Source organism: Lactuca sativa, chromosome 5 (assembly GCF_002870075.4).
Source record: "Lactuca sativa cultivar Salinas chromosome 5, Lsat_Salinas_v11, whole genome shotgun sequence".
Lineage (NCBI taxonomy): Eukaryota > Viridiplantae > Streptophyta > Magnoliopsida > Asterales > Asteraceae > Lactuca > Lactuca sativa.
The window spans coordinates 300,343,423-300,404,786 of record NC_056627.2 but is presented as its reverse complement, the minus strand read 5'-3'; the positions used below and the strand labels follow the sequence as shown (position 1 = coordinate 300,404,786).

At 34.1% G+C, this 61,364-nt stretch overlaps 5 protein-coding genes across 7 annotated transcripts; 3 read left to right on the top strand and 2 right to left on the bottom strand.

Annotated features, from left to right (window-relative positions):
• Positions 1–3,428: 3,428 nt before the first annotated feature.
• LOC111892602 (telomere repeat-binding factor 4) lies at positions 3,429–5,892 on the bottom strand. Of its 2 annotated transcripts, XM_023888656.2 has the most exons (6): positions 5,631–5,892; positions 4,957–5,180; positions 4,728–4,812; positions 4,531–4,614; positions 3,927–4,200; positions 3,429–3,635 (listed from the first exon to the last, which is right to left on the bottom strand). In XM_023888656.2, exons 1-6 carry the CDS (start codon positions 5,778–5,780, stop codon positions 3,604–3,606), a joined length of 849 nt encoding a protein of 282 aa, XP_023744424.1. In that variant the 5' UTR covers positions 5,781–5,892; the 3' UTR covers positions 3,429–3,603. The 2 variants fall into 2 exon arrangements, with proteins under 2 accessions (XP_023744424.1, XP_052627758.1); XM_052771798.1 differs by lacking the exon at positions 3,429–3,635 and having other exon boundaries at positions 3,942–4,217.
• Positions 5,893–26,397: 20,505 nt separating this feature from the next.
• On the top strand, positions 26,398–30,937 carry LOC111892599 (U-box domain-containing protein 34). Its single transcript, XM_023888653.3, has 9 exons — positions 26,398–26,719; positions 27,206–27,327; positions 27,419–27,534; positions 27,742–27,842; positions 27,911–28,146; positions 28,250–28,351; positions 28,425–28,856; positions 28,951–29,700; positions 30,556–30,937. Exons 1-9 carry the CDS (start codon positions 26,512–26,514, stop codon positions 30,760–30,762), a joined length of 2,274 nt encoding a protein of 757 aa, XP_023744421.1. The 5' UTR covers positions 26,398–26,511; the 3' UTR covers positions 30,763–30,937.
• LOC111892600 (glyoxylase I 4) lies at positions 30,879–32,717 on the bottom strand. Its single transcript, XM_023888654.3, has 5 exons — positions 32,563–32,717; positions 31,904–32,066; positions 31,668–31,751; positions 31,355–31,558; positions 30,879–31,124 (listed from the first exon to the last, which is right to left on the bottom strand). Exons 1-5 carry the CDS (start codon positions 32,623–32,625, stop codon positions 31,027–31,029), a joined length of 612 nt encoding a protein of 203 aa, XP_023744422.1. The 5' UTR covers positions 32,626–32,717; the 3' UTR covers positions 30,879–31,026.
• A 14,852-nt stretch (positions 32,718–47,569) lies between these two features.
• Positions 47,570–49,256, top strand: LOC111892618 (protein ANTAGONIST OF LIKE HETEROCHROMATIN PROTEIN 1). The gene has a single exon (XM_023888671.3). The coding sequence runs from the start codon at positions 47,710–47,712 to the stop codon at positions 49,147–49,149; it is 1,440 nt and encodes a 479-aa protein (XP_023744439.1). The 5' UTR covers positions 47,570–47,709; the 3' UTR covers positions 49,150–49,256.
• A 1,566-nt stretch (positions 49,257–50,822) lies between these two features.
• Positions 50,823–54,425, top strand: LOC128134263 (uncharacterized). Of its 2 annotated transcripts, XR_008232589.1 has the most exons (3): positions 50,823–51,692; positions 53,222–54,132; positions 54,225–54,425. XR_008232589.1 is itself a non-coding variant. In XM_052771797.1 (2 exons), the coding sequence occupies exon 2, from the start codon at positions 53,222–53,224 to the stop codon at positions 54,047–54,049; it is 828 nt and encodes a 275-aa protein (XP_052627757.1). In that variant the 5' UTR covers positions 50,823–51,692; the 3' UTR covers positions 54,050–54,216. The 2 variants fall into 2 exon arrangements, 1 of the variants encoding a protein (XP_052627757.1); XM_052771797.1 differs by lacking the exon at positions 54,225–54,425 and having other exon boundaries at positions 53,222–54,216.
• The last annotated feature ends 6,939 nt before the right edge of the window (positions 54,426–61,364 follow it).

The window sequence follows — 61,364 nt, the reverse complement described above, 5'->3', positions numbered from 1 at the left end:
AGTCATAAGTTTGGCTGTGTTGCTAGGTCTTTAAAGCACATACAGTCTAGTCTGTTAAGCGTATACAACCTAACATCTAAGTCTCTAACTAAGTGGGCCTAAATTGGGTTGGCCAAAGACTTGACCATCTTCACATACACAAAGACCGGACAATGCAATTTCATGTCACATCAATGGATCTTATGACTACTTGCACTTAACATAAAGAACTCAATATTACCAAAATGGGTAATGAACTTTGGTTTTTGTCCATATTTAGGTAATCATGTTTTTTTCGTACACATTTGACCAATAAACTTGTTTTACCTATTCATAATAGGGTAAAGTTACTGTTAATTACCAGTCATATTACTTTATTCTGAACAGGTCAAACAAGTTCAATGGTCAAATGTGTACGAAAAAACATTATTACCTTAATGTGAACAAAGACTAAAGTTTGTTACCTTTCTAGTTCATTAACCCATTACAAAACTGTCCGTTTGGTTTGGTTAGAATGGAATATTTGATCAACCTTTTGAAATATCGATAGCTCATATTTATGTGGACAGTTAAATCTAACAGCTTAGCTATTAGTTTTTAAAAATAAACATTTTGTCCTTGGTATAAAATAAATAAAATGCTAAATTATATGGACCAACTTAGTAACCCTAACTAGACGGACCAAATCAGTAAAGATCTGACCTAATATATCATGCTCTCATATCACCGGCTACATATAGGACATACTCTTGTCTTCATTCCTGCAACTTCTTTCTTCTCACCTCTATCACCATTGTCGACCCCCTCCACCACCCACAACCACTTCTCGTCTCTTCCACTCCGGTCATGGTCATCATCTAATCAACGTTGCCACCTGCTCATGCGCCACCAAACATGGTGGATTTGGTAATCATGAAGACCAACCACGTCAATTTTTAAATACTAGGACCTAAACTGTAGATTGGTGTCAACCACAAGGATCAAAACTGTAATTTATTTTTTGTTATCGATGTTTAACAATTATCAACATGTTACTTGAAATAAAAGCTAACATCCACCTTCCATAAGCAAATTATCTCATAAGATTTTGTTAATAACTCATATTTCGTAAGGTAATTTGATATAAAAAGAAGTATTTTATATGTAACAATCGTAAAAAGTTATTTATATGTATGTTTATGTAAATGTGACACTTTTATTTATATATATATATATATATATATATATATATATATATATATATATATATATATATATATATATATAATTCGAATAAAAGAATGTTCCAAATTTGTGTGCAAGTCAAGAAATTATGTGTTATAAAATATAAATTAAGGTAAGGCTAAATTTTTAGATTTTGTTATTTTTTTTACACATGTGATTATCTTATAATGGAAGCCAATACAAAATAAGAGTCTAGATCATTTGGGTGATAAACTCTTAAACAACACCAACAATAACAACGGACCACAGACCACGGGAATCCCATTGAAATGGGGTAAGAAAGGTAGATGCCGTTGTGGTCTCCCATTGAAATGGGGTAAGAAATGTAGATGTCGACAGTCTTGCCTCCAAAAAGGATGGAACGATTGTGTCACTTGGATGACCCACGTCATATGCCACATGTACTTGTAACAAAGGTACACGGAGAAAGTAAATCACAGTTAGCAACAAGACATAAACTTGAGAATGTCAAATATAGATCCTAAGGATTCAAGAACCTACAAAAAGAGGCAAACAAAAGGAGTAAGTCGATGTGAACAATGAAAACCATAAAGTAGGATACAAGTATATGTTCAAGAAATATGTGTTAACAATACTAAACAACAAAGAAAACAATACTAGGGGGAAAGTTACTTAGAAGTGTTGTCTCCATACTCTCTTATTTAAGGTCATGTCCTCAGAAAGACCAATCTCCTCCATGTCTAGCCTCACACTATCCTTCCATTTTCTTTTAGGTCGTCCTTTTCTCCTTTTACCCTCAATCTGTATAGAGTCTACCATGCTCATCGTTGTTGATAGAAGCCTCCTTAGAACATATACATACCACCATAAGCGTCATTCCTTTAATTTGTCGATGATTTGCGCCACTCCTAACAAATTTTTTATCCAACAAAGTTATGCCACAAGTCCACCTTAAACATCCTCATTTTTGCAACTTTCATTTTTCTCTCATTGCCTTTCTCGGTTGGCCAACATTCAAATCCATATAACATGACAATTTATTGAACATGTCTCAAAAATGTTAAATATGGAAAGACACAATGTCATAAACTATGATTTAATCTTAAGTGTGTCCCATTTAATTATGGTGACAAAAATAAACGGGTTGAAAACAGTCTATAAATGTACTATTGCTAATAGTATTTAACACATATTTCTCAATATATGACACCATACAATCCTTCATAAATTGATCACTTATTCTAATTCATAAATTGTTCTTTATCAACTTTGTTGTTGAAAATGCATGCACCATAATGGAAGTTGCAACAGGCAAAATCACTTCTAGTTTCAATAGAAGATATATCAATGGATATACTGTATGTAATTATGTATGTATGTTTGTTTGTTTTGACCATCATATTTGTTGATATGAGAGTGAGATCCTTCATACTTGTGGTTTTTGCATGCATGTGTATTTATAGTTGTTTCGTATCTAGATGTCATAATGGTGTGATAGATCTGCAATATATTGTATTTTGTTACGTTAGGGTTCATGTTTTGTTTATGAATATATTATGTACGTTTTGTTTTTATCTTCAAACTCAATTCCAAGGTAGCATTTTGATAAGTATTATCTGATAATGGATCAATGATGCCTCTTTTGTAAGAAGATTTGAAGAAATGGATGGTTTTTATGTAGGCGGTGACTTATATGGGATGATATATAGGTAATATTCGAAGAAATGATTGTAAGAAGCATGTTAATAACGGATGATACCACTAACTTTGGTGCTATATTCTAACAATGGTATTTGACATTAATTCTTTTATTTTGAACTTTTATGACATTGGATATTGCTTATACCAAAAAGATTCACGATGTACTTTTGTTATGCAATAACATTACAAATTTCCAAACAACCCTCTAGTAAATTGCTACCAGTTGATATAGCATCAACCATAACCAACTAGTTATACACTTAAAACATAAAGCTTTAAACTTAACATTGATTCAAATAGGACATTTGCAATAAACAAATCTTTATGTTTCATTGTATACTCATTTTAATTACTCATAAAACTTTCATTATTGATACAATCTTATTATAACTTGTTACATTAAAAGAAAGCATATGCAATGAATTCTATCTTTTCTAGGAGTAATAAGACACATAATTCAAGACCTGTATCAGAGTTCTTTAACAAATTTTTAATTTTTACCTTTCTTTCAAAACATGTTCCGCAAAAAGAAAAAAAAAAAAAAAAAAAAAAAAGATGAATAATTACTTAAGACATTCACAATTTATACGAAACGGTGTGTTAAAGTTTAAACCACTTCCCCAACACCACTAGACATTATAATAAACGAAATTGAATTTTATATAAAACTACTACCACCTTCATGACACATAATAAACTAACTAACAATAACCACCTCCACCAAAGATTACAATAGCACTACGCCACCATCACCACTTCGCCACGCGAACCTGTCAAACAAAGTCAAAAAACAAGTCACTAATACGGACAATCGGATGATTATAGCATAAAATGATAACTCGAGCTATCATTTGATATAAGATAAGTAACAATTATCTAATATCGGATGACTAACTCTAGTCATCCGATATTGGATGACTGGAGCATAACATATGCTCCAGTCATCCTATATCTAATATCGGATGACCAACTATAGTCATCCGATATTAGATGACCGGAGCATAACATATGCTCCGGTTACCTAAGACCAGACGATGAGAATGTCGAGCGTTGAATATTACATCTCTCGTAAATCTCTTTGGCGAGCTGTAAAAATGCTTCTGCTTCTTCGGCCATTTTGGAGACTCTTTCTGCCTCTTTAACAGCTTCTGCTGCTACAAACGATTTGTTTTCCGCTTCTGCAACTTGATACGCAGCAGCAACCGCTGCTTCTTCTAATGTCCCACCAAGATAACTGTTGACTTGAGATATTCTCGGTCGAATCTCTTTCGGTTTTGAAATCGGGCCCTTTGTTCCATTCGCTGACTCCCTTCGAAGTCGATAGCAGTTCTGGACCTAATCACTCGCATAAACTGTTCCTTGTCAACAACCAAAATAGCAATGTACTTTCATTCATCAACTCTTCATTATATTATTATAGCATCCTACTTTCAATCTTTCCCATAGTATTTCTAAAAACCAATGTTGATTTTTTCAAAGTATCATGTATAAAGCCATATTTGTTCTGGAAGTTTGTATAAAAGTTAGAAAACTTATTTCTTTTTATAAAAAAGGATTACAATTCGTATGAATACAATTACTAAATCTTATTGGTGCAATAAATTGTGAGCATATAATCACATGTTTTGCTAGTAAAAGTTTTACACAAATATAAAGCAAATTCACCTTTTCAAGTTTTTCTTGCGCAACAAGCCTTCTTAGCCTTGAACTTAATAACCTCCTAAAATTTTGTGGCACCTCATGCCTTTTCTGCATATCAAAGAGAATATGATACAATCAGTTACAAATATTGTAAATAGTAAAAGATATGAGCTATGATTAGAAGCAGTAAAATATATATGCTTTATACAGCCGAAAATTACCTCAATGAAACTGACAATTGCACTGGTGTCTGACCCATTTGGATCTTTTAGGGTTGACAGTGCTTCATAGATCATTGTATTGTACCTTAATAATGAAGCAACAATGTCAATTAGCATTCAAAGATTTGAAAGACACGTTACATTTTGATATCATCATAATAAAGAGAAGAAATTAAATTAATAAATGTATGTGTATACTGTAGACACTAGCATAAAGAATGCTGCATACTTTGAAGCTGTCTTTCCATCTAACAGACATTTTGAAGAATCATCCATTTGCACATCTGTAGATGCTGGATCAACTACAGCTGCAGCTGAAGAACCAGGAGTCCATGTAATGGCTAAGGGAATAGCAGTAGCAGGTGAATCTGTGGTAGCTTTTGGTTTTGGTGTTCTTGATTTTTCCCTTGGACCTTGCCCATTTGCACTGACACTCATATTCCGCCATTTATCCTGAAAGGAGAAAAATGTCATGTAAATGACCACTTCAAATATTTATAAAAGATTTCCTCACAATTTCAAGAATGCATGTCATGTTTGATACCAGAATCCACATGCATCACGTCTAAAATCAAATACCAAAGGAGGGATTTCAATTGTGGAGATGAAACAGCGGAAGTCCCAAGTTCAAATCGAATTTGTTGCAAGTTTAACATAATGTTTATGCCTATTACATATAGCTATGTAAATTGTATCAGAACTTCAAGAACGGATGTCAATTTTGAATCCGAAACTTAGCACGTTTAACACGATGTCCAAAATCGACTGTCGAAAGGGGGGAATTCGTACACAGTCACAACACGACACAAAAGCAAACCAATTGCTACAAGATATTGCCATTTATCGGATACAAACTCATGTCTGAGAATGGCTGTAAATATGTAAAGCGATAGACAGTCTTACCTTGAGATCGATATTGGAGCGAGAATATAGGAAGTGGTTGAACTCGGGATCTTTCTGGATGTTCTTCCATTTACCGGTTCCGTGTTTTGCAACGCCAGCGCGTAGAGCTTCTTCTTCCTCCGCCGTCCACTTCTGCTTTGGATTCCCCATCGCCGACTGTAATTATTTTTAGCGGTCTAAAACCCTAAACGTTGATATTGTAGAGAGAACCCAAAGGAAAAACCGACTTTTGACTCCCAAAATATTTCTTTTAAATAAATTTTGTTTTTTTTTTCAACGTCTCAAATGAAATACATTCATACATCAATAACCAAGCTAATCCTACGTCTTCTTTTTTAATTCCACTTGTGATGTGATTTTTTTGTTTTTTTTTGTTGTTTTTTATTTTTTATTTTAATCTTATTATTATTATTATAAATTTCAATAACCGTATAAAATTCGGACAACAGTTTCAAATTCGGATGAAATTTTAAAATTTGGTCGACATTATTAATTTGGACGGAATAATAAAATTCGAACGACTATGTAAAACCGAACAAAAACAAAGTTTGTTTTTATTTATCACGAATATATTAATTGGTTCGGTATTATATTTGCATGGTACGTTATGCAGATTAAAAGCAAAGTTTACTCTTGTTCCATTTTATATAATCGTTCAAATTTTATAATGTCGTCTGAATTTATAATGTTGTCCGAATTTTTTATGACTATCGAAATTTATAATAATAATAAAGAAAAAACAACAAAAAAAAACAAAAAGGGGAAAAAATAAAAAAATGATATTAAATCAAAAGTAAAAAATTAATTAGACTGATATTAGAGGGAATAAAATTGATTAAGGATGATACTTATAGCATAACCCTAATCAAATATATCCAAACATATATAACTTGTTATTAGTTTATAACTCGTAAAATTATAATTATACAATTAATTAAATTTTCATAATAAAATTTTAAAATTATTAATTATTTTTTTAAACGGCAAATAATTAAATATCTTCTATGCCTAGGATTGAACCCATGACATGCTTAAGAGATATATTTTTACCTAATCATTGATTTAAATGTATATTATATGTTATAATCTCTATTAATTTTATTTTAATTTTTATTCTAATGTTATTAATTTAATGTTATTAGAGTGAAAACTTAAAATTTATAGTGAATAGATTAACAAATAACATGACATTAATTAGAAGATTTAATAGGATGATATATATATATATATATATATATATATATATATTAAAATAAATAGATTACTATTTTAAATTTTAACTGTATATATAGTTTCAAGTCAATAAGACTAGCCAATTATGTCATTTTAGCAATATGTATGCGACTCTAACTCCTTACAAGTCAATAATGTTAATTAAAATGTATTATTCTTACTTTTGGGTTTAAAATGGCATCTTTAGTGAGTCTTCAACAACATTAGTCAACTCACAGATATGAAATATATCCCATGCACCCACTATCGGAACAATAGTCTCCTTGAAGCTACGTTTAAGCTTACATGTGTTGCATTCTCCAAATAATTAGGGGTGCACAAATAAATGGGCAGCCGTTTTCGGAACCTTCTTATAATTGTTTGTTCCGGAACAAACGGTTTCGGTTCCGATTCTTAAAGTTTTAAAACCGCCTATAGCGGTTCCGATTTCGGTTTTATTTTTCGAAACCGTTACCTGATAGATATTCGGCGGAATCGATCTTTCTCTCTCTCTCTCTCTCTCTCTCTATCTCTCTCTCTCTCTCTCTCTCTCTCTCTCTCTCTCTCTCTCTATATATATATATATATATATATATATATATATATATATATATATATATATGTTCAACTGAGAACAATTATGAAATCGAGAACGCGATAACAATTTTGGACCACTTTTTTTTTTTGCCGCAAAACCCTCCTGCGTATCAGCGCGACGAACGAACTTAATATTTATATGTGAATATAAAGGTAAGTATATTCTCGCATATTACAAATCTGTCGCGTAAACGCTCCAACGTACCGGGACGACGGAACATATAATATTCATATATGAATAATCATTTGAGAATATGTATATACTCGCGCCAATACGTGAGAGGGTTTTGCGGCAAAAAAAAATATGTGACCCAGTGGTGATTGCGTTAGTTGCGGTGGTGGTAGTTTATATTCACGTATGAATATTAAGTTACTCCGTCAAGCCGGTACAACGGGAGTGTTTTGCGGCAAAAAAAAAAATATAGTCCATATTTGTTCTCGCGTTCTCAATTATATAGTTGTTCTCGTTTGAACCTATATATATATATATATATATATATATATATATATATATATATATATATATATATATATATATATATATATATATATATTACTATATTATTATACAAACCTTACTATTTCTAAAAATATATTTAAGACGTCCAAGTGTTTAAGCTAATAGTACAACAAATCAGCATTAAAATAATATAATAATTTAAATCCTACAAAATAAAATGCAATAAGTACAAGTGTTTTATGCACAATAAATCACATACTCCAATATTGAAACATTCAAACGTCAGGTCCTTATCTGGAAATCTTTCCAGATATAGAGGACATCAACAACTTTCTTTTTTCCTTCTTTTACTCTTTATCCCTTCTTATCTTGACATTTTAATTCCCTGTCAATTCTCCTAATTTGAAATTTAAAAATGTGTATGAGGAGCAAGGTTCTAAAAAGCTCGTCATGGCTCCGCCATGGCACGCCACGGCTCCAAGGCTTGCACCTGCCGCCAAGCTTTGCCAAAACGCCGCCTTAACTCATATATGTGTATAAAAATGAATAATAGTTGAAAATACATATAAAAATATTAATTATATAAAAAAATTGCCGCCTTAAGTCACGCCTTACAAATGTCGTGACTGGCCAAGGCTCGGAAAAGCTTGAGGCTTGACATTGCCGTCAAATCACGCCTTACGTTATTTAGAACCTTGATGAGGAGTCATCAATTGTCATAACTTGATAATAACCCCTTAGGTCTACACATTTTAAATTTTTGTGAACTTTAATTGATAATGAACGTTATATTATAAAAATGATTTCTAAAATTACAACTATAATGTCATATGTACTTGTTCATATTCTGTTGACGTGTCTTGATCATATGACGAGTTATCAGACGAGGTATCATGAAGTATGACTTTTTTGCCTTTATCTATTTCCGATGATAGAAATTGTTCAACATTCTTTCTTTTAGGATCAAAAACTCCTTTTTCCATTGATTTAGTAGTTTCTTCATTTCAACTGTATCAAAACATAAATCGTACATTTATTAAAACAATAAAACTAGGATATAAACAAACAATTCATTATACTAGAATATTCAAACCTTCTGACAATAATTAACAACATGAAAATTGTTTAATAAATAATTTACAATTAGAGAATTTTATTTATTTTCACATTTAATTTTACACAGATCTAATATAATCAAGGCATTATTAACAATACACAAAGTAGAATCTATGAGATAAAATAACAAAAAAACATAACTGTCCACATGGCACTGACTCCAAATAAAGTTTATATTCCTTTAATTTCGACTAGTAATATCTAGTATAATTCAAACAAGAGATTTAATATTATATAAAATACAAAAGATCAGATAACCTAATCACCTAATCAGACCTTTATGTTGATAGAGGTAGCTCTAAATGATATTTTATACAATACTATATTACATTCTGTCGCGAGTTTCAGAGATAACTATACAATGAAATATCTTGATTATAATACATCGTTGAAGATACACAGGGATTTTTGACTAAAACAATATTATAATTAAAACACATAGATTTATAGAATATCTCAGAGATGAATATATTAACTCAAAGTCACATACAAAGATAAAATCAACGATTATAATACATTAAATTAAGATCACACACAAATATAACAGTGAAGAAATTGTAGTATTATACGTTACTTGGAATAACTGGATGCAAACTATGAATACTAAGATCTTCCATCAACGTTCTGTCTCTTCAAAGAGGCCAATACATTCTTGTATTTTGCTTCATTATCTTCATTAGTACCAATTCTCTTGGACTTGCATTCCCTAGAAAAATGATCAACTCCTCCACAATTGAAACACTTGAGGCCCTCTTTATTTTCAATAACATATTTTCTTCCAGAGTCATAACCCTTAGACGTTGTTCAGTCAGTCTTTGATTGAATCTTTTAAGTCAAGAGGGGTTCTTATCTTTCCGGAAAACATAACGCTTGACTGTCAGGGCTTCACCTTTAGATTCATCAGAGAAGTCAATGTCACTGTTATGAGGAGACGTCTTTGAATAGATTGCCATATATCTGTCCTAGTGATTTTCTCGCATGATTTCCTTAAAATTTTCTTTTCTTCATGATTATAAATATTAACAAACAAAGATGCCAAATCCATGGTTGCGATTTTCTTATTGTTCTTCAAAACATCTATGTGATGCTCCCAACTATCACTCAGCGAATCAAGAAACTTGAGAACCAAAGAGTTTCTAGTCTTGTTCATATTAACTCAACTCATATCATTCACCAAGCACGTAAAACGATTAAAGACCCGATTAAGATTCTTATTCTTTTGTTGAAAAAAAATGCTCATATCGATGATTAACATTGTTCTTGTTAACAACCTTTACCTCATCAATACCTCTATAGGGAACAATTAGTGTATCCATCATCTCCTTGGTTGATCAACAATTCAGAACGATATGGTAGATGTCATATGGAAGAGATTTTCCTATAGCAGCATGGGCTCTAACATCAAGAGCAACAAGACGTTTCTCTTCATCATTAAATTCATGAACAATTTCTTTCAACTAACTCGCCTTCTTGAACATTGCTCTTCATGGACTGGTACATAGGAATGTGGAGGCCATTTTTGACGATATCAATCACTGAGTAGTCCAATGTTTCAAGAACCATCATTGCCTTTGACTTCCACATGGTAAAGTTATTTTCATCGAACTATGGAATTTTGTTACCGAAAGTGTTTTTAGTGAGATTTGAAGAATAAGAGGACAATATAGTTAATTGATATAAGCAACGTGCTCTGCTACTAGTTATAGGTTCCTTGATCGATATTAATTAACAATAATAATAAACAAAAGAACACAAAAAAATAACAGAACATCTTTCATTAAGAAAATGTTCTCACCAAGAGAACGACCACAAATCACTAGGGTTCGATGATAAACCAATGATCTGGACCTTAGTATATATAGAAAAGTAAATACAATGTGAATCCCTACAAATCAGGGATATCACCTAATCTACGATAATAATAACGTATATCCGATATCACTATGATATAATATCTACTAACTAACTGCATATATTCTACTCCCTCCGTCCCAAAATTATAGTCTATCTTTCCTTTTTGGTTTGTCCCAAAATAATAGTCCACTTCTAAAAATAAATAACATTTTTACCAAAATACCCTTCATTATTACTTAACCAACTAAGCATTTAATAGAACATTAAATGCAAAGTAAGGACAAAACTGTCATTTTATTATATAAAGTTAATGGTAATTAATGCTTTTCTTAATCTGTGTGTTTTTTTGTCTGTGGACAATAATATTGGGACGGAGGGAGTATATTATAAGAGATTACATAAGATATGCATATCCGGCTGACACGACTTTACAAACATAACTTCACGACGGCGCTTAAGAGATGATGACGATGATTGAGTCAATGTGATTGTTTTAGATCATCAGATTCTAAGGCTTGACCTTACACACACCACCTCCATCACGATCAGACACAAAATACCAAAGATCACCCACTAAGCTTATCGGGAAACCAGGATGCGATAAGAAGTCACCACAGAACAAGGCGGAAAAGGCATCATAAAAAGATTAATCACCTAAGACCTTGCCAATAACCTTGATTATGCCTTCAGACAAAACCCAATTAACCCAGTGACACTCTCTTGAAGATCAGTGTTCTTCAACACAGATCCCCCGAGATTATTTTTCAACTTCCTAATGTCGATTCCAACATTGAAATTTTATCCACATACCTAACTTTCTCCAACTCTAGCGAAGCCATTTTTCCCTAAAAAAGAGCAATCTCCTCCTCCTCCAAATGATGATTGTCAACCAATTTACTTTCTAAAATTACCTTCTCCTCCTACAACAATCTCATTTCACCCTTTACACTTTTCATTATGATTAAAGAACCATAGAAACACTAAAGCTTGCTCCTTCCAAATCCGCAATCTTCTTTGACAATTCTACAAATCTATCTTAAAATAGTTGGACATGTGGAGGGAGTAAGATGATATTTATCAGAAACGTGGGCTAACCGATCACAAGAAACCGTGGAATGAAAAATGGGCATGGCAAATCGAGACATTTTCTACAAGAAAACAAAGAAACAATGGAAGAATAGAGTGGGTAGAAAGAGACGAAGGGATAACTAATGTGATGTACGTTTATAAGGGCAAAAAGACGGGAGTATCGATCTTTGACGAACCAACAATCCCAATAGTTACATGATTGTACAAGCGTGCGACGTCAGACGGTTCATTCCCTAAGCAATTAAATGATATTTAAGCCTAATTATTAAAAAACAGTTTAGCACTAACCTATAACAAATGGGTTGTGGGGGATTAATGGTGAATGGGGGTTAGCTCATACATAAATGTGATACAACAACATTAAAGAAGGTCAAATCAACATGGTAAGCCCATAGCTTACTAGGCCGACTCCCCTTAGTAGAGCAAACCAACTGTGTAGCCGACACATCAATATTTTATAGCAATAGAATTATCCGTGCAAATCCTTATGCAACATCCAGGAAACATAGAAAGGTAATAGTATTATATTGAAGGGCATTATACTTGCAATCTATGTATAATTGCATAACATGGTCAAAGAAGCAAGAACCTAGACTCTTCCGTTTGTATATAAAGACTGCGATACGTACTAGCAAGGACATAATCTTCTCGCCATAAGAAATTTAACAATACTTCAAATCGACATCTACCTTAGGCATCAAAGAGCAATGTCGGGTCCATCTATCATTATCGCTTTCTAACCTAACATTTGTCCATCTTTTGTAGCGTGCCTTCCTATTTGTGCATTAGAAGATGAGACAACCAAATCGCTATTAGGCATCCATGAGGCTACTTAGGAACGTTGAAAAACCAAAACAAAGGATTCAATATTAAAAAACCAAAAGTAATTCAAAAAATAATATTTCCTTTACTTTTCAATTCCTTGTTTTTAGGCTTTTTATAAGAAGTCAAATTGAAAAACATTTTTTTCTACCCATACACCTTTTTAACTTTAACTTAAAAAAAACTAATAAATCAATAAACTATTTAAAAAAAAAAAAAATCACAAACACCTTCCATTATTTTCTAAACATTTAAAAAGGACGATCTATGAAAATAGATGCCGGTAGGCTTTAGCTTAAACTTTGAGTAATGCCTACTTTTCAAAGGAATAGTAATTCATCAATAAGCATCGATAATAACCCGAATATGTCAAAAAGTAACTTTATAATTTCGAAATTATCATACTTTTCAAGTGCTTGATGATGTGTGTTTCCCCCCGCATATAAGCATTACACACTTTGTCAGTTGGGAAAAAATCATAAAATTAAATAATTCAAGAATATATACTGATGACTCTTGTTACCCAAGATTCAAGATTAGTCGTGCCACTTTTTATTTGGTGGTCAATGCACTATTGGTTAAGTTTTCTTCATGCTTTGTTACATTAGAAAATTCTTCATTTTTTATTGTTGAGAAGTGATATGATGGAATATACATGAGGTTGGTGGATATTTATGTCATGAGTCATGACGTTTTATATACATTCCATTTTTTTTCGTAAAGTAGTTTTAATGAAACAACCACTGCATTTCATTCCAAAATCAAAATATTTAACATTTTTTTTATTAATTAGGGTTTAAAGGAGTCGTCGTGGTAAAGAGCACAATATTCAACGGTGGCCGTAACAAACACTGTGTCAGTAGCTTGGGCCGAACTCGACATCTCATTGCCACATTCCTCCTCCTCTCTCCCTCTTTAATATTTTAACTGTTTTTTTTTATAATTTATTTTTTCTATATTATAAATAATACTCTTCATCATCCAATTTTACCGCAACGAAACTTACCTCTTCTATCTCTCCAGAGAAATTTGGATGAAGGATTAGACAAATTCTTATATTATAAATAATACTTAGTCATCTAATTTTACCACAATGAAACTTACCTTTTAAATCTCTTTACACAAGCTTAGATGAAAGATTAGAGAGATTTTTATATTATAAATAATACCATTCATCAATGTTTTCCTTTTTTAATTTCAAATTACGTATTTTTAAGTTTAATTTCATGTTATGCAATTTTTTTTTAACTTTTTAAATATTTTTAATTTCATTTTAAGTTTTTTATTTCATGTTATGTATTTTAATTTCAATCAATGAAACTTTAAATTTTTATTTATATTAAATTGTTTAAGTAAATTAAAAAAAGTATGGTATGTAACCATTTCTTGTATGTGACACAAAATAATGAAATCATGGTGAAATTGAAGTAGTATGATGTAGGAAACAATGATATTACTCCCTCGGTCTAATATCAACAAGTAGAACAAAATATTGTGGCACATCCATTTAACTCGTGTCACGTCTTAAGGTAACCGCTTTCTAATAATAATGTTGCATATTTTGGTCTCAGATGAAATATAGTTACATGTCATCTAAAACGTGAAAAAAAAATATTTATATAAATTACCATAGTTTTAAAGAAATGATTTATAAGAATTATCAAACTTATCATAGACATATAATACAAGTTTTTTGTTTAGCTAATAAATAAAATATGGTGATCGGTGGACTCTGAAAAACTTATTCTAAACGCTTTAAATGTTAATAGCCAACTATAATTAAGTGGTCAAATCATGAGAATACACCAATCATCAAGAAACATGAGAATATTCCTTGTTTTATAAAGGTGATACCGTTTTATGAAAGCATAGTCTATAAATCAAACCTTGAAAATTATATTATTTGTATCCACAAAGCAAACATTTTTTTCTCTCTTGGTGACCTTGATATATCAACACTATGAAGAAACAAGTATTCTTGATTATACATGTATTCAAGGACATGTATGAGGACAATTGGAGAAAGTTTATGTGACATCTCGTCCCATATTGGTTATGCGTAAGAGTTTGCAAGTCTTTTATAAGTTTTAAATAATTATTCATCAGTTTTTTTAACAATCGTCTTCTGTTTAACTTAAATACCATCTAAATATATTCATTTGTCCCCAGAAAGAGTTAAATCCTCAATAATTTGATTGCGAGCACCTTACCAACCATGCAAATCAATAAGTCTTTTACAGGTTGATTTGTACCTTTTATATAACAAATACTACCAAGGTAGTAACCTTTTGAGATTTAATGACCGTGAAATATTCATTAAGGATAGATTTGTGTTTTTGTGTAACCCAAGTCAAAAGTCAAAATTTAGGTGAAAAGCAAGGGTCATTAATAGTTTTAAGTTGATTTCAAATTTAGTGCACATATTTGTTTTGACATATGGTGTTTCAATTTAGGTATATAAATAAGCTGACAGAAGAGAGTGAGCATCCATAGTTCTCGCATGAAAGAAATCATGCTATTATGTATGCTTTCTCTCTATCTGTCAGCTTTTTTTCTTACACACTCGTTAATTGGAGAATATTTTATTTTCCTTCAATGAGATTTTTGATATTGTTTATTTTCAAATATTTCATGGAAACTAAAATGTGTTTCTGAAGAATACTTAAGTTATGATTAGTTATTTGTCTGTCAAGTTGTTACCAATTATGTTGAATGTGGTAAAAAAAACTCTCATTTTATAATTATATACAAAACTATATGTGTTTTATATTATAATATAATACTAAAGTATAAACAAAGTTAAACTTCATATCTTAATGAGAAATATGCAAATGTGTTTTCTCCATGCTTAATAAAAATACAACGTTTTATTTCATTTATGCAGAAGATGTGAATACTCCGCTTAAGCATCATCATAAAAAAACAACTCATTTATACAGAAGATGTGAATACTCCGCTTAAGCATCATCATAACAAACAACTTTAAAAAGGGTACCGACTCATTTAGTGAAGTACAAGCTCTTTTAATTTTGACATGTGTTATTGTTTACCAAATGCAATATTAGAATATCTAAAACTAGAACTATAAATGTTTTTTTTTGTATAACTCAATATATAATAGAATTATAATGTTACTATGAGTTATCATCGTATATGTGAAAGATTTTTATGCGCAAGAGTTATTATGGAATGATATTTTCTAATGATATATGATCATATAGAGTCACACGTTATAACAAGTAACTACTAATTGATTATTTATTAAGGAATTATATATATATATATATATATATATATATATATATATAATCAATACTTGTAGTTAAATTGAAAAATATCATTTTATGAAAATATTATTTTATCAACATATTATGAATTATTTTTACTAGGAGATAATAATAAAAGAGAACAAAATTAGTTATATTCTTAAGGTATGAATATATATGTTAATAATGTTATGTACAAATTAAATAGACACTTTGAGTAGCTATTTAGTTTGAATAATGAAATGGAAGACAAACTTGGTTTTGATATTAATGTCAAAACCATAAGTATCAAGAAGTAAGTAAGAGGTTGCTTGTTGTCTTTCATCTTATACTCCATACATGTCATAAGAAGATCATACCCTTTCATTTACTAGCCTTGACTTTAGTTCACATTTGTATGTATATAAAAAGAGATTTGGCTAGTTTATTTGGTTGTTTGTTTGCTCAAAAAATTCTGTAAAAAGGCAGCCAATTCGTGGTTATGAAGCCCTTCTCCCCTCTCTTCTTTTTTTGCCATTTGGTGCATGAATTAAGTGCTTATATGTTACTTCTTTTTAAGGTTTATTTGGTATAATCATTAAGGCTTAAGAACAACATATATACAAGTGAAGACTAGCATCTTGAAGTGGTTTATCCTTGCTTGGTGGATACTTGTAGATAACTTCTTCTTTGGAGCTTCATGCATCACTTCATTAACTTCCATCTCCCATGAGAATCAAAGTATTCGAAGGTTTTAATGTTTTTCTTTCTATGGATGATTTAATCTTTCAATGCTTTGCAAAATGATACTTGGTGGAATAAAAAAAGTTTTAAGTTTATTCATATTTTTAGACTTTCGTTGCTATTTTTTTAGAGTTTTTAGGAAAATGATTTTGAATAAAACCCAACAATTGGTATTAGAGTCATTTTTGCGAGCTTAGTTAGATTATTAGATTATTTGTTATAGTCTTTGTTTTTGGAAAACAATGATGGTTTTCGTTTTGTAAAAAAATTCATACATATTTATATGAATTTTGAGATGCTTGGCGAGGTGAGTTTCCTCCATGGTACTCGTGGGTCGAAGGCTCCAATGTCGGACCACTAGATTATGTTAGTAGGATGATAGTTTTCTTCGTGACAATTCCATGTCATGTCTGTTTATGCTTGCTGTCTTCATGACTTTTGTTGATATGATTGTATGCTTAGCTGTAGGGGTGAAATAGACCCAGTACCGATTAAAAGATACCAAAATGGTGAAATAGACCCACTACCGGTTGAAAGATATTGAAGGGGGTGAAATAGAGCCAGTACCGGTTGAAAGATACCGAAGGGGGTGAAATATACCCGGTATCAGTTGAAAGATACTGAAGGGGGTGAAATATACCCAATTATGTTTTGAGTGTTATGTATGTATGGTATGGGGTATTTTGGGGGAGCTCATTAATCTTTGTGCTTATAGTTTTCAGTTTATGTTTCAAGTACTTCCAGCTTGAAAGGGAAGGGCCCGACTTTATCGTACCGCATCCGCCCGTTTTTTCCGCATTATGTGATTTTAGGATTTTGTACTATGATATTATATTATTATTTCACTATGATACACTTTTTGTTGTTGTGGACTTGATTATAGGATGTTTTGAAATGAATTAAAAATGAAATTTTTGGAATGTTACAAGTACGCCCAACGTACTAGCCAGAGTCCCAAAAGCTAACCTAGGGTCTTAATCCCTTAAGACCTTAACGTCCAAACCTCAAATCTACTACTAAATAAGGTGTTAAACCATAAAGTTGACAACTTTACTAACATGCACGGCTAAAAAGGACCCAAATACCAAACCCTATGTCCAAACTACATAAAAAGGCCAACAACTCAAGCATGGGTGAACCTCAACTCCAAGGATCTGATTTTTATGACTCCATACACTCCTAAATGCCCAAAAGGACAACTCAAATGGTATGGAGTAGTCCATACTCCATAATACCAAGTTTTTAGGACAAAAAGTGCATAAACATGGACATAATGAGATCTAGAACAAAGAACTTCAAAGTGTGAACTCCATACCTCCTAAAGATGCACAAGAAGGTGTAGAATATGGATCCACGGACTTGAATACACCACTCTATCTTCAAGGAACTTCCTTCACCACCAAAAACACCTAAAAGCACCAAAGATCACTATAAGGCTCAAGAACACTAAAAAGAGTGCTAAATATCTTCTAGGATATGGAGGATGATGAGGGGAAAGGTCTTGGGTTCATAATGATGCTTAAATAAGGCCCAAACCCTAAAAACTAAGGTTTGCAATCTGGCCACTTACGCCCAGCGTTCCAAGGGAATGCCTAATGTGCGTGCCCAACTCCCAAAAATTACGAAAATGTCATTTAGGTCCAATTTATCAAATAATTAACATCCAAGGTCTAAAATGAATTAAATTCTCATACTAAGGGTTTGAAATGAAAATACCTCGCTATTGAGATGTTACATTCATGTTTATCCCCCTTAGTATATATAATCTGATTTTTTTGTTTAATAACTTTCATTTGTTAACATAAAAAACCAATTTTTTTTATTTGCTTTTGTTATGTATGTGTTGGTATAAATTAAAGATGGTAAGAAGGAAAAAAAATGGACTAAAAGGAGGATTTTATTGGCCATACATAGTTAAGGAGGATGAGGGCCAACCTCTTTCATGACCCATGGCCTCGGTGTGTCACTTGGTTAGCATTTCTAGAAAAATGGAGACAAAGAGTCATGCTAGTTTTTCGATATGGAAAGAAACAAGGAAATTGGTTGTAATGGAGACAATACGAATGAACGATATTGATTTATTCGAGATGGTTAACCACTTTTTTATCCGTGAGAGGGAGGTCATTCAGAACCCGTTGACTCCAAAAGGTTTGGACATATTCAAATTCAAGTTTGAACTTTGTAAGATGTCACTTTTACCCCTTCGTTTTCTAAACTATTATGTTTATCCCCCCATCCCGTAGTGTGTGTGTGTGTGTATACATACACACTAGTCGTTTACCCACGCAAAGCGGTGACAATGAATAGTTTCCAAACGGTGATTAATTCATTGTGGTGAACTGTTTACTTGTGGCTATTAGATCAAACCATAAAAATCATTAATTATTAATGAACTTACAAAATATTGATAATTCTTTGGTTCTTAAAATTCTCAAGTGTTGATAAATCTATTTATGTGTCACTTCCTTGCAAATTGCGACTAATCATTCACAATGTTAACTCCAAATAACTTTAACATCTTAATTTGTTCCGAAACTTTAACCGATTTGATGGGTTTGTGGGTTTGTAATATTCAACTTGATTTTTTATTTTCAGTCTATCTTGAGTTGTTATTCTCGTCCTGAAACCAAATTTAGCTTATAATTAAAATGTTTATCAAGACAGTACAAATCAATGCTGCCAAAAAAAAAAAAAAAAAAAAAAACTACCTAATTATAATTTTAACACAAATGTTTATCCATTTTATTTGTTTATTATCTTATTTTATTTTCAATTCTTTTTATTGTTAAATCTATGAAATCTTATGATATGGTGACAACCATTGGAATGTATCCCACCCGTTTATAAGATTGTCAACCTACTAAATAATCGAACGACAAACACAAGTTTGGTGCTATTAATACCAAATCCACCAAAGAAAGTGGAGGGTACATTAAACATGTCCCATTTCACAATTGGCAAAACAAATTACATAATGTTAGTACTAAACTAAAGAGGAGGGCACACTTTTTACCCAGAACCAAATGATCTCAACTCAAGTTCCTGATATGGAGTATAGGGGCCACGTTTTTGGAATAATTTTAATAAAGTTTCCCCATGTTATTAAACTGGAAACTTGATCACTTTTTAAGTACATTTATATAGGAAGATATGTCCCTAGCACATACACAAATAACACATACATCACACACATACAACTCAGACACACAACACACTTACATATCATACACAACACATACAACACATATAGCAGACACAAAAAGTCAAAAACATAACACATACACACATAGCGGACACAAACGCATAACACATACATAAAAAACTCTAATGGGTTATAAAGTTAATATCATTTTCTCCATTATAAATGACGGTTTTGCCCTTGTCTTCTTTATTTCTTCATTTGCTAATTCTGCTTCATCTTTTTTCTTCAACAAGCAAGAAATACAAATACAAATTAACCAACTAATGCCAACTAAATAAAAATTACAGTAAAAAAATCAAGCATATTTATAAAAAAAATCACAATCATAAAAAGGAATCAAGAGATGTTTAACCTTGATTGCCTAAACAGTTGTTTGAGTTGAATCCAAGTAAAAGAAATCCAAATATAGAATGTGCATACCGTTTTCTTCAAAAATCAAGAGCTTTACCTTGTTTAGTTGCTTAATTATTAACAGAACCATAAATCAAGAAGACAAACCAACAACGATTAAAGATAAAAAAAAATTACCAAATGTCGAATTGTTTTCAATTTCTAATAAATAATGTATTATATTGTCAAGCATATAAGTTTAGTCATCAGACGTAGTTTATTTTTTCCCCATTAACTAATAGCATTAATAAATTCTTTTAAAGAAAACATTTGAGAAAAATGATGACATGCTTGAGAAAACGGAAGAAAATATGAATTATGGACAAATTTAAGTAAAAAAGGTAGGACTTAACATGGAAAGTTTCCTTCACTAATTTTTTCTATCAAGTCTTATCTGCATGCCATCATTTTTCCAAATATTTTAAAACATTGTTATATAGACAATGCTTAATTAGAAAAAGGGAAACATGACCTCAAACCTATCAAAGTCAATAGTATGCAACCAAGCATCAAGTATCTTCATGTCCTCAGCATGAGGTTGCTTTCTTCTACATACATAATCAATACGTAAATGGTTAATATAAAAAATAGGAGGAGAAACACAATTTTTGATCATTAAAAGGCATGAATATAATGAATACTTTAATTTCCGTACATGTTACAAACCAAGAGATTTCTTGTTAAAACACGTCGAAAGTCCACATAAATAATAAAAACTAATCCAATGTTCATAAGGAAGGTTAAGCCAATTGCTCAAACTCTGATTACAATATTATACATTCAATAATTTTTCTATTAAATGCATTATGCATATAGTTTGACAAAAATTTCCATCATGCTAAAAAGACACACTTCAACATTTGTAAACAGTCAACGATCCAAACTCATACCAAATTAAATTTATTAGAAAAATTTATATCCACTATAAACAAATTTAGTCAGAAATGTCGTCCTCATAAATGTAGCATACCATCAATTTTTATTTTAATATTCTAAATCAAGAAGTTGCATTTTTTATTCTTTGATTTGTAATTCCTTCAACTTTTCCTAGATGCAACCGTTGATGACCACAAAAATTACAATCTTCCCTAAAATATAACAAAATAGTCCATAAAACATAAAATGTTTCTTTTAAACGTCATTTTTGCTACAAATTAATAAACCATTTTTCTCGAAAAAGAAAATCAAAAGTCAAAACAGTTTGCAAACATGAGCAAAATCGGGTTAAGTTCTACACTTTCAAACTTTTCCCAAAAGGACTTCCAGATTACAACAGATCGAGGGCAGAATATAAATAAAGAAATTCAGTCGAATTTTTAACAGAAAAATGAAAACATACCTCAGAAAGATTGAGAAACACAATTATATATGAGCATGGGAAGATCTACACAAGTTGTTTGTCAATGTAACCACAGCATAAAACCCCAAAAGTTAAAACTGTATTTGATCTAGCCCCAACCTAGGAACAAGGTTGTAAAGCTCTGAATTACAGCCCAAAATTTTCAATTAAAGCATTAAGTGTTTATTCAAATCACAACTACAAGATCTTAAAACATTTATCAGGGTATCTTTTTAAAGTTATCATGTGCAAAATTCCCCCATTGATGAGATGCAATCGAGTTGTGCCCCTCATTTAATATAAGAAAACCTAAAACATGTAAACCATTAATCGTAAACATAAAGCTTAGTGAGTTCCACAAAATACCACACACAACACATCACAAATAAACAGCTATGAGTTATCAGCAAACCTGGAGACTACCCGAAGTCTCAGTGGGCAAACAGCACGCCCCGTGGGTTACCAACAACCTTGGAGACTACCCGAAGTCTCAGTACACAGTAACACATATCACAGTAACAACAAGAGAGACCCAGTTGGTCAACATATATATATATATATATATATATATATATATATATATATATATATATATATATATATATCAACGTTGTAAAAAACGTTCGACGTTAGCTAGTCGGTGGGTTGAGGTTAAAAGATTAATCGGTTAGTCGGAGATTAATCGGGGACCATTAATTGCTAATTTGTTGAATTTAAAAAAATTAAATATGATAAATATCATATGAAAGTTCGTAAATACAATTAATATCATAACAAAATAGGTTAATATGATTGATACAACGTTAATCATACCTAAAGTAGTTCCTATTGAGATAAAACTTCTTCAAAGTGTTAAAATTTGATCATTTCAATTTTTATGCATGGATTAAAATTTCATCGGTTGAGTAGCACCTAGGGATTAAACGGGACCTAGCCGGGAAATTTACAGCAATGATATATATATATATATATATATATATATATATATATATATATATATATATATATATATATTACCACATAGGCTCATACAAACATGCAAGAGTAAGAGACAGCTAGCATCCTACATGAACAATGTAGTGAGCCGACATTGGTGCCTTCGACTCACAAGCACAGGGAGGAGACGCACATCAAACTGCTGAAACAGCTAGATAAATACTCAGACTACTGATCCGGGAAACCTCTGCACTAAATATCATCAAATAATATCCTTATTAATAATCAGGTCATAAACCATAATCGGGCCCTGCCCAAAGACACCCACAAGCCTAAAATGGCCCAACTTCCTAAATGGTGCCTGAAGCCCATTATAGGCCCAAATCCAAGAAGGCCCAATGCCTATCAATGACCCAAAGTCAGAAAGACTAGTGGTCCAAAACTCAAAAGTCAACAAAAGTCAACGGCCATTGAATACGCCCGACGTACTCGCACTTACGCCCAGCGTAAGCCATCTTTGGATAGTCCGCATAGCGTACGAGCTGAGTATGCCCAGCGTACTGTGCAGTCAACCCATATCACCATTAAGTTCCTAATCAGTTAAGCTACTATGTCTATTTCTCATATCTGATCCTAAATGATGTCTTAACACATAAAGTTGGCAACTTTACTCATTTGCATGTCTTAATGGGACCCAATACTCAATAAAATCCATAATAAGCACCCTAACTCATGCATGATCTAATATAAATCATCAAGATTGCATTTTTATGAAAAAGGGACCTTAAAAAGTCTAAGATTTATCATCATTATCTTCTGTAGTAGCTCATACTCTCATGAATGACTTAAAGCACCATAAAAAGCACAAAAACAAGCCCTAACTAGATCTAACAAAATGAACCATCAAGCTAAGAGCTTTATACCTCAAAAAGCTTTCCAAGTTGATGATGATTTTGGATCCACAAGCTCTAGCCACACCAATGCAACTTCCAAGAGTTCCTATTCCTTCAAAATCACCAAAAATACCCTCAAAGTTCACTTCTAAGCTCAAAACACTCAAAGGGCAATTAGGGTTTTGTTCTTAGGGTTTAGGGAGGTAGAGGATGGTTATAGGAATGTCTGAAAGTGAATTAAGTTGTTTAAATAGGGAACAAACCCTAAAAATTAGGGTTTCCCCCTGGTGGTCGTACGCCCCACTACCTCTACGTACGCCCAATGTACTCATAGTGTACGCCCAGCGTACTCGGTCATGGACTAAAACCACCAATCTTCTGAAGGCCATAACTTCTTTGTTCTAATTCTGGTTTCGACATTCTTTATATCCACGGAAAGGTAATGAGAAGCTCTACAATTCTACCAACTCTCCTTTGCCTTAAAACTTCCCGAGCTTAAATCCAAAATTCATAAAAGCACCAAACTATCACTGACGGTTATACCCGTGGGCTCCAAAACACAAACCGAACTCTCGAATCACCTAATCTACATTATCAACATCCAAGGGGTCTAAATATCTCATTCCCCAAGGCCTATAGCCTTATGATACTGGATCTTCAGGTCACAACCCCGAATTGTGAAACGACTCGAAATAAGGTGTTACAAGGGTGGTCTGGTACCTTTTTATGCATCTCTTCGTTTTTTGTAAGAAAAAGAATAAAGTCACATTCCTTCTTTCCCTGTCCTTAATCTATGTAGTTGTGCGTATTTTTTTCTAGGTTTTTGATGAACTAGGAATAAAATTCATAAGATGGGCAGGAAAAATGAAGAGTGTATGAATGACTGAAGATTTTGTGTTTCATACACTGATGTGAGTATGCCTTTTCAAGCCCATACCATCAACCTTATTCCTGTGATAAGACCTTAAGAACAGTGACTCAACATACGATAAATGTTAAATGTTAGATAGGATAATTACACTGAAACTCTATCCATCGATGTAACAATTTAAACCATTTCATGGGGGGAGCACAAAAACGCCCGCAGAACAACCCTACAAACCACAGAACAGTACAGTAAGGTTATATTATAAAATCCGAATGGAAAAGCTAAATTGATCCCACAATAAACGTCAAGAGATAAGGGCGGAGAATATGAAAACCTGAATAGACACAACAAACACGTCATGGGGTGTCGTTGTTGGAGATAAGTCTAAAAAATTAGCTTTCTTGCAACACACCAACAACGAAGGTGGAGAGGAGCTGACATATTAGGGTTCATATAGGGATGAGATTTAGAACCGAAACCGTTAGAACCAGAATATATAGAATCGGTTCGGTTCCGGGTTTAAAAATTGGCTTTATCCGGGTTCCGGGTAATCCGGGTTTGGGTCCATCGGGTTCGGGTAAACTGGGTCTAAAAACCGGAACCGGAACCACTTTTAGGACCGAAACCGGTTTTTGTGAAACGTTTAAAAGATGCATATCTCATTTGTTTCAACTCCGATTGAGATGCAGTTTTTTCCAACATGTAGTTTAGAGTTTGTACATGATTTTAGACTATAAATTTTCCGTTTTTAGTTTTATATTCATTGACTTACGGTCCCCTAAAGTCGAGATATCAAAGCTGGATGTTTTTAATTTTTCAAATTTTTTGTATTCGGTGAAAGTTTTAAAATATGCATATCTAATTCGTTTGAAGTCGGATTGACATGTGGTTTTTTCCAACTTGTAGTTTACAGTTTGTACATGAGTTTAGACTATATTTTTGTCATTTTTGGTTTAATATTCAATGATTTACAGCCCTCCGAAGTCGGGATATCAAAGCTAAAAATTTCAACTTTTCAGCTATTTGTTTTTTTAATTTGTATTCTGTAAAAATGTTAACACGTGCATATATTATTCGTTTAAAGTCGGATTGACATGCAATTTTTTTCAGAGTGTATTTTAGAGTTTTGTACATGATTTAAGACTATAACTTTGTTAATTTTGGTTTCATATTCAATGAGTTACAGTCCCCCAAAGTCCAGATATCAATATGAAAATTTTTAAAGTTCAACCCACTAAGTAGTAAGTAATTACCAAAAAAATTCCGGTTTTTCCGGGTTTTCCGATTCTAAACCCACTTTATCTGGTTCCAACCTACCCACTTTGATGTTTCCGGGTTTTCTGGTTCTAAACTCACTTTATCCGGTACCGTATCCAGAACCGAACATGAATCGGTTCCTATATACCGGTCTTGTTTCCGATTCTACAAAATCTTGTTAACCGGTTTCGGGTTTTCCGGGTCCGGGTCTATCCGGTTTGGGTTTGGACCCACTTTCATCCCTTGGTTCAGATGTGTGTTGTTGGGGCAGCAGTGATTGTGAATGGTGGTGGCGAGAATGGTGATTAATGTGCATATGTCGATGGTAGGATAGTATTGGCCCTAACATTTGTCGCTTAAAATCGAAACAAGAAATCGATGAGAAAAAATGGGAAAGACTCAAAATGTTCATAGAGAGGGAAGATAGAGAAAATGGGGTTTACCTGAAGTCAAATATATTCTGAAGCTGAATAATTAGAGGGAAGACGCAATGAGAAAAGTCTCAGTCGGGGTGGAGAGAAGGAGAAGGAATTTCTTTTAAACTTTTAGTGTTTTTTTGAAGTTGTGATATGTTATACCCATTTAATCAATTCACATGCCTAATATGCAATAAAAACGAACTTAAAAACCGCAAAACCCAGGCTCAAATACTAGTTGAATTCTAAAAATATAAATATTAAATAAATTAAAAAAACAAAGTAAGATAATATATAGGCAAACACAAAGGGGGTAAAGCGTATATTCTGTTTTATCAGAAAAAGGTTGTTGGAAGTCGTCGTTTTCTTCCGCAGAACACTGAAATGGAAGTCAAACTATATTTCTGTGGATATTCTGAAATTCTCTTCAGTTGAGCGGATATGGAGTCAACAAGTACTGTAGACGGTGCTGGTGCTCCGTCGGCGGTGGTGGTGGCTGTGGCCGTGAAGGGTGGTGGTAATACCGGAGGAATTGGCGGCAAAGGCAGTAGAAGAGCTGTACGATGGGCAGTGGAGAATCTGTTTCAGAAAGCCGATCGTTTCATCCTAATTCACGTTATTCCGAACATCACTTCGATCCCTACTCCATGTACTCTCTCTCTCTCTCTCTCTCTCATAAGATTCGACGAATTTTACTGATCAAATGTTTTCCCATAATTCCGCATAACGCCTTGAATTTATTAACTTCTTGCTAATTGTGCAAAATTTAGGGTTTGTTATTGAGTTGATTTGCTACAAACTGGGGTTACATGTCGTCGTAACTCTGAACTCTGGTGAAGAGCGATCGTGTAATTGACATAATTATTAGGTTAATGATGTAGTTATTCTAGCATTTCTCTTAAAAAATTATCCAAAAAAGTAAGAGTCCTAAGACGATTTGATGAATTGAGGTCTATATGATGATATGAATTGGTCTATTTACACGGATCCCGTAATTAGGAAGTATGCGTTGTTAGGAACAACCAATATCTTTGTAGAATTTTGGGAAAAAAAAAAAAAGAGGTTTCATTTTGTAGAAAGGTAAACAACTACAACTCTTGCACTTGAATTCATGAGAATTTTTTCATTTTTTCAGCAGGAAATCACATCCCCATTGACGAACTGGATGCTAATGTAGTGGCCATGTATGTAGAAGACATGAAATCACAGATCGAAGAACTATTTATACCATTCAAGAAACTATACAAAGGCAAAAAGGTGCAATATTCTTTTCTCAAAAAGTTTCGATTTCGTGACCTATGATCTTAAGTTCTTATAAAGACTTAAACCAATCTTTTGTAATTTCCAGATAGAAACAATGGTGGTGGAAGGGGATAATCCTGCAACAGGGCTTGTAGAGTATGCATCCATGTCAGGGATCAATAGTTTGGTTCTTGGTTCTTGCTCATCCAATTGGCTCACAAGGTTTACTAACAATATTTTATTCCACTTTTAATGCCTTTTACAAATTATATTCTTAAATGCCATATTTGCATTTATATCCTGATTTATCTTTCACATGATGCTCATGGAGCGGGCCCACATGGGTCGGCTCAGGGATTGCTTAACGGAATAATTCTTTTGCAAAAAATTATATTCTTATAAGTTCTAACTTGTAACTTTCAATGTTAGGAAACTATATGGAGAAGAAGTACCCTTGGATGTTCTAAAACAAGCTCCAAAAACATGCAATATATACATTGTATCTAGACATGGGCTCATTTCCAATTCAGGTAACCATGCTTCACTTTATTAAAAACTCAAAAAAATTAAATCATTTCTAATAGATTATGAATTACAGACAACAGTTCCAGCCATCAACTGTCTTGTGGCATGAATAAACTATGGTGTTCCCTTTGTTCTTCTTCTAATGAATTCAAAATCAAAAGTAGTACACTTGAAACATCATCTGTGGCATCAAACCATGAGAAAGTTTCAATAATGTCTGCTACTGATGAAAGGAGTAGTTCCCGAAGAACATTTGGTGATGTGATTTTGCAAAATGGAAGTTCTGTGTCTTCAACTTGTACAGATAAGGTTTTTGATAGATTTTGTTTTTACATGAAAGACATTGTTTAATTTCCAACTTTATATTTTTTTTTGAGTTGTTAATTTGACTGTTTGTGCTCTTATTTTGTAGTCAAACTTGCATGCTGAAGTTGAAAAACTCCGACTCGAGTTAAGACATGCTGTAAATATGTACAATCAAGCTTGTGATGAACTGGTTCACACCCAAAACAAGGTTAGTGTTGTAAAGGAATTTGAAAAAATGATTTCATTTAATTATTACTCTTTGAGGTTGTTACTATATACAGGTCCAAATGCTTTCATTTGATAGCAAAGAAGATGCCAATAGAATTCATTCTTCAGTACAACGTGAAGAGAAATTCCGTAAAATTGCAGCCGAAGAGAAAGAAAAACATATGGAAGCAATTAAAGAAGTTGAAATGGCAAGAAACATGTTAGCAATAGAGGCTTACGAAAGAGAAATAGCAGAAATAAAAGCCATGAAGGAATCCTCCGAGAAACAACAGATTGTTGAAGCATTATTTAATAACAATGACAAACGTTACAGAAGATACACAATCAACGAGATTGAATTAGCAACAGATTCCTTCTCCAAATCAAAAGTTGTAGGTGAAGGAGCTTATGGTAAAGTCTACAAATGTAATATCGACCATACCACTGTAGCCATTAAAGTTCTTTGGTCCGATACATCCGAAAAGAAACGAGAGTTCCTAAAAGAGGTTTCTCTTCGAGAATCTTACATGCTTTGTATTTTTTGTAAGAAAAACTCATTTCTCACATCATTACATGATTTACACTATTTTTTTTCAACAGATTGAGGTTTTAAGTCAACTAAGCCATCCACATATACTACAACTTCTCGGAGCATGTCCCGAAAGAGGCTGCTTACTATACGAATACATGGAAAACGGAAGCCTCGAAGACCACATCTACCAAAAAACAACCAAACACCATCTTCCATGGTCCACGCGTTTTCGTGTGCTATTTGAAGTTGCATGTGCGCTAGCGTTCTTACATAACTCAAAACCCGACCCTATAGTACACCGTGATTTAAAACCGGGAAACATTTTACTTGACCGAAATTTCGTGAGCAAAATTGGTGATGTAGGAATGGCAAAACTTATTACGGATATGGTACCGGATAATGTGACGGAGTATAAAGATTCGATTCTTGCGGGGACCATGTATTATATTGATCCGGAGTATCATAGAACGGGTACGGTTCGGCCCAAATCGGATTTATATGCTTTTGGGATTATAATCTTGCAGTTGTTGACTTTACTTAATCCGAAGGGGATTATTGAGAAAGTTGAGTTGGCTATTTCTCGTGGGAATTTGGTTGATGTGTTGGATGATTCGATAAGTGATTGGCCGTTAATGGAAGCGGAAGAATTGGCTTTGTTAGGTCTTAAGTGTTGTAGTCCTAGATGTAGGGATAGACCGGATCTTGATATGGAGATACTTCCGGTTTTGAAGAAGCTTTGTGAAGTTGGTGATACTAGTAGGAAGATCGGGGGAAACAACAATGATGTTCCTAGTCATTTCTATTGTCCAATCGTCCAGGTATGATAATGTTTGTTTACTTTCTCTCTTACATTTTTGTTGTCATTGTTGGGAAAATCCGAAAATGATTTACAAACCTCCGTCCGATGAAAAATAATAGAGAAATATGAACAGAAGAATATACGTGGTAAGCTTCAAAACTGGAGAAAACCCATGGGCCTCCATAGAGATGTCATAAATTGTTACAATCACATAGACTAATCTTTCAAACCAAAAATCTTGTTTATTAGCTATGTTAGGATGGAATGGATCATTCCTCAAGGAATATAGCATTATGTTATCTGTTTGTTTTCATTCGTTGATGTCATGGAATGATATAGTATTACTTTTATTCATTTAATCGTTCAATAGCAATAATGTTTTTGAATAAAAAAATCAAAACTTTAATAAAATTATTTTTTTAATTGCTAATAGTAACTAAAAATACATTTTGATTATAATTCTATTTTAAGATTTCATGGTATTTAAATTTCTTAAAAAGTTTATATTGTAGACAACTTTGTAAGTGGTAAATAAAACTTTTTTGACTTTTCCAAATACGTTATAGGATATATTTCAAACGACATGCTATATACTCGGATGTAATTAATCCTAATTAAAGTTTAATACTATGAAATAGCTTTTTTCTTAATGCATCAATTTAATTTAATGTAGTTTGTTAATTTATATATAGAACATGTTTAAATATTTCATTTCATCCTTTCGAGTCAATCAAACATGATAACCATATGTAATGATCAATACATTCCTCATCTGATTACTTTGATCATTCCTTATCTTTGTGATTCCATTCTATCATATACCAAAAACACTTATATGCTATAACCTCACTCCAATTGCAATTTGACAATCCAGGAAGTCATGAATGATCCTCACATTGCTGCTGATGGTTTTACATACGAACATAGAGCTATAAAGATATGGCTTGAAAGACAAAACGAATCACCAGTCACAAAGCGTCACCTAAAACACAAAACATTAACTCCCAACCACACATTGCGCTCAGCCATACAAGACTGGAGATTACTTTCAACATCCTCAAACTCAAAGAACTCAGTATGAAACGAAACATTTCTCGACTTTTGATTTATTTTATTGCATAATTTGTTATAAAATTCAGTTGTAATTATGATGTGTTTTGTACATACATATTTTTGGAAACATGAACAACCAAATCATCTACTTTATATCAATTATTAGATTCATAGAATTAATAAAAATACAATATGTTCTTTTATGGAGATTTCATTAACCTAATATTCACATCAATCTTTGAAGAGAGTATAAACGTTTGTACTTCATATCTACATATATGATAAAAATTGTTCAGGGTGAATCAATTTGTGTGAATTCCAATGCATTGGTATCCGGGTCTCTTGTAAAGATTGCTGGTCTTCCAGATCGGCTAAGAGTATACGGAATACCTGAGATAAATTCTCCAAGATGTTAACAAATAGCAACATACTTTCATTACTTTATGTATTATAACATCATACTTTCATTTCTTTCTATTACAACATTCTACTTCTATTTTCAAAACTCTACCTACTTTCAATTTTTTCTTTCTTAAGAGGAAATTAGATGTACAAATCAATGGAAGTAGGTTGCTATTTCTTGCATTTAACCTTTTGAAGAATGGAGATAGAAGAATTACCAGCTTTATCAAGAATAGCTTTTAGTTTTAAGACATCGCGAATGGCAATGCAAGTGTGACGATCTCGTCCCCCATGCTCAGGGCGACCTGTGTAAGGGTCGGGATTTGGAAGTTCCATCAAATGAATCATCTCAGAGCCAACCCAAAGCCATGCACCTCTGTATGGAAGCTTATCATGAGGTCTTGCTTCATTTATCTTCAAACCTAATCATATTAATAAAATAAAATAAAATAAAAAAAGTTTGGTTTTTCTTTTTTAAACCAGAAAAATAATCAATAGAATTGAACTCTAGCAGAGGAATATAGAAAATACCCAAAATGTTCTGGTAAAAATCAAGGGATCGCTCGAGGTTTTCGCATAATATTCCAACATGGTGAAGATTTACAACTCCAAAATCTGCACACATCAACTTTTGTATAAGTAGAGCCAAGGAATAAAAGCAATTCCCTAAATTTTTACTATTTGAAAAGGCTTTTAGAAAGATGTGACAGCAGGTTTTTATCAAATAAAGTAAAAATTATGGAGTTCAAGACACAAGGAAAGATTACCATTCTGATCATCGATAGATTCAGCAGTAACTGCCTCTAAAGACGTTTGAGCTTTTGTCATCACAAGATGCCTGCGAGTGTTGCCATTTTCAAAGACTCTTTTGGCAATGTTTTTTCTTACTTGTGTATTTGCAACCCTTGGACTAATACAAACATGGCTCACCTAAAAATCAAATCAAATAGTCATAGACATGATTAAACATGGTTGAAAAAACAGAGCATCACAAACAACATAATATACCCTAAACCCTAATGTTATCATCCACAATCAAATCACCAATCTGTACGATTATCGTCAGTCATAAATTAACGATTACGATCAACAAAAAATCGTTATCAATCCAAATTCTTAGGAGCATGTGATTCGATGTTTGCGATAACTTAGTTCAGACTTCGAATTGATTTTTCTCTAACTTTGGATTTGGAATTGAAATTCCAGATCTCGAAGAAACATTTGCATCACGATTAGATGCATACTCGTATTGCTTGATTTTATTCCAGATCGTAAATTAGTGTTCCTGTTTTGAGAAATCGAGTCTACAAAACGTTGTTTCTTAGCATTCTATAAACAATCACAAAAGCAAGAGATAGATGTAAAGACATATAGGGTCGTAGACGCACATACGAGTACTGCGTGTGTGTGTGTGGAAGAAATTAACCTTGTGAGAAAGAAGAGCTGAAGTTGATGGAAGAAGGATAGCCATGGCGGATGAGTCACTCATTTGTGAAGTGTGTGTTTGTTCTTTTCAATTCAGTTGATTGAGCACCATTTCTTTGTATCTGTCAAATATGTCATTTCTTGTAAATTCAAGGGCCGTTTTATGATATTTATGGTCCGTGGGCTCTTATTGTCGTTCACAAATCAAATTGGCTAAAATCTGTGATTTTTGCAGCCCACATTTGATGGTTTTAATAAATATTTTTGAGTAATAGCTTTAACAATGGAGTATAATCTTGATTTTTGATATGAATTTACGAGTTATTGCGAAAAGAACAAAATACACTCGTATAAAGTTCTAAGTTCGCCTAGGTTTCATATATTTTTTTTTGTATCCATGGTTTTCCTTACTGTCTAGATAATTTCAAATTTAGCAAATTTCATTATTTTTAAAAGTTATGATTGTTTGTTTGTTAACCGGCAAACTTACAAAAACAATAAAAAAACTATTTTACCTTTTAAATATATTTTTTATAATTTTTAATGTTTCATTATTAATAAAAATATGAAAAAGTCCACACCCACACCTGCTCCCATAAATTCATCTTATTCCTCTTTACATCTCTACTGGGTTATGAGGATTTTTTGGCCATAATGACACATACACAACCAAGCATAAACCAAGAGATAGATCTCATGTACAACCAATCTATACAACAAAATAGATCAACCAAAGAGAGAAATATAATCATACTTTCGAAGCTTTTGATTTCTTGTTTCTTGTCGGTTTAACAAACTGAACAGAACCCAAAGTAGGATTCCTCTTCTGCGATCGTACCCAAGTAAGTCAAAACAACAACTTGACACTTCTGGAACCAAAATCGCAATAACAGATCTGATGTTCTTAAGATGCGCCGTAGGAAGACGCGCCACTTCCTTCGGGAGGGGTTTCAAGAAGAGAGAAGATGGGAATAATTATCTTATTTGTCTTAGCCAGAGTATATATTTGGATAAAATACCGAAGCGTTTCAGTATGGAGAATTCAAAGAAAAGGGAATTGCCTATTCATAGTGCTATCAAGTTGAGTATGACTCAAAGTCCAAGTAATGATGAAGAGATAGCTAACATGATCTGATTCGCATATGCTTCAGCTGTAGGATCGATCATGTATGCAATGACCTGCACTCGTCCTGATGTGTCATATGCTTTGAGCATAGTTAATCGATTTTACGGAAATCCTGACAGAGCCTATTGGATTGCGGTGAAGAATATTCTTAAGTATCTACAAAGAACAAAAGATATGTTCCTAGTTCTTGGCGGCAGTGATATGTTAAGAGTGACTGGTTATAATGACACCAACTTTCAAACAGATCGGGACAACTTTTGTTCGCAATATAGATGGGTGTTCTTATTGAATGGAGGAGCGTTTACTTGGAAGAGTTCCAAGAAAGACACGGTGACTGATTCCACATGTGAGTCGGAGTACATTGCGGCGAGTGAAGCATCTATGGAAGCGGCTTAGCGGAAGAACTTTATCGGGGATATCGAAGTTGTTCCAACTATTCAAGAACCAATAAAACTGTCATGCGATAATGAAGGTGTGGTTGCTTTGACGAAAGATCCAAAGGATCATGGTTGATCCAAGCATATCGACAAAAAGTACCATTATATTCGACATCGGGTAGAAAAAGGATACATTCTGGTGAAGCGAGTATCATCAGAAGATAATGTTGTAGATCCTTTCACAAAGGCTCTAAGCAGAGTCAAACACTACCAGCATGCTAGGATCATAGGTTTAAGAGACAATATTATTTTTAGTAGTTAGGCGATATTTTAAAACGTGTAAAAAAATAAATGTAATTGATTTGGTGATCGAATAATAGAGAATTATTTATGAGTATCGTACCGACTTATTCAATTATTTATTCTCGTGTTTATTTTTGCATGTTTACACTTCCTGAATAATTTGAATTAATCAATTTTCCACAGTCGTTCATACTTTTGGAAGTAAGTAGTGAATTAAGATTGTCATGAATGGATTGTATATTGTCGATTGAGGTTAAGACATTGCAATTTGAATTGCTACAATATTCACGAGTACTTTGAAAACATTGATTTTAAGTATTGGATAAATCCATGCTTAGAGATTACTTCATGGATCTTGTCACGAGGAATTATTGTTGGATAAGGTGTCTAAGTCTATAACTATATTTGGTATGTACTTGACCCGACCCGACATGGTCCATTTGGGTTGCATGGCATCATGCATTTGGATAAACTAAAATGAGAGAAATAACACTTATGGTTTATTAATATATTATAAGTTCTAATATATTAATAATATTATTTAGTTAGTATTGATCAAGAATTAATTAAGTGATCAAAAGGAGACTAATTAAATATATGGGTTGATTGTGTAAATCACCCATACTTGTATAGTGGACTTGATGCTCCATGGATTATCAAGTTGGGCTAAGGTCCATAGGATGCTCCATGGATGCTCCATGAGAGTTACAAACCCATAGGTCATGGAAATGAAGAGTCATGTCACATTAGGGTTTACATGGTGTAACTCTAGATGTAACACACTGTATAAAGGATATGAAGCTCACCAAAATCGGTTACTAGAAGCAACATAGAGGGCAAGCCAATTTCTAAGTGTGACATTTTCTCTCAAAGTTTATTCCAAGAGCATTTGGTGTTGTGTGAAACATTTGAGGCATCACACTTGGGGTGCTAGGCTCTCAAGGTTTTCAAGGAATCAAATCAACTACAAGGTATGTAATTCTAGCCATCTTTTATGACAAAAGTTCCCCATGTATGTTAGATAGGATTATGAACCTTGGAAATCATATTTTCCATGTATTTTAGACAAACATAGATCCAAGGTTTTCTAGGGTTGCATGTACACTTAGGGGTCTTAGAATGCTCATAACCCTTCAATTATAAGACGATAATATCTATTATTCTTAAAACAGAGATATATAGTTAATAGTTTACAGATCAGTTATGCATTGGTTTACTCAAACACATCTCGTAACTGGATGTTATAAAGGGTTATTCCATGTGTGATTTGATATGCAAATTATATGACTATATAGTCAAAGGAAATTGTTCATTTTTCCCTAATAGGAAAAGTGATATTATTGGGCCCCTCGATGATTTGATGTTGACATTATAGGTGTTGGGCACATCCAAGACTAATTGATGTGTACATTTTGAAGTCCAATAAAGTCTTTACAAATCGGGAAATTGAGAAACAAAATCTTGGACAATGAGATTGATTTTGATCCATGTCTTGTGTCCATATGATATCTTGAAAAACAAAGGAAAATCTGATCACTTATCTTAAGACCAATAACTGATTTGAATCAGAGTTTGGTAGTGGCTTTAGAAAGCACTCTTTGTTGTTTGATTTAAGGTCTATACTCGCAATTATAGTTACAAACTTATCCGAATGGGAGACTACTGGATTAAGTTGTCTAAGTCAATAACTAAATTGGTGTATTCTTGAATTGAGACCAAAGTCCTTTTTGGGTTGCCCTCATAACTAGTAACTAAATATAATGACTTTTAGAGAGAGAGGTTGATTTAGTAATTTATTATATGATCGATAAATTACTTGAAAATCAAAATAAATGATTTATTAATATCTTATATGATTAATATATTAATTAGAAAGGGTATTAATTAATTAAGAATTAATCGAACGTTAATTAAAATTCATTCTTGATTAAATAGATTAATTGAAAGTGTACAGACTAAAGGTGACAATTGCAACGCCCTGTTCCAGATCATTTACTATTTCGGGGTGGTGACCAAATATCAGGAATTATCAGGCTTAGGCCTTTGAGGAAATGAGATTTGGACCTATTTGGATGTGGTTGATGTAAATTTAGATGATCTGGGGGTTCGGTTTGTGTTTTGGAGCCAAGGGGTATTTGGTAAAGTGTTAGATCGGACTTTTATGGAAATTAAATTTTTGTTAGGAAATTTGAAGGCGATTATGAGTTGATAAAAGTGTAGAGCTTCTCGTTACCTTTTCATGGATATAAGGATCATCGAAATCGGATTTATAATGAAGAAGTTATGGCCTTTGGAAGAATTTAAGGTTTAAGGAAAACCTTAGTACGCAGGGCGTACATAGGGAGTACACAGGGCATACTAGTGCGAGGACCATTACACAAGGCGTACACTGGCGTATGTTGAGCGTAGTTAGCAGATTGGTCGCGAAACTGAAGCCTCGTACGCTGGGCGTACGAGGATTACACTCAACATACTCTGTGGATAAGAAAACCCTATTTTGGGGTGTTGCTCCCTATTTAAGGTCCTTAAGTTCCTAGGGTTGGCCTCTTTGCCAGTCTCTAAGCCTCCAAAACCCTAGAAATCGACCCTTAGCCTCCATTGTGGTGTTTTTGAGCTCTTGAGAAGGATTTGGTAGTTGTTTTGCTCTTTGTGAAGAAAGTAAAGAAGATTAAAGGTGTTTTTCTTGGTGAGAAGGTTATAGATCCACAATCATCACCCTTGTTGCAAGCTTATTGAGGTATCAAGTTCAAACTTTGTCTTCTTCATGCTTAGATCTCTTCATATCTTAGTTTTTATGCTTTTGGTCCCTTTTTGGGTTCGTTTGAGGAGTTGGGACGTTTTAAGGACTTATTCTTTTAGATTTGAGCTTATTATGGACTCCTTAAGCATAAAGGTGCAATCTTTATGGGATTTTTAGTCACATACATGCATTAAGTCACCAACTAAGTCCTTTTGAGCTTTAAGAGCTTCATTTAGCCATTCATGAACGTAAAGTTAGCAACTTTACGTGATAATCCAACTCAAGGATGTTAGATCTACATTTTGGAGCAATGTCTTAAGGGATTAAGGGCTAAATGTGGAAGATGGATGAATGGGAGGAGTACTATGGGCGTACAATCCCTAAAGCATGTACGCTTAGCGTACAGCTAAGTACGCCCCGCGTACTCAGTTAGTGGGCTTCGGACGTTTTGGGCTTCGATTTGGGTCATTTCTTTTGGGCTTTGATGCTTAGGGCTTTGTGGGCCATCTTAATGCAATTTTTTGGACTAGGAATGTTGTTGGGACTTGGGCCAAGGCCCATGTAAGGGTTTGGGCCCAATTTGGAAAACTGGGCCATGTATGGGCCTTGAGTGTTTATTTGGATTTTGGGCCTTTGGATTGTTGGTTTAGGCCTAGTTTTGGATCATGTTGAGTAAAAGGTATAAAGGGTGTAAAGGGTAACAAGGTCTTTTACCCTAGTTTGTGCACTTAGTGTGGACCAAATACGAATATTGATGGATGATTATTTTGGTGATTTGTAGCATGGGGATTTTAGCGGGGCAGCAACCAAAGATTCTTTTTTGAGATTCGGCAGTGCGAGGTGAGTGTTCCTCACTGTACTTTTGAGTCGAAGGTACCAAGGTCGGCCCCTTTGGATTGTTATCCTGGTTTATCGTGTTATTGTATGATGTAGTGAACTGTTAAATCTGTATCCTAACATATAGGATGACGCTATATATGCTTAGTGATCTGTTACATTTATATGACTGTCTGTATATGCTAGCTAGGGTTTGATATGGTATATGTTTATATGTGATGGTATGTTCAGTTGAGGCGGTCCTGCTGTGTACTAAAGGTCGAAAGACCCAAGGCGTACCGGATAGAATGCATGCCCGAGGGGCGTACCATTCAGGCTAAAGGCCCAGAGAACGTTACAGATAGACTGAAGGCCCGATGAGGCATACCAGTCATGCTGAAGGTTCTATGAACATACTAGATAGACTGTAGGCCGGTGGGTCATTCCAGTCAGACTGAAGGCTCTGTATGCATGTTGTTTGTGGTTGTTATTATGATTATGTGTTGTGTTGGTACTTTGAGGGAAACTCACTAATCGTTGTGTTACAGTTTTAGGTTATGTTTCAGGTACTTCAGAGGATCGGGGGAAGGCAAAGGCGTAACCATACACATCCTCATGTTTTGGACATATGATCTTATGAAAACTCTAATATTGAACATGTTTTAAAAGCTATGTTATAAACAACTTATGATTTTGGGTTGGTTAAAGTTTAAAATTTTCATGATTTTTATGGATGTTACATGTTCAAAAGTTGACCATTGAAGGATTACAGAACCTTCCCATAGAGGGGGAGGGGACATTTTTTGGAGGCTTCATAGGGTTTCTAGGAGCCTTAGGGAGAAAGAAAATGGATAATGATTATCTAGGGCTACTTGCCTTATTTAACCTTCCTTATTCACTTATATAAACCCCCTTAAGGCTTCTCTAATTTGGTCTCTCACGTCCCTCATACAAGAGCCAAAAAATTTCACCCCTCTCCCCTCTCTCAAAGTTTTCTAGTTGCTAGGGTTTTGGGTACAAGCCATTAAAGGCATCCAAGCTTTTACTGCTTGATTTCCAAGGAAGTCAAAGGATATTTTTGTTGATTAATTTCTACATTAATAAAAAAAGGTATGTAACCCTAAAACTTTTGTAGTTTTGACTATACTAGGGTTTCTTGATATTTATAGTTAGTTGCTATCAACAGAGAAAACATAGATCATTTCTAGGTTGCATGTGAACTTAAGGGTTTATGATTTTCTTTTCGCCACATGAATTTTTATAACCTAGAAATCCCATCAGGACCGACTGTGGAGGTTTGAATAAATTAATACTCTGGAAGTGGTTAAAAACATGCAGAAGGGAACACAAAAATATATTAATGTAAATGGTAGCTTCATATTATTATGAAGTCTCCACAAAATAAATCAAGTCACATAAAATACAAAATGTATCAATTCCAAAATATCAAAATCTAAACTAAGTAAACAAACCAACTTACTAGTAAATCTAACGCATACCGATCTAGTATGACCATCATTCTTAATCTATGATAATGGTTTGGTGAATGAAACAGTTGGGTTATCTTCAGATGATATAAGGCTTACTATGATGTTTTCGTCTTCTACGAGCTTTCTGATGTAGTAGAACTTTCTGGGTATATGTCTTGTGCATTTGTGTTCTTTAGGTTCCTTAATCAATGCGACTGTATCCTCGTTGTCGTAGAAGATCTCAACATGATCAACTATGTTGGGAAAAACACCTAGATCATTGATGAAATTCTTCAACCAAATCGCTCCTTTTCAACTTCATTAGCTGCAATATACCCTGACGCTGACGTTGAATCTGGTATGGTCTTGTACTTGGAACTCCTCCACGTCACTGCTTCTCCCTTCATCAAGAACATAAATCCCGACTGAGATCGGGAATCGTCTCTATTAGTTTGGAAACTTACATATACATAACCATTTAAGATTATCTATTCCTTACCACTATAGGGCAATAACATATCTTTATTCCTCCTAAGATACTTCAGAATGTTCTTGAATGCGATCCAATAACTTTCACTTGGGTTGGCCTGATAACAAATCGTTATGCTCAAGGAACACGAGACATCAATTATAATGCATATCATGGGTACATGATTGGTCTTATAGCCAAAGCATATAGGCCTTGACTCGTCTTGTCCAGTTCTTCACTAGTACTAAGACATATAGTCCTACTCAATATCGCGCCATGTTGCGTAGACATAATGCCTTACTTAGAATATTGCATCTTAAATTTCTTCAAACCTTATCTAAGTATGTACTTCGTCTTAGTCTAATTAATCACTTAGATCTATCCCAATAGATCTTTATACCAAGTATGTACACAAAATTTCCCATGTCCTTCGCAACGAAATATTTTTCAAACCAAGATTTTATACTTTGTAGTGTTAGGACATTGTTTCCTATGAGTAACATATCATTGGAATATAATACAAGGAAGAATAAAGCATTCCCACTAGCTTTAAGATATATATATATATATATATATATATATATATATATATATATATTGCTCATCTTCATTTCTCAACAAACCAAACTCTTTGATCTTTTCATCGTACATATGTTCTATTTGTGAGATGCTTATTTGAGTCCATAAATTAACATCTCAATCTTGCGCACTCTATTTGGATACTTGGACTATTCAAAACCTCCTGGTTGTGTCATATACACATCCTCAGCCAATTTTCAATTAAGGAGAGTGATGTTGACATCTATTTTCCATATTTCATAATCATGAAATGTGACTATGGCAAGTAGTATCCCAATAGAATTGGTCATCGCCACTGGCAAGAAAGTTTCCTCATAATCAATTCCTTGAGTCTGAGTGTAACTTTTCACAAACAGTCAAGATTTGAATGTTTCCTATCCATGTCAGTCTTCTTCTTAAATATACATTTACACCCAACAATTTTAAACCCAATTGTAGGATCAACAAAAATTCAAATTGTTGGAAATGGGGTTTCCATCAAGAGCTAAAAGAACTAGAAAATGATTTAGAGAGAAAAATAAATAGTTTATTAATTTATCATAGCTTGGTAAATTAATTAAAACTAGTTAGAATTAATTTAGAATTAACTGGAATTAATTTGGTATTAATTAAAAGTAGAAGGACTAAATTATAATTATTCACAATTTGATTGGATGGAAATTTTGGAACCGTTGGTAGGGTTGGACGACAATTCCTTAGTGTTCGGTGCAAACCCAATCCTACATCGGCAAAAAGAAAAACTAGACACTAGCATATAAGGCAATGGGTAATCCATTTTATCACTAATTGGTGTTAGAAATGGAACCTCATTATTCTTCTATATTGGCATTGTTAGGCTAGCAACGATCCTAACAAGTGGTATCAGAGCTACGGTCGTAGCCCGAATGATGTGGTCGACGCAGGTGGTGCAATCTCCAGTAATTCTTGGTCCAACGAAGTTGATCCTAAAGCCTTGTATTGAAAGTCTTCCTGATGGCCCAGGTCAGGTGAGCGTGTCCCGAGAGTATAGATGGTATGAAAAGGATTGGATGTGATGAATAATTGTTGAGTGGATGCTAATGGCGGAACTTGGGTTTAAGGGGAGGATTGTTGGGTGCAAACCCAATCCCAAATTGGCAAAAAGAAAAACTAGATACTAACATATAAGGCAAAGGGTAATCTCTTCCATCACCAATTGGTTTTAGAAAATGGAACCTCATTGTTCTTCTATGTTGACGTTGTTGAGCTAGTAGCGATCCTAACAATTAGGATAATCCAATGGATTTTCGTCCATGTGGTATGGATAAACAAATATTTGAATTTGGGATTGAATTGGATTATTTAATTATTCAAATATGTTTTATCTGCAAGTAACCCACATCTATAAATACCCTCTTGGCTCCCATAATTTTCGTCCCTTTCTCTAAGCCTTCTCAAGTTCAAGATTTTAGCTCTCCTTCTCAACTCTCCTCTTTTCTAGTAATTAGACTCTTGAGTTTGATTCTTTAGAGGCATTCTACTTTGGGTGCTAAGACCTCCAAGAATATCAAGAATTTAAAAAACACAAAGGGATCATTTGATCTCCTTTTTAAATTATTTTTCGCTCCGTAACAACTTTTTAGATTCCCACTTTAATAATTAATGGCATGTATAAAAAGTTACGAAAGAAAATCCGAATTAAATAAAAACATATGAACATTTTATGTAGACCTTATCTGAAATGGATTTTCAAAATGTTACATTTGGAGAACATCCGATTAAAAAATGAATTTCATGTTAACCCAATGAAGTATAACAACTAGATAAACATGTCAATTTATTTTTAAATAAAAATATAAATAACTAGTATTCTGAACTCCAAGAGCAGAATAAATTTTTTGAAATGCGAAACAAACATTACAATTTTTTTTAATTCTATCATAGACTAGGCATATTCGGATACAATGACTTGGAAAATGTGACGTCTTATTGCAAAAAACAATGATACTAAGCATCTCAGAATGAGTCGAAACCCGATCATGTAATCATGAATTATTATTATTATTATTATTATTTTACTGGCATTTAGCTACTAATTTTTATTTAAAGTTTCTACCGTTAAAAGAAACTTCTCGGAGTGAGGTATCGAGATAAAAAATTAAAATGTCACGAAGCAAATGAAACAGGAATATACTTTATAAAGGGTATAAACATGAAATTGACCGATTTTGATATATATAAATGACAAATGCATGAATGTTGGATTAAAGAGCATTTTCAATAAGAAAATTTTCAATAGTTTTTTTTTTCCAAATAAAAAAATTGTTGATATATTTTTTCAAACTATAACTTTTTCAAAGAGTTTGCTAATTAGAGCATTCACCATAAAAATATTTTTTGAAGGGCATTTTGTCTTTTCACTATTATAAGGACCATTTTTGAAGTTTTCCCTTATTTAAAAAAAAAATTATTATTTAATATAGAAAAGGTCTCTCTCTCTCTCTCTCTCTCTCTCTCTCTCTCTCTCTCTCTCTCTTTGATTCCATTCGCATCTTCACTTGCTTCCTCGAACAATCAAAATCCAATTCATAAAATCTTTCATACTAATCCCATTTATTCCATCGACTTCTCAATCATGACCATGGTGATAACTTAATACGCCATAAGATCAAGCTTTCGATCGTCAAACTTCATGGGTGTGGAGGGAAACAAACAGACGATCTTGAGCAATGATCAGAAGAACACCACATATAAGAAATCAAACCCTAAACTAACTTTACTACCTTTGATCGCCCTAATTTTCTATGAAGTTTCCGGGGGTCCATTTGGTGTAGAAGATTCAGTCAAATCTGGAGGCGGAGCTCTACTTTCATTACTAGGGTTCTTAATTTTCTCCATTTTCTGGAGCATCCCAGAAGCATTAATCATAGCCGAACTCGCCACAAGCTTCCCTGAAAACGGCGGTTATGTCATCTGGATATCATCGGCGTTCGGCCCTTTTTGGGGTTTCCAAGAAGGGTTTTGGAAATGGTTTAGTGGGGTTATGGATAACGCACTTTACCCTGTATTATTTCTCGATTACTTGAAGCAATCACTCCCAATCTTCAATCAATTATACGCTAGAATTCCAACCCTTTTAGCAATTACAATCTTATTAACTCATCTGAACTATAGAGGTCTTCACATTGTCAGATTTTCTATTGTTCTTCTTGCTTCTTTCTCTTGTTAAAGAAACTAGGGAACAAGCAAGAGCAAGGGCAAGGAAGAGGACAACTGAAAAGAGATATAACAAGATTGGTGGGGGGTGATGTTGGTGGTTCTGGCTCTGATCAGTATTCTAAATTTAGACCACATTTCGATCCGGTGATGAATCAAAATGTAAATCGATTAGGGTCTTGGACTCCCTTTGGCCGGAGAGAAATGGGGTTTCCATCAAGAGCTAAAAGAACTAGAAAATGATTTAGAGAGAAAAATAAATAGTTTATTAATTTATCATAGCTTTGTAAATTAATTAGAAACTAGTTACAATTAATTTAGAATTAACTGGAATTAATTAAAGTAGAATGACTAAATTATAATTATTCACAGTTTGATTGGATGGAAATTTTGGAACCCTTGGTAGGGTTGGACGACAATTCCTTAGTGTTCGGTGCAAACCCAATCCTATATCGGCAAAAAGAAAAACTAGACACTAGCATATAAGGCAATGGGTAATCCATTTTATCACTAATTGGTGTTAGAAATGGAACCTCATTGTTCTTCTATATTGACATTGTTAGGCAAGTAACAATCCTAACAAGTGGTATCAGAGCTACGGTCGTAGCCCGAATGATGTGGTCGACGTAGGTGGTGCAATCTCCAGTAATTCTCGGTCCAACAAAGTTGATTCTAAAGCCTTGTATTGAAAGTCTTCCTGATGGCCGAGGTCAGGTGAGCGTGTCCCGATAGTATAGATGGTATGAAAAGGATTGAATCTGATGAACAATCGTTGAGCGGAGGCTAATGGCGGAACTTGGGTTTAAGGAGAGGATTGTTGGGTGCAAACCCAATCCCAAATTGGCAAAAAGAAAAACTAGATACTAACATATAAGGCAAAGGGTAATCCCTTCCATCACCAATTGGTTTTAGAAAATGGAACCTCATTGTTCTTCTATGTTGACGTTGTTGAGCTAGTAGCGATCCTAACAATTAGGATAATCCAATGGATTTTCGTCCATGTGGTATGGATAAACAAATATTTGAATTTGGGATTGAATTGGATTATTTAATTATTCAAATATGTTTTATCTGCAAGTAACCAACATCTATAAATACCCTCTTGGCTCCCATAATTTTTGTCCCTTTCTCTAAGCCTTCTCAAGTTCAAGATTTAGTTCTCCTTCTCAACTCTCCTCTTTTCTAGTAATTAGACTCTTGAGTTTGATTCTTTAGAGGCATTCTACTTTGGGTGCTAAGACCTCCAAGAATATCAAGAATTTAAAAAACTCAAAGGGATCATTTGGTCTCCTTTTTAAATTATTTTTCGCTCCGTAACAACTTTTTAGATTCCCACTTTAATAATTAATGGCATGTATAAAAAGTTACGAAAGAAAATCCGAGTTAAATAAAAACATATGAACATTTTATGTAGACCTTATCTAAAATGGATTTTCAAAATGTTACATTTGGAGGACATCCGATTAAAAAATGAATTTCATGTTAACCCAATGAAGTATAACAACTAGATAAACATGTAAATTTATTTTTGAATAAAAATATAAATAACTAGTATTCTGAACTCCAAGAACATAATAAATTTTTTGAAATGCGAAACAAACATTACAACTTTTTTTTTTTAATTCTATCATAGGCGAGGCATATTCCGATACAATGACTTGGAAAATGTGACGTCTTATTGCAAAAAACAATGATATTAAGCATCTCAGAATGAGTCGAAACTCGATCATGTAATCATGAATTATTAATATTATTATTATTATTATTATTATTATTATTATTTTACTAGCATCTAGCTACTAATTTTTATTTAAAGTTTCTGCCGTTAAAAGAAACTTCTCGGAGTGAGGTGTCGAGATAAAAAATTAAAATGTCACGAAGCAAATGAAATAGGAATATACTTTATAAAGGGTATAAACATGAAATTGACCGATTTTGATATATATAAATGACAAATACATGAATGTTGGATTAAAGAGCATTTCCAATAAGAAAATTTTCTATAGTTTTTTTTCCAAATAAAAAAGTAGTTGATATATTTTTTCAAACTATAACTTTGAAAAAGAGTTTGCTAATTAGAGCATTCATGATAAAAATGTTTTTTTTTTTAATTTATTAATTTTTTTATAGGACTCCTTAAATATATTTACATTATATTATTCAATTGGTTTTTATATTAGTTGATAACTTATAACTAGTTGAATATATGTGGCCCATCATTTTAAATGAAAATGCTTTATAATTTTTTTTTGTTAATTAACGAACTCCCATGAACTTTTTATAGTAAACAGCTCTTATTTCCATATCTTTTTTATATTGTGATGTTTTTAGCAAATTTTTTTTTTTCTCTTGAGTTGTTTCACTAACATAGGTGTCTGGCCTTTCAAACAATAAGAAATAATCGATTATAAAACCAAAATAATAAAATAGACAAAGTTTTTTTTATTATGAAAAGTATATAAAAAGAAAAATCATTTTAAATATTTTGACGAAAGATAACTCAATATTATGGATGTTTTTACTGTACTGTCATTCTGTCAATAGCCATCAGCCATGTGGTATTTTTGTCATTATCCAAAATTCCAAATTATATAACGTAAAATAAAAAAGTAAAAAAAAAAATACATGACCACGAAAGCGCATAGATGAAACTTAGTTTATAAAAAACACGTGGTAAATGGCAAAGAGGATATTAAAAAGAAAGAAAAAAGTATTATATTATTATTATAAAGGAGGAATCATTATGATTGCTGTTGCTTTTGTACTGTGGTGGCTGTCTATTACTCTATTGCATTTAATGAAACTTCCTGAGACGGTCAACCGCGATCCCAACCGCGTATACGCTATAACGCTTAATTAAACCGGATGTTCTAAATATCGCTTTCAACCCTCTATCTATCACGTAGTTATATTTTAACCCCGGATGTATACCATATGACACCATTTCAATCCCCTCCTAGCATTTTACAAATAAATCCTCCAATCATTTTACAAATAAATACTATATGTCCATGTTTAAAAGGTACATGTTTGTTGATTCCACATATATGTCCATGTTTAAAATCCTCCAATCATTTTACAAATAAATACTAAGAATGTTGAAACGAGCAAAGTCAATGTTAATTTTATTATAATATATACAATTAGATATATTATATGCATGTCTGTTTCAACCACCATATTTTCCAAGAAGTTAAATTCTCCAAGTTATCAAATCATAAATCTCCACATATATCAATAATATATTTTAAAAGTTTTGCTCTATATGCTCTAAGATCATGTTTTATAAACTCGTTAATCTTCTCAATTTCAAATGCTTGATAATACTTACTTAGACATAAATGTCATAAAAACAAGTAAGTTGTGTTTACTTCGTTAAAACGATTGTTGGCCACATAGAGTTCACAGTTATGATTGAAGTCAACTTGTCCCTATTTTGGGTTGGGGCTCTGTCCCTATCTCAAATCAACTTGATGATTCTTTAGTTAAATACGATTAAGAATATCATGATATGATATTAGATTTTTTTGCCATCTTTATTTTTGTGGTTTGCTACAACAATTAGAAATATTTTATACTAATTATTAGGATTATTATCTAAAGAAGGCTACAACAGTAAAAGAATATTTTATACTGATTATTATCTAAAAAAGGCTACAACAATTAAAAATATTTTATATATTGTTATCTAAAGAAGCATTTTAACTAATTTATTTATTTTTGTCAATGGTTTATGGGTTTATGCAAATAAAGGACTGAAATGTAATTAAAAATTCTCCGAGGTCCAAATAGTACTTTCTCACTACTACCTTCTACTGCTTTACCTGCCAAAAGAAAGTCCTCGTCACTGAATCTTCCTCACAGCTCCCTCACTCCCCCCCACGCGTTCATATTGGTCGTATTCTTCTCTAATCCTCACACGTTTGTTTACTCTCTTCAGGTATATGTATATATATTCATTTATATATCAAATCCATCTTCAACCTCTTCACATCTCCAATTTCTCCATTAAAGTTCAAGATCTCTGTTTCCTTGTTCACATTCCCCCAATTCTAATCCACCTTTTCACACCCACTACAGATCTTATATTAAACCATGGAAATCAGTTCAATTCCTTTCTTAAACCAAGAAGAATACTCGTATTTCTACAGCTTCTTTCAAGAGCTCGACAACAATAGCAACATAGGTAATATTTCGATCAACAAACGCCGGAAAATTGATGACCCCGCCGGCGAAAATAACTCGTTAAAGGAAATTCTCAACACCATCTCGTTTCTCGACGATCTGGACATCCCCAATTCGACTTTCGACCTCGATTTTCAAAAACCCAGTTCGAATTTCGCTTCAGAAACCACGGAGAGAGTCAGGAAAACACCGCCGCCGAAATTCGACGGCGGAGCATCGTCTTCGACGGTGGCGGAGGAAATGGTTTCCGGTCAGTACCATGGTGGCGGCGCCGGAGGACCGCAGCGGAGGTTGTGGGTGAAGGAGAGGTCGAAAGGGTGGTGGGAGTTTTACAACAGCGATGAATGCCCAGACATGGAGTTCAAAAAAGCATTCCGAATGAGCAAAGCAACATTTAATATGATTTGTGACGAACTAGACTCTGCTGTCACCAAAAAGGACACCATGCTTCGTATGGCAATACCTGTTCGCCAGCGGGTCGCTGTCTGCTTGTACCGTTTGGCAACTGGCGACCCACTGCGAACTGTGTCAGGCTTATTTGGACTAGGCATTTCAACATGCCACAAGCTAGTCCTAGAAGTCTGTGCTGCCATCCGCACAGTCCTGATGCCTAAATATCTCCAATGGCCTAATGAGGCCCGCCTCGAACAGATCAAAGCCGAATTTGAGTCAATCTCGGGCATACCCAACGTATCCGGATCAATCTACACCACCCACATTTCAATAATCGCGCCAAAAGTTAGTCCGGCCGCCTACTTCAACAAAAAACACACTGAACGAAACCAAAAACCATCGTACTCGACCACAGTCCAAGGTGTGGTCGACCCACATGGCGTTTTCACTGATATCTGCATCGGATACCCTGGCTCGATGCCTGACGACAAAATCCTAGAAAAGTCGGCACTTTCCCAAAGATTCAACATGGGTCATTTGAAAGATATACAGGTAGTGGGTAGTACAAGCTACCCACTACTCGACTGGCTTTTGGTCCCATATACAAGCCAAAACCAAACATGGAGTCAACACTCGTTCAATGAAAAAATTGGTGAGGTACAAAAGGTGGCTAAAGATGCATTTATGAGGCTAAAAGGGAGATGGACGTGTTTACAAAAAAGGACTGAAGTAAAGCTTCAAGATTTGCCGGTTGTTTTGGGGGCATGTTGTGTTTTACACAATATTTGTGAGATGAATAATGAGACAATGGATGCGGATTTGGGGTTTGAATTGTTTGATGATGAGATAGTTGCGGGGGAAAATGCTAGGGGTAAGATGGTCAATGCAGTGCAAGTTAGAGATAGTATTGCACATAATCTGTTACATCATAGCCATGGAGGTAGTGGTTTTAGATGATCATTTGATTATGATTCGAGAAAAAATAATTGTAATTTGAAGTGACAATTACATTTTGTTTAATAGTATTTTTCTATAAAACGTTGGTATTAGTTCACAAGAATAAATTATTTACTACAAACTAATGGTATTTACTCCATAGTAGAACGTTAAAAATCCTTCCCTTTTAAGTGGTTAGGAGATTGTAACGATTATATATGCTTTGGGTAATTGTTGATTTATTTGAGATATATATTGCCAACTTGTTAACTTATAAAGTTTTGGGTAATTGTTGATTTATTTGAGATATATATTGCCATAATGGGCAGTCACGTCGCCGTAAAAATCGAGGCGACAGTTGAATTAAGAGCTGACGCGTGTACCGAGCAGTTGAGTCCAGAACATCATAGCTAGCCTAGCAACGCTACGACTATTGAACTAGGGGACTTGATGATGTGCCCTACCGAGCACAGAAGAGTCGCGCCCAACCACAGTAGGAAACGATGACGTGCCTTAGCGAGCACGGAAGGGTCGCGCCTAGCCACAACAGAGAACGCCCCAAGGCACAACGTGCCTGACCGACTAAACCCAACAGAATCCCACGCCCGCCAGCGCCCTTAAGAGCAGGGCGCTCTCGAGAAAGGCTCGACTCCACTTGGGTCGCCTTTCGCTCCGGGACAAACACAACGGTCATGCGACAAGGCAGATGCTAATGGCATTACCGCCGCAACCAATCGATGGTCCTGACAGATTCAGGAGCACGATCCACCATTCAGTGTCCTCGATCCTGTCGGGCCTGACGCCTTTGTCGCGTACGGACTAGCAGGGGAGTTCAGTATAAAAGGCTATCATCGACGCCTTGAGAAGTAAGTGATCGTCTACCGGTTTACACTCCACTCAACCCTAGAAAGCACCCACTGACTTGACTGTCAGAGCGTTTTCCTGGAGCTCCTCCCGGAGAACGCCTGACGACTTCTTTCTTGCTGTGACCTCGTAGATTCGCCAAAGTTACTCAGTCCGAAGGACAGAGAGCAGAAGACAAGGTCACATCGAGATATATATTGCCAACTTGTTAACTTATAAAGTTTTGGGTAATTGTTAATTTATTTGAGATATATATTACCAACTTGTTAACTTATAAAGTTTTAGTCATTATAGATTAGATATAAATAAATCAACTAATGTATAAATAAATATATCACAGTTGTTATATTTAATAGTGAATAAAGTATTATACTGGGAAAATGACTAAAAAGGGTAAAAAAAAAGTTTCAAAAATATACAAAAAAGACTATTATTATTATTATTATTATTATTATTATTATTATTATTATTATTTTTGTGTAAAAAACTCATTTTACCGGGTATTGTAGGTTAGCCGGTTTATTATTTTTTTAAACAGTAAATGATAAACGGGATGATTAGAGTTTGCCCCTTCATTATTACCCCCAAATTGAAACAATTAGGGATTGCTCATTCTCCTCCATTCCTCCATTTTATAGAAATCACCACAAACAATGGATTCAACCTCGCAAGTGGAGTACTTGACAATCGAAGTTAATCATATAGGTTCTTTTATCCCCAAACCCATTGTCTATTTCAATCCCGTAAATTTCGTTGTTAGCAATGTCGATTTCAGAAGCATGAGTTTCACAGAGTTCATCTCATATGTAAAGAAGCTGGTAAAGGATGGAAGAATCACTATCTACTATTGTCTTCCATAACGTTCACTGAGAGATGGGTTGAGAGCCTTTGAAGATGAAAATGATTACGTATGTTTTCTTGATGTTGGATATGAGAATGGGGGAAGGATTAATTTGTACATTAATCACTCTCGGGAGGTAGTTATGGAGTGAATTGAAGAAGAGATAGCTAAAGATGGATTGTTGTTGGATTAGGTGTCTAAGCCCATAACTATAATTGGTATGTACTTGAATTGATATCAGCACAGTCCTTTTGGGTTGCCCTCAAACCTAGCAATTGGACAAGGAAATTATGAAAGGTGAGATATTGATTTATTATAAGATTAATAAATTAATATAAATGATTTATTAATATGTTAAAAGATTAATATATTAATTAGAAATCATAATGTTTAATTAATAGTTAGCCAGAAATTAATCAGAATTAATTTTAGGGTTAAAAGTATTAATTATAAAGTGCAGGGACTAGTTTGCAATTATCAGATAGTTGAGTGGAAGGCTCCAGAACCTCCTTGGAGGGAGGTGGACGAAATATATAGGGGAAACCTTAAGGATTTCGTCCAAGGGGCTTTGGATAAGGCCTTTGGATTAGCTTAGACCCCAAGCAAAGGAGTATTAGGGTTTTTCCAAAACCCTAGATCCCTCAGCTATATAAGGAGCCTCCCAGCTCTTAAATTCGGCCACTCCTACCTTGGAAGAAACCCTATGCCGATTTTTGCATACCCTACCCTCTCCCCTTCAAGTTTCCTTCTTGCTAGTTCTTGGGTGTGATTCCATTAGAGGCATTACATTTGTGGTGCTAGGCTTCTAAGAAGATCAAGTTCAAGAGGATTATCAATCGTTTACTACAACAATTGAAAGGTATGTAACTCTTAAACCCTAGTTAGTTATTTTCGAAAATAATCTCTCTCATCTAGGGTTCTTGTTTGCAATTCAAAGTTATATGTTCAATAGTTAAAACATAGATCCAAAGTAGGTTGCATGTGAACTTAGGAATTGTTTTCTAGTTTATTTGTTTTACCTAAAACCCATCAGTGGTATCAGAGCATTTGGTTTTGTTTAAATTGAATAGCTATAATAGTTGAATTGCATATTAGGGTTTATAGCCATTAAACCCTAAAGGCCAAGATTTTCGATTTTTAGGGTTTTGGTTCATAGGGTTTTTGAAAAACCCTAGTCTCCAAGAACCCTAATCGAAATTAGGGTTAGAGTTTTGGAAACCCTAGCCTCCTCCCTTGAATTTCGAAATATGCTAGTCTTTTTAGGGTTTCTTTGTTTTGGATAATAGTTGCCTTATTGGATAATTGAGAAAAACAAGGAAATTATCCTATCCCCATTTTTTCGAAATCTAGAAGGGATATGGATTAGGATTAAATTAATTGTTTAATTTAATTAGATAATCCTTACAAGATTTAATAAATTAGTTAAAAGTTAATTAATAGATAAATATTAAATCTAGTTATTTGGTTTATTTTAAATTTAAAATTAATGTCTTAATTTTTGAAATTTATATATAAACCCTAAAGTTTTAAAAAGTTTAAAACACACCTTATATATATATATATATATATATATATATATATATATATATTATAATTAAAAGTTAAATATTATATATGTATAAGAATATGGTCAGTCAAATCGCTAGTATGCCTCATTCACGAAACTAGTCTATAAGGGGGGTATAAGGAAACTGCTTATAAAATGGTAGTTGAATGGGTGTCCACTCTCACCCATCGCTTCCTTGATTAGTCGAGGGTCGTTAGCAGAACGGGTTTGATAGGACAACTACATATCATTAAAAGTATAATGTTATTAAAGAAAGTACTAGAACATTATTTTACAAAAATCCCAACTCTAGTTACTTAAAAATGTGAAAAGTATGTTAATCCATGAAATTGCACATTATGCTTTATTGGTCGTTAGTGGAGCGTGTGTGGATTACCAACACACTAATAGGCACTAGTAAAGAGTAGTAATGTGTATCTCATAATTATCATTTTGATGGAGTGTGTGTGGTTTACTGGCACATCAATAGTTAATGATAAAGACAATAAGGTTACCAAGCACATTTGCATGGTTATTCACATCTTGTTTGTGATCCTCGGTATCACAGTCACAAATAAAAGAGCATAATCTGAGATTAAAACATGTCATTGAATAGTTTCAATGTATCTTAAAAGGAATTAGGAATTTCACTTCGTTTATTTTGTCTAATGGTGGAATTGGTGAATCGTCATTCACCTACCTTTATGAAATTTACACTTGGATCTCGGCATCCCATTTCTAAGTTGTGAATCATTATAGTTGGATCCTAACCTTGATATTGTACTTTTGGGTTACTATATTAAGGTGTCTTGAAATCTAACTAAAACTATCTTTCTTTTCAGATGTCTACTCCTGGAAACACTTCTTCTTCATCATCCTCCAGCCACAACTTCTCTTTACTCTACATTTGCTCCAAAGTCGTTATGGATGGCTCTAACTATAATGATTGGATGCGTAACATCAAAATGGTGCTTCGATTTGAGGACAAAGAATATGTCCTTGAAAAGGAGCTCAAAGAACTTGATGAATCCAAAGCCACTCCCGAAGACTATGTCGCTTACAAGAAGCACTATGATGATGCTACCAAAGTGGCGTGCATCATGGTCGCAACCATGTCCCCAAAACTGCAAATGTACTATGAGGACTACTGGCCTTTTGAGATGAAAAAGGACCTTACGGAAAAGTACCATAAGCGAGCTCGTCAAGAAAAGTTTGAAGTAGTCAAGTCACTCATGGCTTGCAAGATGAAAGAAGGGGAGTCGGTTGTATCTCATGTGCAAAGAATGCAACGCTACATAGAGCGTTTGGTCAAGCTCAACATTCACTTTGATGAGGAATTGGCCATTGACATGGTCTTGAACTCATTGCCCGATTGTTATGGTCATTTTATCCTAACTTACCATTTGAACAACACTGAGCAAACACTGGCCCAATTGCACAACTTGTTGCAGACTGCTGAAGCAGGGATGAAGGGTAAAACTATAACCTCCACTCCTGCAAGTGCTCCTATCTTAGCTATTGGACAGGGAAAGGGGAAAAAGAGGAAAGGTCCTCCTAAGCAAAATTGGAAGGGAAAGGTCCAAGTTGGGTCATCTAGCAGTGGCCCAAAGGCTAATCCCAATATTGTCATTCCCCATGTTTCTGATCCAAAGGATGCTATTTGCTTTTAATGCAATAAAAGGGCATTGGAAGAGAACCTACCCACAATATCCGCAGGATATCAAAGAGGGCAAAGTGAGGCCATCTTCGGCAGGTATTTACACTATTTATTCTAATAACTCATTATATTCTCATTCATGGGTCCTTGATACAGGATGTAGTTTTCACATCTGTTCTGATTTGCAGGGGCTAAAGGAAAGTGAGGAGATAGAGCGAGGAAGGATAAACTTGATCATGGGAAACAAGAAGTCTTCACTAGTGACCAAGATCGGAGTTTATCAACTTTTGCTTAGTAATGATGTTAGATTAGATTTATTGAATTGTTGCTATTCGTCTGAGATGACGAAAAACATTATTTCATTTCATGAATTGTTTAGACAAGGTTTCAAATATTCTTTAAATGATTTGAATGGTTCAATTTCTATTTATAAGAATGGTGTTTTCGTGTTTGAAGCTTTACCTTGTGATGGTGTGTATGAAACAGTGACTTGTGTTGATAGCTTAGGAAATAGTGTGTTTAATATTGACTTGTCTAATAGTGTAGACAATACATGCTTGTGGCATTGTCGTCTTAGACACATTAACAAGAAACGCATATCCCAACTTCAAAAGGATGGAGTGCTGGAATCATTTTACCTAAAATCAGATGATAGGTGTGAATCTTGTCTTTTGGGAAAGATGACAAAATCACCATTCACAGGGTCTTGTGAAAGAGGTGAAGGTTTGTTGGACCTCATACATACAGACGTGTGTGGACCCTTCATATCAACCACAAGAGATGCCAATCGATTTTATATGACTTTCACTGATGATTATAGTAGATATGGTTATATATACTTAATCAAACATAAGTCAGAAACCTTTGAAAAGTTCAAAGAGTTTAAACATGAGGTCGAAAATCAGTTAGGTAGGAAAATAAAGATACTTAGATCCGATAGAGGCGGAGAGTATCTTAGTATTGAGTTCAACGACTATCTAAAGGAATGTGGGATAGTCTCACAATTGATTCCTCCTAGGACACCACAGTTAAATGGTGTGGCTGAGAGGCGTAATCTAACCTTGTTAGAAATGGTTCGTTCTATGATGAGTCGTGCCTCACTTCCAATTCATTTATAGGGCTATGCCTTAGAGATAGCCGCTCACATCCTTAATCTTGTCCCGACAAAGAAGGTTGCCAAAACACCTCACAAAATGTGGACATGGAAAGTTCCCTCGTTAGCACATATTAAAGTCTGGGGTTGTGAAACTTTCGTAAGACGAGAGACTCACGACAAGCTTGCAGCAAGAAGTGAGAAATGTGTTTTCATTGGTTACCCAAAACAGTCTTTTGGATATGTGTTCTACAGACCTAGTGAGAACGTGGTTTTTGTAGCACGAAGAGGAGTCTTTCTAGAAAGAGAACTCATATTCAAAGAGGACAGTGGGAGTACCATTGACCTTGAAGAGATTCAACAGCCAACTACTGAAGGAGCCTTAGATGACACTAGCACTCAACCAGAGGAAACAGTTCCTGTTAAACCAGTTGGCAAATCATTACCTCTTCAAAGATCCACTAGGGTGAGTGTGCTACCTGAGTTCTATGGTTTTCATATTACTTCAGACAGTGACACATTCATCAGTGATAGGACACTGGTGAATTTAGATGAACCAGTCTCTTATAAGGAAGCAATGGCAGGTCCAGAGGCTTCCAAGTGGAAAGAGGCAATGGACAGCGAGATAAAGTCCATGTATGACAACCAAGTTTGGAATTTGGTTGATAATGCACCGGGTCGTAAGACAGTTGGGTGCAAATGGATCTTCAAGAAGAAGACAGGCATGGATGGGAATGTACACACATTCAAGGCTAGACTGGTTGCGAAAGGTTTCACACAAACCCCAGTGGTTGACTATGATGAAACCTTCTCGCCAGTAGCCAAGATTAAATCTATCAGGATATTACTCGCTATAGCTGCCTTTCATGACTATGAAATTTGGTAGATTGAAGTCAAGACTGCTTTCCTTAACGGGAAGTTGGCTGAGGATGTTTAAATGAATCAGCCAGGGGGTTTTGTTGATGCAAAATTTCCCAATAGAGTGTGCAAGCTTGAGAAATCCATTTATGGATTGAAATAGGCATCTCGCAGCTGGAATCTTTGCTTCCATGAGAAAGTCAAAGAGTTTGGTTTCTCTAGAAGTGAAGATGAGTTCTGTGTGTATATCAAGGCTAGTGGGAGTATAATGACTTTTCTGGTGTTATATGTCGATGACATATTACTTATTGGTAACGACATTCCAACCTTGAACGAAGTTAAGTCTTGGCTTGGAAAGTGTTTTGCCATGAAAGACCTTGGAGAAGCCGCCTATATTCTTGGGATTAGGATACTGAGAGATAGAAAGAAGAGACTAATTGGACTTAGTCAGAACACAAACTTGGATAAGGTACTAAAGAGGTTTAGTATGGAAAATTCCAAGAAGGGAGAGCTACCTATCCAGAGCAACACAAAATTGAGTAAGACTCAATGCCCTAGTACATATGAGGAAATAGCTGACATGAGTCGTGTACCTTATGCTTCCGTTATCGGATCGATCATGTACGCTATGACATGTACTCGCCCTGATGTGGCCTTTGCTTTGAGCATGGTCAGTCGATATCAGGGAAACCCAGGTAGAGCTTATTGGATAGCGTTAAAGAATATACTCAAGTATTTGCGAAGAACGAAGGACTGGGTCCTTGTACTTGGTGGCAATGATACTTTGAAAGTAGATGGTTATAGTGATGCCAGCTTTTAAACGGATAGAGATAACTTCCGTTGTCAATCTGGCTGGGTATTTCTACTGAATGGAGGAGCAGTTACTTGGAAAAGTTCCAAGCAAGATACGGTGGCTGATTCTACTTGTGAATCAGAGTACATAGCAGCGAGTGAAGCTTCTAAAGAAGTAGCTTGGTTAAGGAACTTCATCGGGGATCTCGGAGTTGTTCCAACCATCCAGGAGCCCATGGAACTGTTCTGCGATAATGAGGGAACGGTTGCCTTAACTAAGGAACCCAGAGACCATGGTAAGACCAGACATATCGACAGAAAATACCATTTCATCAGGCATAGAGTAGAAGAAGGCCGTCTTGTTGTAAAGAGGGTTTCATCTGAAGATAACCCAGTAGATCCCCTCACAAAGGGTCTGAGTAGGGCTAAGCATATTCAGCATGCTCGAAGCATAGGGCTGAAAGATGATATTAGTTTTAGTGGTTAGATTAGTCTGGTTCAGAAACATGTTACAAAGTAAATGTAATTGACTTTTGGTGATTAAATAATAAAGTATTATTTATGAGTTTGATTACTGCCTTTTGTCAATTGTTTATTATTGTGTTTCATATTTTGCATGTTTAACTTCTCGAATAATATGATTGTTCAAACTCCACAGTCGCTCGTACTTTTGGAAGTGAGTAGTGAATTAAGACTGTCATGAATTGGATTGCATATTGTCTAAGGATAGACATAGCAATAGGATTGCTGCAATGTTCATGAGTACTTAGAGAGTGAGATTTGAGTATTGGATAAACCCACGCTCAGCGTATTACTTCATGGAATTCATCACGAGTAATGCTGAGACGATAATATCTATGATCTTGAAACAGAGATATATGAGTTGTAATTTGCAAGTCGGCTATACATTGGTGATACGAAAATGCATAAGTAACTTGGTGTTATGAAACGTATCGTCATGTATGGTTTGATGAGTTAAAGATACAAGCATATGAGTCAATGTTTATTCGTTCCTTTTTCCTTAATGAGAAAAGCGATATCTGTGGGCCCCTCAATGATTTGGTGTTGACTTTTGTGATGGGCCCAGCCAGGACTAAATTGATGTGTTCAATTAGAAGTCCTATGTCATCGCAAATCAGAAATCGGGAAACATAGATCTTGGACAAAGAGATTGATTATATTACATGTCTTATGCTAGGGATATCTGGTAGAACGAAGGGTCATGTGATCACTTATCTTAGGACACGTAACTGACTGGGTCATAGTTCGTCAGCAGCTTTTGGAAGCTACAATTTGCTGGTCAAATTTAGAAGTCATACTAGCAATTATAGTTACAGACTTATCCAAGTGGGAGACTGTTGGATTAGGTGTCTAAGCCCATAACGATAATTGGTATGTACTTGAATTGATAGCAACACAGTTCTTTTGGGTTGCCCTCAAACCTAGCAACCGGACAAGGAAATTATGAAAGGAGAGATATTGATTTATTATAAGATTAATAAATTAATATAAATGATTTATTAATATGTTAAAAGATTAATATATTAATTAGAAATCATAATGTTTAATTAATAGTTAGCCAGAAATTAATCAGAATTAATTTTGGGTTAAAAGTATTAATTATGAAGTGCAGGGACTAGTTTGCAATTATCAGATAGTTGAGTGGAAGGCTCCAGAACCTCCTTGGAGGTAGGTGGATGAAATCTATAGGGGAAAACCTAAGGATTTCGTCCAAGGGGCTTTGGATAAGGCCTTTGGATTAGCTTAGGCCCCAAGCAAAGGAGTATTAGGGTTTTCCCAAATCCCTAGATCCCTCAGCTATATAAGGAGCCTACCAACTCCTAAATTCGGCCACTCCTACCTTGGAAGAAACCCTAGGCTGATTTTTGCGTACCCTACCCTCTCTCCTTCAAGTTTCCTTCTTGATAGTTCTTGGGTGTGATTCCATTAGAGGCATTACATTTGTGGTGCTAGGCTTCCAAGAAGATCAAGTTCAAGAGGATTATCAATTGTTTACTATAACAATTGAAAGGTATGTAACTCTTAAACCCTAGTTAGTTATTTTCAAAAATAGCCTCTCTCCTCTACGTTTCTTGTTTGTAATTCAAAGTTATATGTTCAATAGTTAAAACATAGGTCCAAAGTAGGTTGCATGTGAACTTAGGAATTGTTTTCTAGTTTATTTGTTTTACCTAAAACCCATCAATTGTCAGATGTTCATACGGATGATGACGATGATGTAGACTCTTAACTTTCAGATAATGAGTTTGTGGAGCATGAACCTGATGATGAAGAGATACAAATACAACCATCTGATGATTCTTTCATTAGACGAAAAATTTTCAGGCCACCAGGAGTAGTAGATGATAAGAAGGATGTGAAGTTAGATCTTCCTAAGTATCTTGTTCATGATCCTAACTAGAAATAGGATACAATGGCACCAATCTTAGGTATGAAATTTTGTGATCATTTTGAACTTAAGCACATGTTAAGCACTTATGTTGTTGCTAATGCAAATTAACTGTGGTATAAAAAATGATTCAAGTATATTATTAGTCAGATAATGCAAAGGTGAAGAAAAGTCTACATGCCATTTTAGATTGTAGGAAACTTGGATGAGTAAAGAAAGTTCATTTCAGATGAAGTTCTTAATCTCTAAACACAACTGTTGTAGGGCCTTCAATTTAGGTGCAATTGTCACATATAGTTGGATTGGAAAGCATTTAATGGCAACCGTAATAGATAATCCAAGAATACATTATAGGAAAAGCAGCAGTCCTTAGAGATTTTAATCTACAAGTTAGTGTTGGTCAGTGTAGAAATGTAAAAAAATTTGCAATGGATGACGTAGAAGGGAGTTTGGTGGCACATTATGAAAAGCTTAGGAGTTATGGTTTGGAGCTATTGGGGGCTAATCCAGGTTCCACATTAAAATTAGATGTGGATAGCATGCCTGATTCTACAGTCCATTTTTCAAATACGTATGTTTGCTTGAAGGCTGAGAAGGATGGTTAGATTGAGGGGTGTAGAAGGGTGATTGGTGTAGGTGGATGTTTTTTAAAGGGTCTTTGTAGAGGTGAGGCACTGTTACCTGTTGGTAGGGATGCTAATAACCAAATGTGTCCTCTAGCATGGGCTGTTGTTCCAGTTGAAACTAAGGCAACTTGGAAATAGTTTTTGGATCTATTACTTGAAGACATTAGGATGGGACAAGGTAAAGGACTACCATCATCTGTGATCAACACAAGGTAGTTAACTGCTTTTTAGACATTTTTTAATAATAATTTTTAGAGATATATTTTTAATTGATAATGACACTGAAATGTTAATTAACAAGGACTTATTGAGGCTGTTAAGGAAAAAGTTCTTGATTGTGAGCATAGACAATATACTAGGCATGTTTATGCCAACTTTAAGAGAAAATTCACAGGATTTGAGTACATGAAACTATTTTGGGTGTTGCCAAGGTCACAACCATCACAAAATTTGAAGTTATAATGAAGGAAATTAGGTTAATTGACATACACACTTATGAACACTTGATGGAAAAAAACAAACACATGGTCTAGGGAATTTTTTAAAGAAGATAGTGATAGTGATGCAATTGAAAATGGTATAGTTGAATCCTTTAATGCAGTAGTTGTGGAAGCTAGAAAAAACCCATAATAACAATGTTGGAAGATATTATTGTGTATGTTATGGAAAGGATGTTTACTCAAGAAGGAAGGGAATGAAGTGGAACTTGGATATTTGTCCCTAAATTAGAAGGAAGATTGAGGACATGAAGAAAGTACATATGTATATAACTACATTTAATTAAAGTACACACACACACACACACACACACATATATATATATATATATATATATATAATTACTAACTTGTATGTAACATTTCATAACAGGTATTGGGGAGTAACTCCAGATGGTTTTCATCATTATAAGAGTAGGCGGTTGAATGAGGTGTATGCAATTAACTTACATAAAAGAACCTGTAGATGCAGATCATGGTAGTTGACAGGTATACCATGTGTCCATGCTATTTCTACAATCTTGTGTTTGAATGGAAATATAGAGGAGTATGTAGCAATTTGGTACACAACGCATATGTTTGGGAGCTGCTACAGATACAATGTGAAGACAATAAATGGATCTGAAATGTGGCCAGTGAATGATTGTAATACTAACTTACCACAAAAATTTAGAAGAACAACTGGTAGACCAAAGATAAACAAGAAGAAATGCAATTCAAAAAGAAGTGATAGACACACTGTTAGCAAAAGAGGGACCACTTCAAAATGCAGTTTATGTTCCCAAGAAGGTCATAACAAAAGGAAATTTCCACTCAAGTAGGTTAACGTAGTTGATGATGCAGATTTATTTAATTACCACATGTAAATTAATGCAAAAGTAGGTGAAGGACATGGGACTATTGAGGAGGTTGGACGTGATGGAGAAGTTGGTGAAGGATATTGGGTTGATGAGGATGTTGGACCATGCAAGGTTCACTGGACAAAGTAAAGCTAACACGCTAAGTTAGTTGACGTAACAAAAGGTATTCACTGCGGTAGAGGTAGTTGCAGT

Coding starts and splice junctions, on each gene's coding strand:
- LOC111892600 (XM_023888654.3), bottom strand. CDS start 32,625: ATGAGTGACTCATCCGCCATGGCTATCCTTCTTCCATCAACTTCAGCT. Junction 32,067..32,562: donor CAGCTCTTCTTTCTCACAAG/GTTAATTTCTTC, acceptor TTTGATTTTTAG/GTGAGCCATGTTTGTATTAG. Junction 31,752..31,903: donor ATCTATCGATGATCAGAATG/GTAATCTTTCCT, acceptor TGATGTGTGCAG/ATTTTGGAGTTGTAAATCTT.
- LOC111892618 (XM_023888671.3), top strand. CDS start 47,710: ATGGAAATCAGTTCAATTCCTTTCTTAAACCAAGAAGAATACTCGTAT.
- LOC128134263 (XM_052771797.1), top strand. CDS start 53,222: ATGTCTACTCCTGGAAACACTTCTTCTTCATCATCCTCCAGCCACAAC.
- LOC111892599 (XM_023888653.3), top strand. CDS start 26,512: ATGGAGTCAACAAGTACTGTAGACGGTGCTGGTGCTCCGTCGGCGGTG. Junction 27,843..27,910: donor TGGGCTCATTTCCAATTCAG/GTAACCATGCTT, acceptor TATGAATTACAG/ACAACAGTTCCAGCCATCAA. Junction 28,352..28,424: donor TGGTTCACACCCAAAACAAG/GTTAGTGTTGTA, acceptor TACTATATACAG/GTCCAAATGCTTTCATTTGA.
- LOC111892602 (XM_023888656.2), bottom strand. CDS start 5,780: ATGGGGAATCCAAAGCAGAAGTGGACGGCGGAGGAAGAAGAAGCTCTA. Junction 4,615..4,727: donor CAATTGTCAGTTTCATTGAG/GTAATTTTCGGC, acceptor TTTGATATGCAG/AAAAGGCATGAGGTGCCACA. Junction 4,201..4,530: donor CGCAAGAAAAACTTGAAAAG/GTGAATTTGCTT, acceptor GCGAGTGATTAG/GTCCAGAACTGCTATCGACT.